The sequence below is a fragment of the Metopolophium dirhodum genome, chromosome 3 (assembly GCF_019925205.1).
Source record: "Metopolophium dirhodum isolate CAU chromosome 3, ASM1992520v1, whole genome shotgun sequence".
In the NCBI taxonomy this organism is placed as follows: domain Eukaryota; kingdom Metazoa; phylum Arthropoda; class Insecta; order Hemiptera; family Aphididae; genus Metopolophium; species Metopolophium dirhodum.
The window spans coordinates 7,391,510-7,463,598 of NC_083562.1; the positions used below are offsets into that span (position 1 = coordinate 7,391,510).

The window sequence follows — 72,089 nt, forward strand, 5'->3', positions numbered from 1 at the left end:
TATAACAGTCGTTAATATTTTTATCAATACTCTATAGTCTAGACTCTAGACAGAATTATGTACTTACAAAAACCTATATTAAAAACCTATTAAATACCTTAAAAAAAAAATGTTCGCTCGTTCAAAAAACTTAAAAATTAAATACAAGATTTTTCCTTAGTTATGTTAATAGTGTAATAAACAAAAAAATTGAGCATAAATAAACAATAGTTTTTATCAACTAAAGTTAGCATTTTGACAAAATTCGCCAATATCACGAAAAATTGCAAATGATTTTGAGTTAAAAATTCATAAAAAACTTCGCCGACTTTTATTCAGAAATTATATAAGTATGGGTATAGTTAACTATATAAAATACTAGCTGATCCCGCTGGCACTTCGTTGCCCGTTAAATGTACCAATTCTATATTACTCAAACTTTGTTCAATTCGTTATTTAATATTCGGCGTATGGTGTATGGTGTTTATCTTAACTTTTCTGTTGCCCAGGATAAATGTTCTGATTCGCGGCAGTACATTATCAGGTAGGCAATCTACTTGCGGTAGATCGCGGACCCCGGCGTGCTGTTTGTACGTAAGTGTACGATTTAACTCTAAAGTATCAAAATTGTAGTACTAAGTTTGTCGTTTTTACTTAATTCCACATACGGAGGATTTATATAATCAATTAATGCAAAAGCCTAACGCAACCGTACTGAAATCCGATGAATAAAAAAAAAAACAAATTTAACACTTTTTATAATTAGCCTATCTTTTCCCCAGAGGTCTAATCTACACACAAACATTCATTTTTATCTATACTAATATATAAAATGATAGCCATAACTCCGGAACCACTTATCCCACAGCGTAAAAACTTCACAGAACCATCTACATATCAATCTTAATATAATATCCTGAAATTTTCATCGAAATCGGTTCGGAAATTGAAGCGAACAAAAATAGCGATACAAATAATTATATTACTATCTCGATTATCACATATTATTAGTATTGTACGCATTCCGCGTACGACGTCGATAAATAACAGATTATTAATAGATGATAATAATAATAACCTATTCGCGTTATCGCATGGAAACACACGCACGCACGTCGTACGCTGAAACCGCGCGCGCGAAACATCGTACTAACTTAAGAGGCCATAACTCCGGAACCACATATCGCACAGCGTACAAACTTCACAGAAACCATCTACATATCAATCTTAATATGCCCTGAAATTTTTATCGAAATCGGTTCGGTGGATCTTGAGCTATAAGATTTATTCAAAATGTACACTTATTTTTATATATATAGATAAACCCATTTCAAATTCATCATTATTTCGAAACTAATATAAATTGTCGTAGTTTCACTGTATTTATTATCATATTGTAATAGCACTTACTGTCCGTATATTTGAAATAAATAAAATGCGTACCTAATATAGTTTCATAACTTTGTATAGATAATTAATACGTTGTCTGAATAATAATTATATCGATATGAATAATAATTATTTAAATTTAATATTAAATAGGGGTGTTCGTTTTATGTTAATTGATATTAGAAATGCGTGGACGGGTAGACGACACTCATTTAATGTCATGTTATGTACGGCTGCCGAAATCGCACATAAATAAAACTGGTTTTGATAGCCAATAGCAGCTAGACCGTATACTAGTTGCAAAATATTACATTATTAAATTTCTATTAATTCTGAATTTATCACTGAAAATAACATTAGGTACCGACCTATATAGTTGAATTGTATAGTAAATATTTATACTTAAATATAGTAACACAATGGAATGACTTGAACGTGATCTCTGATTCTCATATTGACAAATTTGTATTTAATTATCAAACTGCTAGATGACCGCATACAGCATTCAAAACGAATTAATAATTTACATACATTTCCTGTTTTCCTATAAAAATGCGATATATAGTTTACACTCAATGATTGATATGATAAATAACTAAATAGTCCAAATGTTGATTTATGTATTAATTATGTCTGATTCTCATATTGACAATTTTTTATTTGATTAGGAAATTACTGAATAAGGAATTTGACAAACATTTCTTCCGTTGCTATCAAAGTTCAATGTGATTTTTTTTTTTTTTATATATACGTAAAATGTTGCGAATGGTTACATTATATTATAATATAGTGTAATAACGTAGAAATAAGATAAATATAAAAACGACTCTTGTCGATAGTTATAATAAAATTAGATGTTAAAACAGTAAAATTACGCTATTGCCTTCTTCTAGGTGTTCGGAGGGTTCCCGAGATCGTGAATTCGAGAATTAGATCAAATACACCGTAGGTACAATATAATTGTATGTAAAAAGTAGCACATATAATGTATTAATTGCAATCAATATAAAATATTATATTAAATGCCTTACCTGATTCGCAGTTGTTTGTAGATTATGTTGTAGGAGTTTTAGGTTTTAGATGAAACAAAGTATTACTTCAAATGCACAAATTGAAAAAGAAACGAACGCACTAATTATGGCTTATCATAAGAGGTCCAGATTGTCGTTCGTTGAAATCAGTTTTTGAGACTTGAGAGGTTGTTACTCTTGTGGGGTTGGTGCTCATGCACTGATTTTAGGGACGACAAGGATATGCTGACAAGAGAGTGGTAGGCGGCTTTTTCAAAAGGTTATCGTGAGCCTCGGAGCTAGATTATTCCTTATGGCGGCAGATACCCTTTTTGCCTTTCCTTCTCTCTGGCAGTCTGGCGGCATATAATAAAGTCACACACCCTACATTTTACCGTTATAAGTGCGTGCCGATTTCTTAATCCGTAAACACATCATAGGGATCGTCTCATTTTGTCGTTTATAATGGTTTTATTGGATGTGACCGATTTCTACAAACGGCAGTCTGGCCATTATTTATTATTCTATAAGATTTATTTATTATAATGGTGTGTGAGCATATCATTACAATAGTTATGGTAGAAATTAGGAGAAATTGGTATTTTTTTCTATATACATTATACATAGATAGGTTACCTATAGGTAATTAACCTAACCTAAAAATGTCTACATTTCAATCAATTATTTTCGAAATTGGAACGGTTTGTCAGCTTATGAAAAAAAAATGTGGGTCTTATATTTAAGTCTAATCGGAGTTTACTGTACAGGGTACGAATGTGAAATAAAAGTAGACGGTATAGGTTAATACTATTAGTTATTACACGATAATATATTATATAATAATATTTAGAGAGTGTTTATTTAACAAACGTAAAAGCGGCAGTTGGATTTTAACCAAGTTTAATATTGTTCGTATCGTTAGTATTACAAGATAAACTGCATCAGTTTATAATGTGATAATAATTTTTATGAAATAAAAAATAGTTTGAGAATATTATAATAATAATTACATCCATTTCAACCCGGTACCTACGTATAGAATTTATTCATACCTATCTAATAGATACCTCGAGAAGTAGTAGTTATAAACTTGTTAGACAATAGACTTATACATACATACATACATATGGAAACTATCTTAGCAGTGTAAAAAAAGATAACTATTCAAGAATGGGCTCCATTACCGGATGAAAGGTACCTACTATTCATTATTAACCATAGCACAAAAAAACTGTGTGGGTACATTGTAAGTCATTTCTGATTATAATAATATTATAGTATAATAATTTGTATATACGATGCGTAGCTGTTGTACATGATCAGAACGAGAAAATATGTTATCATAAAACATATTGAACAATAGAAGGGTATAAAAATAATTATAAGTAGGTACATAAGTAAAGTTGTACATTGTGATGTAAATTTTTATGAACATTTTTTTGTTGTAAGAATTTTGAAAAAGTTGAAAATAGCGAAAATGTCATAATTAATCATATTATTTTGTTATTATATAGGTAAATCATTTGATATTATACAGTTACAGTATATTTAATGTATATAAATATACTAGCTGTCCCTCCCGGCGTTGCCCAGGCAAAAGTTACCTCAGGTGAAATAGTTGGAAATAGCCAATATTATAACTTATGTGTATAAGTTTAAGGACTCAAAAATGCATTAATTGTATAAATATTATAGCTGATCCCGTTCACTGCGTTGTTTGTTAAAATATGTACTAACTGTACAGGATTCAAACTTTGTTCAATTCGTTTATTTAATATTTCACACTAACTGCATTTTATAAGTAGTAATTAGTTATTATAAATATTATTATTTATTACTTACATTATAAAACGGGCACCCCTAATATTAAATTAAAATAATCATTAATCATTTAAATTTTTAGACTATTTAGTTATTGCTTATTTATCAAATAAATAATCGAATATAGATAGTTCATAAATAATTAGTTAGGTATCAATAATTAAAATAAACGTGTAAATTGTATACCGCATACCTAACACGGCTTGGCGGCCGGTGGGTTTCAAGCTACCTGTAACCTGACCACGTACCGGCGTTTTGTCGACTACGCGGTATTAATATCAATACCGCCGGCCATCAACTCCGCCAGAATATCGGTTGGATAAAAAGGTCTAATGTAAAGTCCGCCAGTTTTATTTTCTTACCTGTAATGGGTATATGGAAACTCCGCCAGTGTTAAGACGTTGCTTATGTAAATCTAAATAATATATCTCAACAAAGTAATCTCAAAAATTCAAAACGAAAAAAATAAAATATGGTGTTAGATTATAACTATAAATAGTTATAATAATAGACTATTGACTTATATTAGGCTTAGTGGTTAGAAAATCTACAAATTGTATCACATAATTTTAATTGACAGTTCACAATATAATAAATCGTAACATATTACCTATAATGTCATAATAATATAACATACGTACATATTTTTTGATTATTACAATTATCCATCATGATTTTTTAACACAATACTGGCCATTGCAATTTGTATGATTTGTTTGGACAGTTATTATATTTTTATTTTTAAATTGTATATATTTTTTGGCATTTACGCATACCTACCTAACTATCATTTAATAAAGATGGTTATTATTATAAAATTATGATTGTTTGTTTAATAATAATTGGTATATTATATTAATTAAAATACTGTGAATACCTATGTAAAAAGTAGGGTTTTCAGGAACGGATCCGGGGGGGCTAGAGGCACAGGCCCCTCCCCAGACATATTTTTTTATAATTCTACAGTTCCTGATATTACTAAATTTCAAATCTGTCTGATAATATAATATATAATTATACGTATCTTAGTTCATGGTGGACAGTTATTTCAATAGGAATATCACCTTATTGTTTACTATCTAAGTGTTCTTAGGGAAATTGAAATAAACACTTTTTTATAAATGAAGAATAAAGTATAATATTTTATTAAAATTGTATTTGTGTTGTAAAAAAATTGTTGTCCCCCCAGATCTTTGCTCTGGATCCGTGCCTGTTATTTTAGAGAGTATTTATTTAGTGAATTACTAGATAGGAATTTGACAAACATTTCTTCTGGCGCCGTGAAATTGACCTTCACTAATAATTATGGGCGTTGGTTTAATCGACCGGAGACATCATTAAAAATGAATTAATATTAGAAGAATATAAAATAATCGACAACCATTTGACGAGTCACATTCTCTGTGAAAAAGCATAGTATAGCGAATAATCATATTTTTCATATATTAATAAATAATATTATAATACAACATACAAAATATAATTTGATAAATGTACGATCAGAACATTATGGCCTATGGGTAATCTTAATTCTAAGTTACAATGGTCGTTAAATATTAAATGCATTCCGTTTAATTGGTTATATTACAGTTAATGATATACATTTTTTTTCGATAACAACATCCGTTTCAAACATATTAATATTTGTATTGATAAGATTGTGTCTTCGGTGCACCAATGTTAATTTTTCACCCGAATACCTACGTTCCTCAGTCTGTGAGCTAATATATGTGTACTATTCCGACGAAATATGTTTCAATTAAATACAGTTACGAAATAATACGTAGGAACCAACGGTTTAATTTCAAAACGCATTCGTTTTCGAGTAGGTAAATACTTTTAAACGAAATACGTTTCCACGAAATTGTTGACGAATTTTACTATAGTTTCCAATTTCATATATAGCCATCCATTATTTAAATTTATATTTTTTATTCTCATTTTATTGGGCCAGCATGGTGTTGAGCCATAAGCCTAAAATATTGAATGATTGTAAATGCATTGTTTATTGTCTTTATTTTTTTACTCATAAACTTCTACGGTTATTGGCGTTTCTAAATATACATAATATTAAAGTTGTAGGTACAAATTATTTTAAATATGATCTATGGATGCTTAAATTATTGACTATTGTAGTTGCTTGTCATATACAATTATATCTACCATATAAATGTATTATTAATAGGTACAATATTACCTATAATAACATATTTATATATATAATATTGACAGAGTGTCTTCACTGGAAGGCTTCTTAAATCTGTCCTTTCCTCAAGCCACTTTTATTCACTTATCTATTTTACTTATTGTTCATTTTATGTAACAGATTGTAAATAAAAAATAAAAAAATTAAAAATAATAATATATATAATATATATTATTTTACTTTTGTACTAACTTCATTACCAAGCAACTTATACCTTAACATTTTGTTTTATAATATAAAAGCACACATATTCATACATACCATGCGTGGCCTCACGACAGTCAGTATTTAGGTAAATACTAGGCGTTCATTGGCTGGTATCGTCGGTATCATTGGCATATATATAAATATTATACATTAATATACGAAATTACTATCTTGTTTGTTACTTGGTCTTGTGTTTATTTCGCATAACTTCGCAAATTTGGAATTTTAAGGATTTTATTATTTTTTAATGCAACGTTCATACATAACTCACGGGTTTTCAATGCATTTAATTCACAGCCCTGTAAAGAAAAATCTTAGAGGTTGGTTGTTCATTTTAGGCACTACCAATATCTATTGAGTTGGTTAGTACCTATGTTCATATCTGGTTAGGCAAAGTAACGTAGTAGGTATTAGTTAGTAATTATCATTCGTTTGTGAAAAATTATTTTATATACCTCCACAACAAAATTAATTTAAATGGGAATAATATTCCAATACCAACATTTTACAACAAGCTAATATATAAAATATGTTGTTAAAATATTCAATCGCGTGACCTATAATAATTATTATTAAAACTATACTTGTACTACTATACTTATGAGACTATAAGAATTATTTTTTAAAAATATTAGCTAGCCATAAACTTTTAAAACTGTAATCCTATGAACAACAGTTTTCTTATAATATTATTGAATTTCAATAACATTTTTGAATAAATTCATTTTTGATTTCAGGACTATAATATATTATATTATATATAAATTAATAACGATTACAAAATATAATTTTTTTACAAATACATAATTTGAACATATTTTGGTACATTAATAGAATAAATATTCGCAAAAGTCGTAATTAATATGATAATATATTAATCACATGTGTAATGTATAAAATTAATCTAAAATGTCTGCAAATACATTATTATAAGCTAACAGAAAAACACTGATTTCATTGTAATGTGTCATTATATATTATGAATGGCGTACAAAGTACAAACTTTATAAATCAATATTATATGTAAACAGCGGTATGAAACAACGTTTGAACTTATTATAATAATATAATGTTAATTTTTAATGTATAATATAATAAATAATAAAACAATAAATAAATGTATATAAACATATATATTCAAAGCATATATAATAAAGGTATACGTGATTATATTGTACGTGTCACCATAGGAGCACATAGGGCTTAGGGCACCTAGGTGCTTAGCACCCCAAAGCTTCAAACTATCACCCCCAATTTATTTTAGTAGTTCGCCAATCATTTATAAATCATTGTGATTTATTGGTTCGTAACTTGTTTTTTCCATAACAAATATTGAAAAACTGTTCAGGAATTCACGTTTCAAAGTTTCAGTTTTTGTCAAAACATTAAAAAAGGGAGCACACAACACAAAAAAAAAATGTTCATTAAGTTTTTTTTAAATGTTATACAATTGTGGCTACGGCTATATTAAATGATTTGGTGAAAATCCGTTTTTCGTTTAACGGCGCGTCATGGCCATTTAAATATAAAATAAAAATTCAAATATATTTCTTTTAAGATTTTTAATTAATTTGGTTATTACTTGGTTTTTACTAATATATTTATTTAAACTGTGGGCTACGTTGAATTGAATAAATTTGAAATGACAAATATTATTATAAGAGGATGCTACACCCGCATGTGTGGTCTCTGTTTTACAATTAATGTAAAACATAGTAAAAACGATTTTGCGCGGATAAGAACCACTCAGGCTATAGTTCAAGTTATACAATCAAATGTTCCTACTAGAAAGAGGAGAACATTGACTGTGCAACATTGTTTTTAATTTTTCATTATCACAAAAACAAAAAAAGTTCTTATAGTATAAAAATTAATTAGTTTTGAGTTTTTCGAACTTAAATAATTTTTTTTTTTAGTTCTGATATCGGAAATATAAAAACAATATTGCACAGTAATTGTTCTCATTTTTATAGTGTGGAAATTTGGTTGCTTAGCTTAGAGTACAGACTGAGAAGTGAGTGGTTCTTATACCCGTGCAAAACAGTTTTTCCTATGTTTTACATTTGAAATACGGAGACAACACATGTGGGTGCACCTAGTGTCTTCTATTAACAATCATACAGACTATTTGATTCATTGCTATTTACATATTATTGTATACAAATTAAAAACTAACGTAATGCAGTTTATTATAGTATTAGGATCTGTGTAACATAAATTATTCCAGCACCCTCTAAATTCACACCCAATGTGCGCCTATGCGTGTCACCTTGTATGTTGATTAAAGTTTATAGGATTAAATAAAGGTAGTTAGGTACCGGGGTCGAAGCAATGCGAAAGTATTTCTACTTGGTGACTAGATAATATAGGTATGTGAACGTGAAAAATACGTATGGTTAAAATTAAAGTAAACGGTGAATGTGAATAAGGTGATAAATTATTATTCGAGTATCTTAAATTTTAGACTCGTTAGGTAAAATTATATTTTTAATATAACCTACGTCATATTTTAATAAGAAAAATACAACTACTTAATAATAATAACAATTAACAGTTATAATAATAATTATAAACATTATTATTATAATTATTATAATAATAATAATATAGTCTCATTATTTGTTGAAAGTCAAAAAAAAAAATCAATGTACCCGAGATCAACATTATATGTTTTTATTGGTGAACGTGATGAACGTTTCGACGACTAGACACGCTGTCTAAAATGTATAATGCAATATATTCAATGTGTATAATATAATGATAAAATACAAAATGATATTATATAATGTTAACAATAATTAAAATAATTTATACATAAAATAGTATTAATATACTCGTATTATCGATGGTTCAAGTATAATAATAATAAATTACAATATTATATATTATAATCCAACCTAGTATCAGACGTAGTTATGTATAATATTATAATGTAGCGCCTACTGTGAATCAAATTATTATAATATATAATAAAGCTCTTTTCGTGGCGGCGATAGGTCACACACGTGATAGAGCTAAGCGTCTCGGTCGTACATAAAATAAAATATTTGGTATAAGGCTGATCATCTGTTATTCCGAGAATCACAATTTATTATAATAATTAACTGATAAAATAGTTCTCCAACAACGATGCACGCACACACGACATGCCTCTGAAATGTATAATCAGACGTGGTAATAGGAGAAAGCAAATTGATGAGTTTCCTTTCATTATCCTAATGTCAGATCATGTACAGACGTTTTCAATTAGGTGGTTTTATTACAGTCCAAAATCGTTTTATTTTACTGCTTTTTTTCAGGAACGATGGTAACATAATAGTATGCTGATAGTGAATATATTAAACATAAGATATTCTGATATATTTATACAGACAATTATATTCCTGACATGGTAAAATCGTTATTTGACGGTATCTATATATTATAATACCCGTCTCGCTGCACATTCTCATAGTTTTAGACATCAGTATGTTGTGCAATACGCGTAGTAGGACGCATTATGGTAATTAACTGTATAATATCTCCTGCCGTTGAACGTGAAACTAAGTACATATAAGTAATTTAATTTTTTTATTGTCCTTCCTACTTTGTATTTCCTTATAAATCACGATAATGAAATGAAAAATTTATATGTGTTCATTTGAAATGTCGATTTCTCATTGCGAATGATTGCATTTTGTAAGTGAAGTGGAGCTGGCCCACAAAAATTTGCGAAAATACCGATGCATGATTGGTCTAGTCATTTGGAACGCCGATAAGAAATATAATACATTATGCTTCACATAAGTCATCTATTTAGTTTTGTAAGTTAATGTCACAAAATATATGCTTTTTAAACCGTGAAAACCCTAGAGAATTATAAAATAGTTTGTTTGTGTAATGCATATATTATGAAGTGTGTACTCTCAGAGAGTAGACAAACAATTTCCTATATAAATTATAATACACTGGTGGTGTTTAAAACACGTGCTTTTAGGACTCGATTGAAAAAGATACACGTTAGAATAATTCACCGTACCGCTGTCAAGGGTAAATTATTTATGGTCTTACAGGGGTAGCCATTACAAAACGTGTTTTAAAAAACGTTAAGGATTATATAAAAATCTTTGGTGCCGAGAAATAAGTAAAATCAATTTATAAAATATATAATATAACAAAAAAAAATACATATAGACACTATAGTCATATAAGTGTCTAAATCGGTCGTATCGGCCCATGATATATGAACCACATGCAGACATTTTAAATCAGTTGGGTCAGACGGAGATAACCCCCGGCGGGTGATCGTATCGTGTCGAAAAATATGTTGAAACTTCTAGGAAAAAAATAACAATATCAAAACTATACAACCAAACGGTCAAAAACCCAAAACCATATAAATCGTATATGTTAGTGTCCTGCCGGCCGGGTACATTGTGTGATCGTGACAGTTGATGAGGGTCTGCAGGTGCAGATGGTGGGAAGAGCCGAGTGGACGGACGGACCTAACCGACGGGGGTCAAATACACATGTTATCGGCTTAAAAGAAAAATACCGCATTCCACAGAAAAAAATAAACAACACAAGATTTTTATTTCATATAACCATAAATATATAAACGGTTAGGGTGGATTGTATGCGTATAGAATATATTTGGCGTCTAAGGTCGAACTATCAGATATAATAGATATTGTATATAATGTTGTAGAATAATGGTTGAAACCCGAAATCGTAAATTAAATTAAATAATAATTTTAAAAAAAATTAATAAAATAAATAAAAAAAATTAATAATTAATTAAAAAAAAAATTAAAAATAATATAAAATATAATAATAATCTTTTAAAAAAAAATTAAAATAAATAAAATATATAATAATAAAAATTAATAAATATTAAATAAATTAAAAATAAAATAAATAAATTAAATAAAACTTAATAAACTTAAAAAATATATAAATAAAAATAAAAAAAAATATAATAAAAAAAAAATTAACTAAATTTAAAATTAAATAATAATAAAAATTTAATTTTAAAATTAAATTTAAAAAATAAAAAAATCTTAAAATAAATAATTTAAATAAAATAAAAAATTTCCTAATAATGTTTTATTATTTATTAATTATTATGAATATAGTTGACAGTTTAAAAAATATTTGTGACGGTTTTATTAGCTTTTGGCGTTGACAAGAGTGCATATTCGATAATTTTGTGGAGCACAAATTCGTTGTGCACCAGTCGATTGTACAAATATTATATTATGCATCCACACTTTTGCTGATTGCGTTTCGGAACACGATAAATTTATGCACCTATTTTTATCGTGCCACGCCGTAAAAAACAATATTGACGCGGTACATTTATTAAAAATGTTTGTGCACCATCCAACGAGCCACCACTGCAGGTAATACACGATATAGTTTGTTCGAAAAATCTAATAGTTACCATAATGGTTATATATTGCGGATGTGATTTATGGTAAAACATTTTATCAACCCACTGCAGTCTGCCAAATTTTGAATTAAACAATTTTTTATATAATATTCTTTTTTCAATACCTACTATTGTAATTTTTAATGACTATACCTAAATATTATTCATCACGATATTTTTTATCATACAATTGTGTTTTAAAGTTAAAATTGTTTATTATTATTGTTTAATATTATTATTAGTGGCGATATTTTTAAATACTACAACCTCTATTGCGTGTAACCGCTTTGTGGTAACCAGTCTATAACATGCTCTTCGATCCCACTTACAAATACAATACGTCATACTGTCCAACGCATACATTATCTACACGCGCTGTACACATTTTGAGAGAGACATCTCGCACGCCCGCCGCGGTCGATCGTGTCGTGACGATGAGTCCTCTCTATACGTCATCTTGGTTAGTCGACGGGTCGTGTTATCACCGTCGCCCCGACGAATTCCTCCTTGCCGCCGACGCCGCGAACGACGCCGAGCTGCCGAACTGCGACAGCTGCAATCCGTTGGCCGTCTGCGCAGACGCCGTGGCGCTGCTGTGCGTCCGCGTGCTGGTGTTGACGGCGGTGCCAAAGTTGTTGGGCTGGCACGACGACGAGAAGCTCGGGTACCGGTGCGGCTCGCGGACGCCGAAAGCTCGGACGAACCGCTCGCGAGCCGGCTCGGGCGCTCGAGCCAGGAGCAAGTTGAGCACCGAACGCTTCCAGCAGAATATGAAGAACACGAACACGCCGCGGAGTGAGTTGATGGCGTCCGTGGCGTACCAGTAGTAAGCGGGCGCCTCGACCGCCCACGAGATCACTTCGAAAACGAACGTCACGCCCATCAGGCAGAACAGCTTTAAGTACAGCGACAACCTGCGAACACGACACGGCGATGACGACAAATCAATACAGCACTGTCAATACAAAAATCAATACTGTGTTTATGTGCAGTTATTAATGCGTATTAACTCAATGCGCATTGAGTTAATCCGGGGTGTGGGTGCATATAAACGCATTTTTGATTCGCGTTAAACTGATGCGCATTTCTTATTTAATTCGATTCGTCTAATCGAATTAACTCTTACCCCGGGATTAAGAAATGCATGTAAACGCTTTAATGCGAATTCATTTTTTTCGCAGGAATTTAAAAAAAAAAATTGTTTAATTGTTTTGGTCATGGAATACAAATTATAAAACATGGATTAGACATTCGCATCAACTTAAAATTTTTTATTAGACATCTAATCTTGATAATTTAGATGCATATAAACCCGCTCCCTAATGCACATTAACTGCTGCATATAAACGTGGTATACGCAAGTGGGTGCGCGTTTAATGCGGGTGGGGCTTAGGAGCTTAAGGAGCTGTTTGGGTACCATTTCCTGGAGTGGAAAAGTTCAGCGCCCCGATCGGCCAACACTCAACCGATATTCGACTATGCGAGTAGAGAATATCTATCGCTATTGCCCGGTTTCACTTGATATATATAGGCATTCACATATAAATGTATATAGTATTATAATATATAGTGATGCATATGTTATATAGGTAATAGTATTTTACCCAAACTGTTTTAATCGAGGTAACCAATTAAAATCAGTTTTTAAATTCAAATTTAAATCAGAATCCCATTTGTTTATACATTTTAATTTTTAATTTTAAAATCAATAGTATTAAACTTTCGTATTAAACATTTGCTAAGTATTAAAGTCATTCATATTCTATATCATACACAATTTTCTAAATAATTTTAATATTATTTATTTTTATATTATGTTGTTTTAGTAAGATATGTGAATTTATATATTAAATTTAAATATATATATGACGTAATAACAGAATATAAAAATTTGGTTTTTATCTTAAGTTTTTTTTCCGTTTACACGGCAAATGATTACACGGACAAAATAAATACTAAGGCACAATAAACGGTTCGAAAATGTTTTGAAATCTATTTTACATAAATTACGATAACATATCAAATCTTTAACCCCCTATAATACTGAACTCGTGTAATTTTAAATGGGTTTTTAGTGTATGTATTGTGAATGTTCCTCTGAAACTTCCAGACAGAATAAATACAAATTAATATATAGGTAGGCATATATATGCAGGTACCTTGAACAAACATGAGTGGCGGCAGACTGGCCATTGGCCAAGGGTAGGGTATGAATCTATTCGGCACCGACCGGCACCTAAAAACAGGATTTTGAACAGGCCTTTTGTGTGTGTGTGTGTGTGTGCGTGTGTGTGTTGATCTCTGTGTCAGATATTTTATTTAGAAAATGTTTATTATACATTTATTTAAAGTAATATTTTTACTCGATTTTTTTTAAACATTATTAAGTGTTTCTTATTTATTTAAGGATTTTAGACCTAAGTTTAGAAAACCTATGTCCCTGTCAAATCCGTCCGTCCTGTTAGTTACTAGTAATTAGTTACAACTGTTGATATTAAGATATTTATTTATTCATTATTATTCGTAGTTACCATTGTTCATTTTTTCGTACTAAAATATTTAATTACGATAGTTGATATTAAGAAAATTACTTATTGTGTAAATTTTTAATATAGATTCATATTATGCAAAATATACTACCAAAATATTTATTACCAAATTCTTTTTAAACTGTACTTGGAAATATATTTTAATTATTGTTGAACATTTTTTAACCGTTGTTTGATCGTTGTTTGATCATTGTTTGTTTAATATTATTGTCATGTGAAATATCGTGTTCATTAGTTTCCTATAATTGTTTTATTATTGCAATAAAAAATGTTATTGTTTCAAATACAATAATTTTAACTTTAAAAGTCTATTATAGTATACTTCTCTCGGTAATCTGAAAAAAATCCCTAAAGTCCCCAAATAAAAAACACTTATACCTATATAATTGTACATCATAAAATACTCATAACTCGCTTTAAAATTAAAATATAATATAAAGCCTGTTATACTGCCTAGATAATAATTTTAACTTAAAATTTTATGAGAAGTAAATTCACTCCAGTGGCGTATATAGCATATATTAAATCATACTTTAATTTCATTAAAATCTAAATAAATTTGATACTTATTTAGTCATCGAAATGAACTCTCACTAAATATAAATAATATTATATTATTTAATTTCAGTATAATATTTATCAAAATGAGATTCAAATTTACTGTACTTTTAATTTTTATTACCAAAGGGTATACCTATACGTTTATAAATAAATAAATAAATAAATATTTATATAGCAATATCATATATTATAATAATTATCCTTCAAATTTTATATACTTTTATTATTATTAAATATTATTTTTGACAGCTGTACCCAACAGTACGGTTAGGTATAGCTTTGGGGATATTTTTCCTAAATTATACTTGGCAATGCATTGTTATTTCTAGGTTTTTGTGATTACGCGAACAGCACATTATCAGGTAGACATTTACAAGCTGCAATAGATCGTGGACATCGCGTACGTAATTGCATAATTATAATCTCTAAAGTAAATGCAAAAAATTGGTCAACCGAAACGGTGGTTCGACCTAGATACATTCTGTACTAATATAGACAATAAACTATTTTATTATGTCATACATTTTATAGACGAAATTTAATTTTATCAAAAAATACTTAGGATGCAATGTACCTACGTCAAAAAAGTTGAGGCATAACTTATTAGTTATTAGTAATAAGTAATAATATAAGTAATAACTTATTACTTATTAGTAGGTGCTTAGTACATATAGTTTACACCAGTGGTTCTCAATCTTTTTGTACTGCGACCCAAATTTCCCTCGAAAAATCTTTCACGACCCACGTGGCTTAACTTTTCAAAAAGTAGTTATAAAAAACAAAATTTGTTTATTACTTTTATTAGATATTTATTATTTTATAGGTTTGTAATCAATATATTTTTACTAAATAATGTACTTTTAATAATGATGCGTATTAATAAATACGACGAATTATTATTTATTACCCACGTAATTTTTAGTACTATATTACTATAACAATAATATAAGTATATTTAATAACATAATAATATATTTAATATTAAATAAACATACATTTCTTGGAATCTATATAATTCAAAAAAATTTTCACGACCCACCAATGGGTCGCGACCATAGGCTGAGAAACGCTGGTTTACACAGTTTACGGGTAGGAGTATACCGTTCGTATGCATTCGACAATTTGTATATTATAGGTATATTACCTGTCATTGTATATGTTTTAATATTATTTAACATATCGTTGATCACACGGTAATACAAAGTATCTCGATTTTATAATAATCTAGAGTTGTTATCACGTGTTAATCATGGTTGGTGTTTGAATAAAACGGCTGAAAACCTTTTCTAAACAATAACCAAAATCGAGATACGTTGTATTGCCGAGTCATCAACGATATGAATTATTGAGTTATTAAAACTTAGAAAGGCTTATAAAAATAAACTATTATGGTGTTTTTTTTTTTGATAAGTACAACACTTTAGAAATTGTTTATTGTATCTTCTGTAACGTATTAAAAAATATATATTATATATATATACCCATAGATATTAGAGATATGACATTTTATGAAAACTCAAAAAGAATACCTAGTTGTTAAATAAATATTGAAAATAAAATAAATGAGTCATTTCCCGTACTATTTAATACTGACATTAAATTTTTACAACAAATACATTGTCGATAGCTGAAAAATTATTATTCTAGAAATATTTTATACAGACATTACAGTTAAAAATGCCCAAGGAGAGGTCAAAGGGGCCATTGAGTACTACAGACGATGCCAGGGCGATAACGAAGAAGTAACATATATATTGTAATTTTCAGGTGTAGGTATATTTTTTCCTTTTATTTAATGAAATGATAAATATGTATATACTAAGCCAAAATGGATACATTGGAAAGAAATCGCTTTACATGTGATATTCGATAACCTTATTGTCTGTTGTCCGGGACCTTTTCTAAAAACGTTCATTTGTATTTATAATCAGTTTTTTTGTGCATTATGTTAGTTTCTTTGAACTGTCTGTGACTAAATACAATTTAACGTATAGATGGGTCGACGATATGGGTACCTATTATTAAAAGTGGCGACTCTCTGGCGGGCAGCAGCAACTCGGCATGACAAGGGTCGATAATAAATTATTATTATAGTGGCCGAAAACATTATAGAACTGGTCCTAATGTATCCTGTCTTTGGAATAATATTATATTGCTGGGAGTGAAATTTCTTTAACGTATTAATGTATTATATATAATTATATATGGGTAGTTTAAAGCCTATTCATCCTCTTATCGGTTTATTTTCTTAGGTTTATACTTTATTATTGCATTCCAGGAACCTGTGACCTTTGGCATACACAATATGTAGACGGCGTGCGGTCCCTCCTATAGTTTGCCAAACACATTGTTATGAATATCCGACACCCTGCGGACGACAGCACAAGAGGTGCGTTACACCAGCACCACAATCTAAAATATTTTGAGTTTTAAGAGATTGAGTTCATGACTCGCGTCGTATTGCCGTATAGACCCAATTTTACGAAATTTACTATAATAGTTTTATCTACTTTAAAGAAACTAGAAAGTATATCAAAATTATAACCACATAAATAATATAGCCTCTTGAACATAAAAAAACACTTAAGGTAAAAAAAAAATAAGAAAAATATTATCTTTGACGATTGAAATCGTTGTGTAAATCTATACCCTTTTACAAGTAAAACATGCGCCGCCGTATCGACTTAAGCTCTGTGACGAAAAATATATATTTTCAAATGTCTGTACCTATCTCATTGCATAATATTATTGTTAAAGCGTGAAACCCACACCATATTAATTCTTAGATAATGACATACATTAAATCTAAGCAAACTGGTTTTTAGTAAAGTGATGTCTCTTAACATAGTCGCATAGGTAATAATTGATATGCAAATCGTGTTGACCAAAAAAATATTTATATAGGTCCGCTGCTCGCCGGGTAGCGAATCGAATCAAACAATTACTATAGGCACCTAGTAAAATGGTTTATTATATTAAATCGTTAGGTACTATATTACTATTGGAAAAAAACTTGATTTTGGTGATTTGTTTTCTATGTGCAAATAGTATTATGTCAATAATACACCTATAAATAATAATTACATTGTGATTTATATGTTTTACGTGCGAACGTCATAAACTATATTTGTGATTCAATATCTAATAAAAAAAAATTTTTTGCAAAAATCCGCGTTAAACCTACCTATATGTATTTTAAGAAAAAATGAAATAGAATAATTTTTGGTTGGATCTCATTCACCCCCACTGCAACTGTGCTGAGCACTGGTATTTCTCAATATAAAAACCATAACAAATTTTCAAACATAATTACCTCATATCATTGTGATTATTTTGGCGATTCAATACTTTAGAAGTACCCCTTCGGATGAACACAATTCTAAAAGCAGTGAATAAGAACAGTATAAAATTGGTCGACAGAAGTAACCCAATTGGTAAATAAAAGAATACGCCGACTGATAACTTATCTGAAAAACAAAAATCAATAATTAAAAACAAAACCTATCAATACCCATAAAAAACACTTTTAATAATTAACAATATTAAACAAAAGTAGGTACATGAGTTTCGATCAAATTATAGTTATTATCATATCGAATCGTATTTTTTTAAGTCATTCATTCTTTTTACATAGGTAGAAATACTAAATAGTGTTATGCTTACATAGGCACTCATGATTATTACTTACTAGAAAACCAGCAATCGTAATTTCCAAAATTTGGTTTATAACTACTATCGCCAAATAATTTGGTGAATTCAGCCAAAGCTGTCAAAATTGTGATTCCAATGCTACAACCCCACGCATAAGCTGAATAAATGACATATTTTTTTTTCTCATTTTCAATTTTATTTGAGGACAAAAGTAACCTGAATCCACTGTAATAAAACGTAAATTTGTGTGATTTATTGATAATATTATTTACATTTTTGTATAATCAATAAAAATATTACCGACCTAAATGTCCATGCAATGTCCGCACACATGACGTTTAGCCAGAAAAAAGCTGCAAGGAATGAAAATTGTATGACAAAACCTAAAAACAAAAAAATTGTAGCAATTTTACTAAATATTGTATTTGTCAAAATTACTACTTATTATATTACGTCATTATGGCTCAATTATTTCATAAGAAAAACAATAAATTAGTACCTTATACATATTTAGTATCAACCATTAGAGAACTTGTTTTTATATTTTTGGTTAGATGTTACTTTTAAAATTAATTAATCCCAGATAAAATACGTTGTTACTGATAATAATACAATTAAACTTCTAAATACTGTAATGATACTATGCTCATTAGTGCATATCATATATTAATATATTTTATGAACGTATAACATTTAAATGTAAGAAAGTTAATTATAATCATTTGAGGATCAGATATAAGATAAACTTACCTATACACATATTCAATAATTATAATTATTATTATTTTTTTAGATTAAATACATGCCACGCGTATCAATCATTTGTTTCGTCATTCTAAATTTAAATGTGAATTAATTATAAAATAAGCTTAAATACTAATTATCACTATATTAAAAAAATTGGACATGAAATAAAAAATATGCAAATAAACGTAGGTACCTAGTTATATTATTTAATTTGCAATATTTTAAACAAACTTGGATAACAGAAGGTATATATGTTATTATTAATTAACACTTATGCCGAGTTGCATAAAAAATGTATTCATTTAATGGTTCACTAAAATGTAATGGTTCAATCATGGGCCACTATAGATATTATGTTTAAGGTTTTTTTTTATAAGCATTTAAAGTTCGCATTTTGATAAAATTTATCAAATTGAAAATTAAGAAATTACTTTGTAGTTAAAAATGTATAAAATATTCAATTTTTATAGCTTAAGATTAAAAATTTAAAACAAGGTTCCACGTTTATTAGTTAATTCAGTAAACAAAAATATCTAAAAAATATTCTAGCCCAGTTTTTTATATAATTATTTTAAGTTCAAATTTGGATGAAACTAAATTTAAAATTAAAAATATTATTCGTGGGTGCTTATAACCTTATAACTTCTTAAGTATATTATTGTATACAAATACCATCTCGTGCACTTCGTTGACCTTAAAAATTACAACCCTTTAAAAAATTGTGATTGTTTAAATCCTTTTGAAATGTAACTCGCAGCATAATATGATAATGTATAAATAATATTGATTAAACTTATTACCGTATTAATTATAACAATGTATACCTATATATGTAATATAAAATATACTAGGCTAACAAACCGTTTTTCGTATACAATGATGTTATATCATTGAATTAAAATTTAACACCATCCATTACGGTGACCCACTTGTAACCTACTGTACAGCAGAGCGTAACCAATTTTTTTTTAAATTATGTAAAAATATTTTTGAATTTATAGATATGTTAATATAATAATCAAACATAAATATTTATGAAACATAATAAAACCGAGATATTATTGCATTATAAAATGTAAAAGGACGTATAATGTATAAAGGTAACGTCTAACTATGGGCATACGACGAGTAGGAACAATAATATTATAGTAATGAAATACTAAATTTAGATTATTATTGCTGCGGCCCGAACAAAGGCAAAATTCTAGCCGAAAAAAAAGCTTGTGTATCACTGGGCCTATATGTATCACATAATTTTATGGGTTGTTTAAAAACCAATAATCAAACTGTTTTAAGATCACTTATTATGTACTATTCGTTATATATTTATTTTTTTCGATTCGTTTTTTTCCGTTATATACCTATTTATTATGGATGGTGGCGAGATAACATATCTGAGTTACAAATGTAATAAATTAATAATACGTCATACATCATAATATTTAACATCGCATTGCATTTCAATTACACATGTTTACCATGCATTATTATTTAATAAGCATGATAAATTTAATTTTCTTTAATTTTCTCCTGTTGGTTTCAAGGTTCATAAATATGAAATATAACCTTAACGTTCTGATACTAAAAATATTACATGGTTATTTTCAATTTCATTTATCAAATTAAAATTATTCTTCAACGTCGTGATTGTACACGTCCTTATTATGACTACACAAATTATATCCTATAAATCCATTATTATTACAGTTTTTGTTATTTCACCACTGAATTAATTTTTTAATTCAATTCCTTGTTCTTATTAGACAAATTTAAAGTTCTTAATAAATTGTATTTCCAAAAATTCAAATGTAGTACTCAAAAGATTATTACTTTTAAAATAGATTCGAATAATAATTATTACAATGTACATTATTTACCTAAAAGATAATAATTATTACAATATAAATTATTTACTGTTCGCAATAATATTTATTATAATATGATAAGGAATATTTTTTAAAATAAAATATAAATATATGAAAAAAGGTGGGCAAGTGGGTGTCGCCATGCTGTACAGTAGGTTATAAGTGAGTCACTGTAATCTATTGTGTTAAATACGATTCTGAGCGAAGCCTATGATATTACTAAGTATATTTGATGATATTATTGTGAATAAAGTAATTTAAATAGTGTAACCCATTTACGTGGAACATTGTTTTAAAATTTCAATTCTTAGTTATAAAAATTTAACATTTTATAAATTTGAACTTTAAATGTTTATAAAAAAAAATTGTGCATATATATTTTTAATATTTTTCAACTGCTAAAGTAACAATATATCAGCAGCCTTGTACTCAATTTTCACGCTTTTTGGCCCAACAAGTACAATTTTATTGATATTTGTAGAAAAAAAAATGTTATGGTGTATAGAAAATGAGTACCTATACCAATTTAAACATTCAGTAAAATTTTCATGTATCTACAGTTATTCATTTTCGAATTACACCAAAATAAGAAAATCATTACATGAGAAATCGAGTAATATGCAATGTTTCAAAAATATGAACTTCAAACGCTCATAACAATTTAATTTAGCTTTCTTGTAGACATTTTTAGATTCTGAGCAAAGCGATGAATGTATTATTGATTTTACAACGATGTGTGTTGTTTTTTTAATTTTTAATTTTTAATTTTTGTGCCTGTCATCACCTTTTGGGACAGTAAAAGTGCTTGGATTTTCTTGAACAGTAACTTTTCTGATAGGAAAGTGAATCTAGTTGGTACTTTGGGGGGTCAAAAGTAAACATTTTCCGGTAGTTTTCAAAAGTGACGTGAAAAACAAAATAAAAATTAAGGAAAAAACGGGAATTTTTACGCAAAATCTGTTTTCGAGAAAAACGATTTTGGTTTTTAGTGCAACTCTAATACAAATGACCGTAGGTATATGAAATTTTGACTGAATGTTTATTTTAGCATTTTCTATACACCATTACATTTTCCAAATATTTTGACTTATTTTGAGCTGTTTACGGACATTTTCAGTTTCCATTTTTTTCTATAAATGTCAATAAAATTTTATTTGTTAGTTAAAAAAGCTTGAAAATTTAATACAAGGCTCCTATGTTATTGTATTCAAATGCAGATGAAAAAAATTAAAAATCCTTAGTCACAGTTTTTATTTATAAGGATTTAAAGTTCAAATCTTGACAAAATACGAAAAAATCACGAAAATTATCAAATTATTTTGAGTTAGAAATTCATAAAAAATTTTCAATTTAATACAAGATAAGTCCTCATAAGTTTGTCTACCTTTATCAAAAAAAAAAATGTCTACAAGAAAGTCAAATCAAATTTTCTCATGTAACGATTTTCTTATTTTGTAGTAATTAAAAAACGAATGACTGTAGATACTTGAAAATTTCACTGCATGTCTATATTAGCATTTTCTATACACCATAAAATGTTGAAAATATTTTGACTCTTTTTGAGCTGTTTACGGACATGTCAGTTTTCAATTTTTTTAGTTTTTTTTTCTATAAATATCAATACATTTTTATTTATTGGGTAAAAAAGCGTGAAAATTTAATATAAGGCTCCTGATATATCGTTCTAATAGCAGTTGAAAAATATTAAAAATACATGGGCACAATTTTTTTTTTTATAAGCATTTAAAGTTCAAATTTTGACAACATTTATCAAATTTATAATTTATTAATTATTTTGTGGTTAAAAATTTATAAAATGTTCAACTTTTATAGCTAAGGATTGAATATTTAAAACAAGGCTCCACGTATATAGGATATATATAAATTACTTTATTCATAATAATATCATCAAATATACTTGGTAATAGCATAGGCTGACTGACCGTTTTCGCTCAGAATCGTTTTTCTTATACAATGATATTATATCATTGGATTCAAATTTAACACCATCCATTACAGTGATCCACTTGTAACCTACTGTACAACAGAGCGACATCCACTTATCCACCTTTTTTTTTTTAGTTATTTTTTAATGCAAGACTCCTGATATATTGTTACAATAGCAGTTGAAAAATATTAAAAATACATAGGCACAAATGCGTCGTAATTTCTTTAAAAATAATTTTGAATGGCCGAATAAAAAAAAACCAGCTGTAGAATTTACAAGCATATATCTACCACTACGAAATGTTATAAATTATTATGGCCAAAATGGATGCGACAGCAAAACCCTGCTAAGGTGCACATATATAATATAAAAGGTGCATTTTTATATTTGGGAGAACTGCCTACTAGTTAGTATAAATATATTTTTGTAGGTTTGTACACTACCACGCAAGCCATGAAAAATATTAAGATACATGGGCACTTAGCAAAGAAGTATAAAATTTTAAAAAGTAATCGTCGGCCCGGCTAGCTCAGTCGGTAGAGCACGAGACTCTTAATCTCGGGGTCGTGGGTTCGAGCCCCACGTTGGGCGAAAATTTTTTTTTCTATTTATCGTTTATAAATATTGTATAATATTATGATTATTGAGTTTTATTAATGATCAGATACGCAAATAACTAGGTGACACCGGTTTGTATGTTTTTAATCACCTATTTTTTTTTTTAATTTAATAATTAACTCCAGTCGGAATATAAAATGGCTGTATGTAAACTGTGGCAAAAATAAATTTTACATTATAGGTACAATCTGCGATAAAACCAATAAGATACATTATACAAACTGTGGCAATTTATTTTATATGCCTTCTATATATGCTATATTATATTACATAAATCATATACATATCGTGTACTTATGTACCTTCGTATAATATCGTTTAATTAATTATGTGTTGCGTCTTGTGTAGAAATTGGAAAGGTAAATCCAAATATATTTTTAAGTTCTGACGAAACATATCGATAATATCGGTTTCTTTACTTTTGATAATACTAGTTAGTACCTACTTACAAGTGTTAAATGTTAGTAGAAGTAGTTAAAACTTTAATATTTATTTAGCGTGATGGAATTTACAACAATGTTTAGCCAGAACGGCAAACAATTAACAGTGTTAAATATTTTTAAATTCAAATTTAAATGTGAATCAAAATTGAGTGGTAATAAAATGTGGGAATGCGCTAATAAAACATGCAAGAAAAAAACTACTACAAGAAAATCAGTTTTGGATCATAGTCATGAAGTAGATTCTACAATTGAACGTCAAGCAGTAAGTATAATAATATCAAACGACAAATATCATCTGAAAGCAATATAAACGAAATACCATCTAAAATAATAAGAAAACAACTTCGTAGTTTAGGAAACGATATACAATTACTGACTAATGATATTTCATATATTCGAAATGTATATAATAAAAAAACCAAATATCAGCCACCACTTCCCAAAGGATATTAATGAAGTACATCAAGTTCTAATAAATTTGAATATTACGACTAACAAAAATGAAAACTTTTTGATAAGAAAACAAATATAATTATACGCATTATACCTAGGGTTCTGAATTTGAAATATTTCACTTGAAATTTTTCAATTGAAATATTTCCATATTGAAAACTTCACTCTCTTGAAATATTTCAATGAAAATATGAAAAATATTTTTTTTCTTTTAAACGTGTTCGTCGGTTATAGATGATTAGAAATAATCTCTTGATTACACACTTAGAAATAAAGAAAAATATACTATTTTTGTTAATTTATTATTTCATATTTGTATATTCTATATGTAGTGCTGAAAAATATTCCTAGCATTATTTTGAGAGTAAAAACATTTTTTACATGAGTTTGCGGAGCATCAACGACCCAAAAGATAATGGTTTTGAAATAAAGCTGAAATCAATTTCAACAGTGAATAAAATAATAGTTTATTTTCATTTTTCAGTAATTATAAAGTGTACAATCTCGTATATGTGTGTCGTGTGTATATTTGGCCAAGGCTGGGCAAGTTAACGATTTTTTTTAACTCGTTAAGTTAAGTTAATACAAAAAAAAGTAAGTTAAGTTAAGTTAAAAGTTAACTAATGTTTTTTTCATAACTTCGTTAAGTTAAAAATTCATGGATAAAAAAAATTAACTAAGTTAAAATTAACTTAATTAAAAATTTAATTATTTTCAAATAATTTCACAATAATTTCGTTTTTGGTAGGCAAAGGACACATTTGAACACAAAATTTCCACTGACATCCGAAATATCCGCAGGTAGCTGTTTAAAATAATTATTTAAATGCGGCCATTTTGACTCTAGGTCTCTTGACTCGGTCATCATTAATTAATATTATATACAAATAATAACAAAAAACACCACAGTGGAATTAAAACAAATAAATGACTCGAAATCGACGAAATGTCAATCGAACTGCAGTACCGCTCTGCGCACGTCAATGGTCAATGAAGCAATAAGCAGCAAAATAACAATACCGTAATTAAAACTATAAATCGTGGAGTATAAATATTTTCAATATTGAATCAGATATTCAAAAATAATTTTTCCCCATGAGGCATGAGTTATTTTAATAATTTCAAGTAATAATGTATTTCTCGGAATCAGACAGGATGTGTGGTGTATGCGCTAAAATGTCACTATACTAGGTAATGAGTTATGGTTTACAAGAAAACTAATTAAGTACATGAACGTCGAGACCCGTATACAATTATATGAGTACATATAAATATAAATTTATATTAATATTTAATATATAATTTAAATATATAATAATAGTTCAATGTTCTTTTTCATTATATAATATTATGACAATGATAAACATAATATATGATCAAATATTTATATCCAATATGGCTCGTATTCACTATTCGTAATATGTATAATGTATAAAGTATATAGTTATAGTATATACTGTATGTATATTGTATATTTGTATATACATCAATAGACAATAATCACAAATTTATAAATATTAATTATTAGTTATTATTACATGCGGGTGGGCATTACTAGTATTACACTGGATACAGGCTAATAGGCTATTTACAAAATTGAAAATACCTATATTATGTCTATTGTGTATATATCAAACTCAATCGGTAATAATTATTATTTATTAACCATAGGTACGTCATTTTCCCATTTATTTTCTATGATATCTAATAATTCTCAAGCCAACAAAATTATAAATCAATGGGTCAAATTTAAAATGTAACTTAATTTTAAGAAATCTGTATAAAATTAACTTGAAGTTAACACGTTAAATATGATAAAAAATTAACTTATTAAGTTAAAATTAAGTTTCCAAAAAAAAGTAACGAGTTACTTAATTTAGTTAATATTAACTTAACGTTTTAACTTAATTTTAATTTTTAACTCGTTAATGCCCAGCCTTGTATTTGGCTGAGTGATGTGAAGGTGCTCTAGTCTCTTTTATTTAATACTTAGATCATATTTTGTATATTGTAAAAGGTCACGACTCACAGCTATTAAGAGTACCTAGTTTATATCTAAACATTGTTAATATAATATAAGAGATAATTATAATATAGTTTAATATAATATGCCCATAGACAGCAATTTTTTGTTTAATAATATTATTATAACATTATAATAACGAATAATATTAATATAACGTTATTATAACATTATTATAATATTATCATTACAAAATGCTGTCTGGGATATGGCTATCAAAAATATGTTATGATGTTCAGTTGGTTTATGAGTTTGTAACTTAAGAGTTAAAAGGCAATGTTCAAATTTGTTATGTTATTGATAAATTATATGTAAATATGTTAAATATTTTCTTTGTTTCAAAAAACCAACTTTTAAAAATGTTCACTTGGAAGTTGACAACTTTGAGTTATAATAAACGTTTTATTTTTATTTTTTATGGAAATGAATTAATATTTCATGAATTTTTCATGAAATTTTTCAAGAAAATAAATTTTATGAATTTTAAGTCTCTAATTATACCTATAATTAAACGATAAACTTATAATATATAGGTTATCGTATCGATACGTATAAAGGTAGTATATATAGAAGGTATATAAAATAAATTACCGCAGTTTGTCTAATATAAAATTTTTTTTTTTGTCGCAGTTTAAATATCAACTTTTAGAAAAAGGTTAATTTTACCGCAGTTTACCATATCCCTATAAAATATAGTGTACGTCATACATTAATTTAAATTATTAAATTATAAGAATGACAGGATAAAGACAATAATAATATAGTAAGGTATGTATATAAATGAAGAATAATAGTTAATTGCATTCCTAGGTACGAAATTGTTGGCTGTTGTTAGAAATTGACAACATTTTAATTAATGGTGCACTTTTAGCAAAGTTAGTTCGGTAGGCTGGTATGTAAAAAAAAAATCTTTGAGTCTGATATTACTAGGTGCACGGATACCAAGTCGTTCTAATAGGATAGGGGCATCAATTATTCCATTTATTAAAGAATAAACCCCAAACAAAGCACTACAACTAGAGATGTTCAGTAAACGATTTAAACTCGAGTAATTCACTAAGAGCCGTAGCAAAGCCTTAGCAGAACGAAATATACCTATGTTATATTATTAATAATACCTATACATTTTATTTAGAATATCTACCCAATACCATATACTATTATAATAGCTAGTATTAACAAAAATAATATGATGTTATTATATTATGCATTTACGCCGAGTGCCCGAGTGATACTATGATGTTATATCGAGAGCTGTAAATGGATTTTTATTTTTGTTTATAGTTTATAGTCAACATTATAGTTTTGAAAATTAATTTGCATTATTATTAAATATTATAGGTGCATATTGAAGTTAAAAATAGGTTTCCAAATTTCTTATTTCTTATATTTTATACTTCCGCCAATATATTAATATTTATGGGTAGGTAAATAATCGTATTTCAATATTTAATAATTTTATAAATTTATATGAGTCCATGAAAGTTAGCACTTCCAGTAATTCTACGGTGAGTTATTTAATATTATAATACTATACAAGATTACATTAATTTACTTAATTCTTATATTAATATATTAATAAAAGTTATAAGTTTGTGCACTAGGTGTTAATACAAAATAATTATTTGTAAAAATATATATCTAGGTAGTGTACAAGATGTTTACCATTTGTTGGTTTTTTCGATCAAATTTGAATCTAAATAATGGAAAAAAATATAGTTTATTGACACATAAAAAAAAAACATTTAAAATAAATCATATACCTATATCTTATTTGGAGTTAAGTAAAAAAAATTATATTAGTCCAAATTATCTTTACACCGAGTATCTATTTTATTTTATATTATTTTTTATTTATTTTAAGCCAACGGCTTTGTATATTGTAATAAGCAGAGGTGAGATAATTATCAGTAGAGTAATATGGACAATTGGTTACGGACAGTAATATATTTTAATCTTTAAGTAAGGTAAATATTTAAACATAAATTCAATCAGAATATCCTATTCATTTATTAAATTAAATTTTAAGTATTTCTTATTTTATTTTATAATATTAATCATCAATAAGAAAAAGGTGGATTTCGCTCTGCTGTACAGTTGGTTACAAGTGGGTCACTGTAATGAATGGTGTTAAATTTGAATTCAATGATATAATATCATTGTATTAGTAAAACAATTCTGAGCGAAAACGGTCAGTCAGCCTATGATATTACCAAGTATATTTTTGATATTATTGTGAATAAAGTAATTTATACATAAACTATTTACGTGGAACCTTGTTTTAAATTTTCAATCCTTAGCTATAAAAGTTGAACATTTTATAAAGTTTTAACTACAATATTGTTATTACATTTTAAATTTGATAAATTTTGTCAAAATTTAAATTTTAAATGCTTATAAAAAAAATTGTGCCTTTGTATTTATAATATTTTTCAAATGCTATTGTAACAATATATCAGGAGCCTTGCATTAAATGTTCACGCTTTTTTACCCAACAGATAAAATTTTATTGATATTTATAGAAAAAAAAACTAAAAAAATTGAAAACTAACAATGTCTGTAAACACCTCAAAAAGAGTCAAATTATTTTTAAAATTGTATGGTGTATAGAAAATGCTAATATAAACATGCAGTGAAATTTTCAAGTATCTACAGTCATTCGTTTTTTAATTACAACAAAATAAGAAAATCGTTACATGAGAAAATTTGATTTGACTTTCTTGTAGACATTTTTTTTTTTGATAAAGGTAGACAAACTTATGAGGACTTATCTTGTATTACATTGAAAATTTTTTATGAATTTCTAACTCAAAATAATTTGCAAATCTTCGTCATTTTTACGTATTTTGTCAATATTTGTACTTTAAATGCTTATAAAAAAAACTGTGACTATGGATTTTTAATTTTTTTCATCTTCAACAATATACTAGGAGTTTTCTTTTAAATTTTCAAGCTTTTTTAACCAACAAATATAATTTATTGAATAAATAGAAAAAAAAACTAAAAAAAATAGAAACTGAAAATATTCGTAAACAGTTTAAAATAAGTCATAATATTTGGAAATTGTTATGGTGTATAGAAAATTCTAATATAAACATACAGTAAAAATGTCATGTATCTACGGTCATTTGTTTTAGAGTTAAACCAAAAACCAAAATCGATTTTCTCAAAAACAGATTTTGCGTAAAAATTCCCGTTTTTCCTTAATTTTTCTCTTGTTTTTCACGTCACTTTTGAAAACTACTGGGAAATGTTTACTTTTGACCCTTCAAAGTACCAACTAGATTCACTTTCCTATCAGAAAAGTTACTGTTGAAGAATATCCAAGCACTTTTACTGTCCTAAAAGGTGATGACGGGGGTTTCCGTTTTCCGCCAAAATGACCCTCGCCCGTTATCACCATGGCCGTTTTCCGCCAAAGGTTATATTCCGATTTCCGCCAAAAAATATTATTAAAGTATTTAAGATATTTTTTGACAAATAGTATGATTACGATATTATTATTATTTTATCTCAGCGCTATTCGCTATGAGCCGTCCGCTGTCAGTCTGCACCTGTCAGTTGAAACCAAGATGTCAAAAAAAAATGTCCGAGAAAATTGAAGTGATAACTAGTAACCGCAGTCATATTATGCTAGTATACAAACATTTTAAATTTACACGTGCGTACACGTCAAAAGACGGTATTACTCAGTGGAGGTGCTATGAGAAACAGTGTAATGCTAAACTTTTTACAACAAATAATAATTATAATTACGTACTGGTGAAATTTGAATGTAGTCATACACCAGATAGTGCTATCGATAGACGTTTAATTGACAGACAAATTTAATAATTCAGCCTGTAAGCGTAAAGCGGTAGAAGATTATGTAAGTATGAGACCCAAAAAAATTATTTTACGGAAAATTAGACAAAGTTCATGTACTACTATTTCCGTTAATTACGTAGATCATGTACGAAAAAAATATGTACGAAAGCCGACGAAAAGTTCTTCCAGCTAATTCAACTTCTATACAATCTGTACACGACTCATTACGAGAAATGAACATTTTGGCGATGCAAGGTGAACCGTTTTTATTATTAAACAATGATTCTAAAAATGTTTTGATTTTTTCATGTGCAAAAAATTTAAATTTTTTATGTGATGTCCAAACTATATATATGGATGGCACTTTCCAATACAGTGCTAGATTTTTTACTCAAATGTATACAATTTATGGGTACAAAAATGGACACTATGTACCAATTATATTATTTTTTTGCTACCTAACAAAAAAAACAGAGACTTACATTTATATATTAAATAAAATATCGGAGTTATGTGATAACATGGGTCGTCTTTTTTTACCAACTAATATAACTAGTGATTTCGAAAAAGCTATACTAAATGCAATTGATGAAGTTTGGCCTGGGATGAATGTAGTTGGTTGTCGATTTCACTTGACCCAAGCATGGTATCGACAAATTCAATCTCTAGTTACAGAGTACAAAAATATATGTAATATTGGTATGTGGTTAAGGCATACCTTTGGTTTATTATTTTTAAGTCCCAGTGAAGTAATGAGTTGTTTTATGGAAGATTTTATTCCACAGTGTCCATCTGATAATCGTGTTCTAGCGTATTCACAATATTCATTGAACAATTACATCTCAAATACAAGTACGTCCCCCCCCAGTTATGGGCGGAAGCAACTTCTTCATTAACAAGAACCACGAATGCGTGTGAATCATTTCATTCCGACTTCAATCAATCGTTTTATAAAAACTCGCCTTCAATATTTACGTGGGTTCAGAATTTGATTGATGAGGTACAGACCAGTGTATATTGTAAAATTTCAAGTGTGAATCAACTAAAAACTCCATGAAAAATAATTCAGTTAAGACAATTAAAAAATGAAAAATACATTAAAAAATACATATATGGGCATTTAACTAGGTTCGAGTTTGTCAAAAAAGTCTCTTTTTCGTACAGTAAATATTCAAAATGATATTAATAATCAAAAATATTTTATACTTATACTGTTTTTACACCCAATTTGTTTTAATTTTAGTTTTTATAATGTATTATTTGGACGACAAACTTAATATATCGTATAATATATAGTATATACTATATATATCGTTTTAATTTTATTGTATATTATAAAAGCGTATATACGTTGGGAATCACATTGGGTAAACCTATAGAATAGGTGAATAATAATAGTAAGATAAGATATAGTCATATAGATAATAGTTTATGATCAATATGACGTGTGATACAAGGTTAGCCCATACATCAAATTTTGTTCAGGGGTTCTCAAAAAAATCTTAAATACTTTAATAATTTTTTTTGGCGGAAATCGGAATATAACCTTTGGCGGAAAACGACCATGGTGATAACGGGCGAGGGTTTTTTTGGCGGAAACGGTTACGCCCGGTGATGACAGATATAAAAAAAAATAAAAAAACACACATCATTGTAAAATCAATACATTTATCATTCCACTCAGAATCTAAAATATTAATCATTACATTTATAAAGTAGAGTAGGTACAATATTTCAATATTCATAGATTTTTATATAATTTGTAATTTAATTTTATAAAATGGTAAATTTTTGTACATCAATTAGTGTAAAGTAGTTGAAGTGAATTGTAAACAAAACGGCCGTCTAACTTGAATACGAATATTTCGAAAAACCAAAACAAATAACTTTTGTGTACCGTGTATAAAACGAAAAGTCTCCAAATAGCCAAATATTTGTTAATCTTTGTTTCGTATGGCTGTATATACCTACCAAATACTAAATCACGTACGTATACGAATATAACGCGTACGAAGTACGAACGAAAATAAATATTTTCTAAATAAAATATCTAACAAGTTACACTCGCACACACATAAGCACGCTTTCTCGCAAACACAAAGGAGGACCCGTTTTAAAATCCTGTCTTTAGGTATCGGCGCCGAAGAGATGTAAGATAAAAACGCCTAAATAACAAAACCCAAGATACCCATGGTGTGGAGGGTTGCTGCCAGTCTGCCGCCACACAAGTATGTGCCTACCTGCCTATATTATATACATTTGTATATAACAATGGACGTTTCAAAGAAACACTAATACCACATACAAAAAAAATCCATTTACCCTAACCCCTCGTTCAACACGCCCGTGCATTTATATATAAATCTTGCCAAGTCGTGTTAAATATCATGGGTAATATGGGATACAGGTTCAAGGCGACAGAATTCATTACATGAAATTGTACTTTGCATTTAATAATATTATATTATGTTTTGGCATATTTAACATAATCAAGTATTGTTTACAGTTTCAAAGCATTTAAAATCATTAAATTTAAATGTTTTAAAGTTATTGTTAACACAATATTAATAATTTTGATGTAAATTGTAAGTAGTTTCCATGTATAAGTACGTACCAATTTCTTTAATATATCTTATCGAAAACCAAATATATTTTCATAAAATTTTTAAATAACAAATATAGGGATTTGTTTAAGTTTTGTTTATAAATCAAATAAATAAATTGACATAATTTTTTTTCTTAATATTATGAATCATTATTATAAGGTGAGGTTTTTTACTGCACGTTCAAGTGTATATCTGAGCATTTTTTGGAGCATTTAGTTGTAAACATAATACTTAGGGTTTCTTAGAACACGAAATAACAAGCCCTTCAGATTTTAAGTAACGATAACAATAATTTACCGGCAATGACGCATGCACAATTGTTGAACATTCGGCGGACGAGCGTGGTGGCTGCGAGCGTGGCGTATGACACGAACAAGCAGACGGTGTGAGCCATCAGGTTGCCCGAGTGGACGGTGACGCGGAGCTCGGGCAGCACAGCGTATATGAGCAGTGTGGCGGCCAGGAAAATCGTGCCGACCACGAAGTAGGTGCCGTACAGTATCTCGCGGAACTTGAGCGGTCCGGCGGCGTCCGCGACACCGGCGGCGAGTCGGCACGCGAGCATCACACCCGTGTACGTGGGCGGCGACGTCTTCGTGCCGGCCTGCATCGCGTCCACGCAGTAGTCGTCGCGCTCGATGGGCAACAGGCCGCCGTCCACCTGCACGCGGCCGTCCGGCAGCAGACCGTAGCCCGCTTGCTTTTTCGGTATCCCGGTCTCCTGTTTTTTTGCGTCCTCGCTTCCGTTTTTCGTGTCCGCACCAAGCAGGTACCAGCCACGGGAACCGCAGTTCGGCGGCTTCAAGCCGAAGAAGTAGAGGTCCTTACCTGCGGACGAGATAAGTGCGTTAAACGTTTTGCTTACATGGGCGGGACCATTTCCCCCCAAAAATGAGATAAGCACAGTTTACCTCCGCTACTCATTTTCTTCCAGAAAAATACAATAGTATAGGTACCTATTTACTTTCCGCTTTCCTCCACGCATTTTAAACTATAGAATCTTGTCCACTTTCCTCCAAATATTTAAATCATATATATAGATTACCCCTACCTAATTTATTAAATATTAAAATTATGTATTTGTTTTATATATGCATGAAGTTATGACACATATCTATTATTCGATTTGTAATTTTATACATAAGCATTTATATACCATTCCTGATATTAATAATATATTATATAGGTATAGGTAATTATGTTTTAGTTTAAAACTACGAGTTCTAAATTATTATGAATTATTAATACTTTACTATATTAATTTATCGCAACGATTTTTAATTTTAGTTTATTTGCCATTTTATGTTTACCCATACATTGATTGGTATATAGATCAATATTATCGCAGAAAATATTTTGTAGACCACATTACCAAAATGCATATAATATTATCATTATGTACCTACTACTTAAATGTTTTGTTTACCGCGTGTTTCATAAGTCCAGACAGTCCAGTATCAACATTCACCCTGATTATTTCTGTAGCAAATCAATATGTAGAAATGCGGGTTTTTCAACATTTATCTTTAAATAATGTGTGGCATTAAATTGAAATTTGTATTGATTACAGTTGAAAATATTGCATTTAAATATATAGAAAAAAATATAGATTAATTAAAAATATAGATGTGTCAAATCTCACAAGATATTTAGGCTGGTGTAGGGCTTTTGGGCATATACAATAGGATTTTGCACCAAAATTAACCCTAAATATTTATAACATATTATGTAATTTACACCAAATGTTTTAAACTGTGTTTGTAATTTGCACCAAAAATAAACTATTATCGATTTTTCTTTCGATAGTACCCACGTAAAAGTTTCGATAGTAGAGTATAATATATTGAGAAATGAGGAGCTAAAGACCCGTTTATAGATTCTGAAAGGTTATTTCATTTACATATTTACACCAGTCCACGGTAGGTCAGTATTAACTTGAAATCACAATAACAACAACCTATATAACAACAATATATGACAAACATATTGTGTATATTATAATAATTATAATAATTGCATTGTTTTAGGTAAAAATATTATTTAAATCCATTATAATTTCCTTAACAAGATATATAATTTAAAGTAAAACTGTGTAAATTTAAGTACAATTCTTTAACCATTTAAAAACCATTAAAACACTTTTTGACAACTTAATATAGTAAATTAGGTATACTAAAAAAAATAATAATCTGTTATTATTACATTTAGGACTAAGACCATATTATAATAACTGTGTAAATAAAAATACATATTTAAAAAATATAAAAAGGCATAAATAAAAGTAATAAAGTAAATATCAATCAAATTATGTTGGTGCTTAATAAAAACAGCTCTATAAAACGAATGTATATTAATAAATTAATTTAGAATTAATGAATTCTTTAGAATTTGAATGTTGTAAAGATAAACAAATTTATAAAAAAAACAATATAATAGTATTGGCAAGCTAAAATTGTCTTTCATACCACTGTGGGTCAACGAGGTTACCAACTAATAATCAAATCACTTGACAATCAAATACTCGATAATCGAATATATAGATAATATAGTGCAAATTACAAACACTATTTTTGGGTCGCAGCAGTGATGCAAATTACATTCATCTCAGTGCAAATTACAAACTCTCCACAGTAGAACCTTCGAACTAATATCCGTAGATTATCCGAACTAATTGGGATCGTATACCTAGTTATAAAACCCAAAAATTCGGATACTGGACATTTTTTAATACAACATATGTAAATACATATATTGATATATGTATATTATATATTTAATATGTTCATATTACAAAAATCATACATATAACATTATACGATATAATATATAATAATTATTATTATTGAAGATATTATATATAATACATGTATATATATATTGATTATACGAGCACCACAAGTCACACATCGCGTATAATTGACATTCGGATACGTCAATTATTGTGGTTCAGAGGGTTCGTATAACGAAGGTTCGGATAATCAAGGTTCTAGTTTACCGTATAACATAGTGTAGGTACATAATATTATTTATATGCATGACAAAAACTATTTATACCCTTTTAGGGATTTCGTTTGTATAACAAGAATAACACCATTATATACGATTAATACAGAGTATTATAAATTATAATACTAATATTGTCGTCATTATATAGTCACCGCCACGAAAATTGGCTTGCCTACTTAAATGTTTGCACCGCTATAAAAAAAAAAAAAACGAAATAACTCAAACGGTGCAACAGTGATAGTGTAATATCGACAAAACGACCAAGGGAGACACTCACGCCGCAGTTCCGTCCCGTTGGCGAGTTTCATTTGTATGGCGGCGGTGGCGTTGTCCACGGACTGCATTTTCCGGCACCCGATGACGTCGCTCTTGTTGTGCTTCTGGTACACGAGCATAAGACCCTTGCCACAGCATTTCGGCACGCACGTCATCCTCGTGCACGGCCGGCACACCAGCGCCACGTACGTGTACGTGACATGCGTTTCGGGGGCGGCGGTGGACGAGTTGCCCAAGCGGCTCCCGTCCCTGACGGTCGTCGTAGCGGCTGTGGTCGTGGTCGATGTGGTCGTCTTGTGGCTGTTATTGTTGTTCGGCGTGATGCCGTCCACCAGTGACACGCGGTCGATGCAGTACTCGGTGCTAGTGAACGTCAGCCGCTCGTAAGCGCCGGCCGACCGGTTTTCCTGTCCGAACATGACCAGCCGCCCGTCGTCCAGCACCGCCACGTCGTCGTCGATGACGGTCATCTCCCGGGAGGCCATTTCGCAAGGCATGGTGCCGTCCACGTCGAACGACCCGTCGTCCGGTTCGAACTTGTCCGACAGATTTGAGGACTGCAGGAACTCCATGTAGGGCGGTATCCACCTGCGGAGGCATATACAAATCGGACGTGAGTTTTCAGTTTTCAATATATAGTCAAGCGAATCCGAAATATAGAATGTTCGAATTATACTGTACCAAGTATAAACCTAACCTAATATTATGACCTAACCTACTCGGGAATTCGGAATACATATTTTATAATATTGTGTTCCGCTGACATTGTTGAAGATGCTTCAAAACCTAACTCGCCGAGTTACAATCCACTTACGTTAATGATTACTGCTCACCAAAGTATACAATACAAGATAAAAATATTTCGTAAATATATATATATATATATTAGCTTTAACGACTAGAGTAATATAGAGTGTCTATTCGGTAGTTATAACTGCATAAGCGCCAAAATGAGATAAGAAAAAAAAGTTGTATCGTACGAATACGTCAAAATCGTTTCGTACGAAAGCGCCAAAATCATAGATACCTGCAGTGTGCCACGGTTAATAGATATTAAATAATAGACATTAAATTTAGGAATATATATTATATTTTATCAATTTTTATGAGATCAAAAAATCAATTGGTTTATTCAAATTATATTCATTTGTATGCAAATAATATTTTAACAATTTACTATTGAAAATTTTTTATAATTTCGAAAAAATCAACCGATTTGTTAAAGTTAAAACTAATTAACTTCTATTATATTTATTGAAATTTTTTTATAAGATCGACATTTTTAAATAATAATTGATATATAAAATATTAATTTTGGCTTTAATGACATGTCATTTTGGGTGCAATACGATTGCGCGCGGTCCTTATCAGCGGTGCCTTTTTAAACGCACGACTACGCGCGCTAAATTATTCTAACTTCTTAGCAACGTTGCCAAATATATAGGTACACGGTAAATATCGAAGGAAGAACTTAAGAAAATAGAATTTATGTGTAAAGAATACGAATGGTATAAAAAAATAAAACGACAGAAAATGTACATAAGTTTTTAGCCATAGTTGGAAATCAGTATCGCGATTATATAATAATATCGGGCTTTAAAATTTAACTTAAAAATATTAAATGTAATTTGTCAACTTTTTTTAATTATTTACTTTTTAATTTATTTATCTACTCAAATATTTAACCATTGTTTATGAACCATGTTTACCTCAAATTTGTTAACTTAGCAGGTGGTCGAGCAAATGATTAGTTTTCAAATAATTTTGTTTCGCACAAAAATCGAGTAAAGAGAATACAACCTAACTTGTAAATAGTTAAAAAATTTAAATCCACTTAAGTCAATGTTAATTGCTTACACAACAAAAATATTTCGTATACTTATTTAAGCATTACCGACCATGGTATAGAGCTGCTGTTAGAGACGGACAACGCGAAGTCTTCTGGTATGGTGGCCGCGGCCGAGTCGTCCGACGACGACCAAGCGTACGACTCGCGCTGGTTCTGGTCATTGGTCACGAAGCCCGTGCACGAGAACGTGTCGATCGCCAATATCATGTCCCTGGGACAGCATTTCATCACCTTGGCACCGACGATGATGGCTGCCGACCAGCACATCCACGCTACAATCCATACGGTCACGTACGCTCGTGCCATCATTACACTATGGCAACGATATAGATCCGAACCGAAAACAGCGGATCACGTTCGAGCGGTTTCTTTCGACTACTCCCACGCCCTTTTGCTGCCGCTGCATCATAATTACTGGAAAACAAAAATGCTTGAGTAAAAAAAAAAAAATGTTTAATTAAATCTTAAACATTTTATAAAACAGACAGGAACTTGAAATTGTACGTACAATATAGCGGCAGACCAACCCATACTAACATGATTATAACATAAAAAATACAATTTCAAATATTATAATCGAAATAATAAGAAATAGGTATTTACGCTTTTTCCAAAAATAGATTATATATATTGTCGGCCTAATTCGCAATTGTCTTAACTCCAAAAATACGATTTTGGGATTATTTGTGATTAAAATTTAAAAAAAAACTGCATCGTATGATAAAGTTGTAACTGAAATTGTAACATTTTACCCTCCATGAAATTGATAGTTAGAAATGTCGAATCTCCGATGTAATGGTTTTAACAAACTAGAAAAGTCATTACTCCATATTATTATCATGGTAATAATGATGGAGATAGGACATTTGCAAATTTATTGAGAGATATGATAGGACATTTAACGACAGAAAGTTTTTCCTTTCCCCTGAAAACTAGTCATTATGGAGTTATGTGGTTTTTGAATTAGGCCGACGATATAATAGACTAACACAATAAGCAATAGGGGGTAATACATCAAGATACAGCGAAATATCGATCATAAATTTCGAAAATTTAGATTAAAAACTGCAGACGCTCACGTGGCTGGGTAATACATTATGGTGATTCCTAGCTCACCGACAGTCAGTATTCATCCCATTTTATTTAAATTACAATAAATACCTACAAATACAAATATATAAAATTATTGATTTAAGTTAGTACAAAGAATAATAATAATAATGATAAAAATTGGGCAAGTAGGTAACCATATAAAGTTCACTCTGCTGTACAGTATAGTTGTTGAGCGCATATTTAATGAGTAGGCCACTATAATGGATGTGTTAAATTTGAATTCAATGATAAATTATTGCATTCAAAAAACGATTACCTATAAGCGGAAACCAATATTAACAATACTTAATTTTATTTTTTTTTGTGGGGGGAGGGGTGCAGTGGTCTTTGTATATTTTATCATGTTATGTATTTATATTGATACCATAGTAATTTATTTCACTATGAGTAATACGGTAGGTTGAATTATTATTTTCCCAAAACGTCGCATTTAATTATAATAGTAATTATAATAGTAAATAAATTAAGTAATTTATTATGAATTATATCATTTATTATATAATTATTATTGTAAACATAAAATTGTCAGGGTATAAGTAGACGATATTTTAAAATTAAATTTAGCCTAAGTGGCTAAGCTACAAAAATTGAATATCTTATAACATTTTAACTACAAAATAATTTGCAAATATTAGTGATTTTGTTTAAATTTGAACTTTAAAAAGAATTCATGCCTAATGCATATAAGTGCCAATAAATTTCTAAAAGAACTGCAGCTTATTCGGGGTCTTATACTAAATGTTTAAGCTTTTAGACTGATGAAAAAATCGTTGTCTATATGAATTGGGAATTTTGATAAAACCATTAAAAACTAGTTTTTTTGGTCAACAATTCAGGTGTCTGGGAATATTTAGGCGTGACGGCTAACTGCAGGACATAAACCTATAACCTGTATACAGCTCAGTGACGGGTAATGATTAACAATAAGTAGGTACTTATCGATCAAATATTTTTGGAAAATACCCTCAACCCATAGAACTTACTAGAAAATAATCATTAATCATATAAGTAGTAGGTACCTACCTAAGTCCTAATAGTGAAATTGTTTGAGTAACAATAGAATAATTAAAATCTATTGACGAAAAATCATTATATTTCGTTTATACATCCGATAATTATTACCATATATTTTGAATAATTTAATTTTCTATCAGAACCACTTATGGGAAACCTTGTATTATAATTTCAAACTATTTCACCAAAAACTGTATCAGCTTATCACGAAAATAATTCGACAATATCAAATGTCTATTGTATAACTGCTCAAAAAGAGCCAAAATATTCTGAAAATTATATTTATAATAATATAATATCGTATATTGTATAATATTGTAATGTTATAAATTCCAATATAATATGCGATGTTTTTGGCAAAAATATATTGAACCTAACGTATTTCAAAATTCCAATTAGAAAACTAAATTACTTATAATACTTAATATAAATAAATTATACAATATCCTTGTAAATATAGAGCCTGACCGTCTCCGCTCAAAATCGTTTTTGGTGTATGATGAGTACAACAATTTAACATTAAATTCAAATTTAACTCATCCATTACAATGACCTAATCAATGGAAATATTCAAATATATAGGTACCTATTCTAACCTACAATACAGCCGAACCAGTTCGCCGTTTTTTTTAATATATAATATATAATATGTATGTTATGGATAACAAAAGTAATTTAGACGCGTAGGAGGTATTCGAATCATTACTATATTGACGCAGAGGGTATTGTAATTTTTTTTTTTTACAATTTACATCTGGTTCGATTATAATTATGTCAATTATTTTGAATATAAAACAACCAACGAGCCGTATCAACTGTAACAAACAACAAATGCACACTACAAAACATGACATGCATATTTTATCATAAATTATGCAATATGCAAGTCTCCCAGGACTAGGGACTTGATGCAATACATCGCAATACATATTTCTAATAAATTATAAATATTAACACGTTATTGCTGTAATAAATTGGGACACACGTGTAGTGGGTATACTTACCTTATCGCACCATAACAATTTTAAATAAATGGAAATTTGTTCGTGTACCATACACCACAGTGATATTATTTTATTGTTAATATTATATAAATTATAATGTATAATTAAATAGATAGATATATATTCTATTATTAATACATTGAAGGGGGAAAAGACGTAACTACAATATGAACATTCAACTACAAAGTAATTTCCGATAAAATATTATCGAATTACCAAATGCATGTTATTACCATAATACTTTCTATATGGCTCTATGCACATATTATAGATAAGTTAGGTTAGAGGTTGGTAACCAAAACCAACTAATACGAGACTCGTTAAACAAATACATAATATGTATATATATATTATCTGAGCTAAAAACCACGTCAGTAAAATTGTTACAATTGGCCAAATTTTGCAGGTTAAACGATACATATCGAATATGGCGTGTCGTAATCATCTTGTACTCTAATGCGGACTAATTAGTTCATTTATAATTCATGTACCTATAACTAACATGTACCTACACAATTATATATATATATTAGGCATATACATTACATTAGCACGTTGTGAACTACAAATTCTTTTTGAGACTCAGTCGTACATAAAAAAAAATCGGCTAATATATAGTAATATAGTGTGGTTTATACGGTTTTGAGAAATGAAAATCGAAAAAAAAAAAGATATCGATAACCTATGCATGGGATGTCAGTATAAAACGTATATATACAATATACATGCCCGACGAATACCTATATTTATTATTTTCAAAGGCAATAATTTTATCCAAACGGATGGAACAACCATTTGAAACATGACTGCATTAATTATAAATTATAAATTAAAGTGTTTAAAATGTTTGTATTAAACCGAAATAAAACAAAAACCAAATATATGTAATAATTACCAATGTTCCTACACGTGTTTGTAAAAAATAAAAAAGTATTGATTTTGGAATTTGGTACTCTCATATTATTTATCTCCGTTTGATTATATAATCCTGAATATACCATACATGGTATATACATTGTTCGTTTTTACTTTTAGAAAAATATAATATATCGCAGGGGTCACCGAATAATTTCTACATAGGTCCGTTTTGGAACTTACCTGTAGACTTCCCACGGTCCAAAACACATTTGAATACCCAATGACTTTTTTCACAGATTAACAATTAATAACAATCATACTAAATCGTAATAAACGTACTTTGAAAATTCTTAAGGCTCAGTCAAACAGAGAGCGGGCTGTCATGGTGTACAGATTTTTTTTGACACACAATAACGCAGCGGCGCGAGCGTCTAACATTAGGTACATACGTTAGGTACCTATCAGTCAACTTCTCAGAATTATTTTTTGCTCCAAATTGGCTTTTAACTTAACTATCGGTGAAGGAGACGCGTATTTAATATATAGTATATTATGTATACGATACTCACAATATAGGAAAATATTTTTATTCGTCATTTTTATTATAAAAATGTAATGTAAAAACTACAATATACATTTCATAATTACGCAGCCATTATAGGGTCCGTTAAAAAATGTGCAGGCTGTGGTCCGGATGCCGACCGAGGTCCGCCAGTTGGTGACCCCTGATAATATATCGTATAGTAAAAAAATTAATAATAGGAACTCGTTGAAAATAAAAACGAACCACGGTATTATTCTCCTCATATAGTTACGTATATTATATTATAATGATCGTAATTTTTAAATAAAACTAGGTAAGCTTATTAGTTTTTTTGATATATAACAATGTGTAAAACGCGTGTATTTAAGCGAACGCTTAATATTTTATATTCATGAATATGAATTGTTATTCAAAAAATAATGTGGCTGATAAACAAACATAATGATATAGAACAACACATTTTTATATTATAACAGTTAACACAGTTTATTATGTTAACAATATATTATTCCGAAAATCAAAGTACAAATCCGCCCATTATTATAGAATCAGTTCGAGTCATTGGAAACATTTATTAATTTTTTTATCTGGTTTGATTATCTGAGAATGACGGAATAATAATATAATAGTAGTATATTATTTAAATTAAGTTTGATTAATATAGCTATACTAGCAGAAATAAAGTTATTAGTGATTGGAGTATAAAATGTGTTGATATTGATAATTCTATCATCTTATATGATGAAAATGAATTTCGCCAATGAATTTAATTATTATTTTTGTAATGTAGGTAGAAATATTTCTGATAGGTAAGATAATTGGAAATAGATTTTTATAAAATCTGACCACGAAGACTCCAATAAAAGTTTTTTCATTCTTGATTTTATATTTTTATCTCCCTGTTCACCTGAACAAATTATAAATTATATAAATAATCTAAAAAAGTAAAAAACTTTTTATGAACTTAATTTATGAAATAATGAATAAAGTGTTTAAAATGACAGTGACTAATATTTCATTACCTCTCTCGATATAGTGTCCATAATAGGATACATGTTATGTCATACAAATATATAATGATAAAATATATTTTGATATTTATAACAACGTGGTTAGTTTGCAATGAAAATACGGAACAAGTATTCTTTTGTCGAAAGTTGTATGTCTTCACAGTGGGATCTAGGACAATTGGTCCTATCGAAAAAACACCACATTGGTCATCGACTTAAAAGTTAAATACAAAATATTTATTAGCATAGTTAGTATTGTAATTCTAGTAGTTTTATACTTAATAACGATATTCGTATATCGAAATTCGTATATCTATTGACTATTATGAAACCTATACAACCTATTCGTATACCTATACAAAATGTGATTACTATAAAATATATTTCAACCATGATTAAACTAAAACTGATACACTGTGCTTGTAAGTATAATATTTAGTAAAATGTTACGAAAAAAATGTTGATTGTCTCAAGGAAAAATATTGGCCGGGGATAAAATTATGACGGGGACCGAATATCCGTATACCCACACAGTGGCGTCATTACAGTTTCTGAGAGTGGAGGGCAAAATTTTTGACCCGCCCATAATAAAACTGAAAAAAACGGCTCTCTAACAATTACATTACATTACAAATTACAATTGCATTTTTGTCTCAATACAAATAGCCTTCTTATATAATTGTATACTTACTAGTTACTACCTATCTGAGATATCCGTGGTTACTATCATAGGCATAATTATTGTTATTATTTAACGGTAAATAGGTACAGAAAAATGTATTTAATTTAAATTTACACATATTCAAAATATATATAGGTAATATTATGGAACTTAGACAATACTAAAATTAAATTTTAATCAAAATAATAATAGTATTAATAATAGGTAATTTTGTATATTACGTATTATTGTATTAACATGTGTAATATGAGTTCAAAAAAATGAGCGATGTTTTGTATAAGAAAGGTTTTTGTGCAGTCTGCTGTGAAAATAACCTAACCAATAAAAGTCTAAGGCATTTAATTCTAATCATTATTATAGTTATATTAATTTAAGCCACACTAATGTTTAGGAAATTATTATTTTGATATTATTTAACCGATTTGATTATTTTTATAATTTATTTATTACGTATTGCCCTAATGTTTCAACGTAGATATCTATAATAATTAAATCGTTAAATTTTGTTACAAAAAACAATTTAAATATAACGTGTTATCGACTATTTTCTATGTACCTACCTAGTTGATAAGTAACTCAATCATATTTAAGTCCACAATTATTGGGAATGCTTATTGAAGCAATAAAATGGATCATAAGCTTGTACCAAGAATCAAACTAAACTACGTAGGTACTTATATTATTTCAAAAAAGTACCATTTAAGTATTTTCAAGAAAAATTACAAAGAAATGTGTGACGAATCCAGCACAATAGTATCGTTCGCACTACCTCCGAAGACGGTTCTCCCAAATATAAAAATGCCCCTTTTATATTATATACGTGCACCTCAGCAGGGTGCTGCTGTCACATCAATTTTGGCCATAATAATTTATAAAATTTCGTAGTGGTAGATACGCTTGTAAATTCTACAGCTGGTTTTTTTTTATTCGGCCATTCAAAATTATTTTTAAAGAAATTACAACGCATTTCAAGGGATATTTTTTTCCCACATCAACTTATCTAACTATTTTAGACTTACTTGTATGCATGTATTATAAGCACAAAATTGTGATTTTATGGTCTGAATACCATGGAATTTACCACAGTTTATTTTTGTAATAATCAATACCATCAATAAAAACTGTGTTGATAAAATACATTAACTTAGCACTCATCAAAAAAAAAAAAAATATAATAAACAAATTCGTTCGATATTTTTGACAAATATTTTGTATACCTAAATTCGCTGAACAATGTCGATATGCGTTATCCTGCACTAATCCTGATGCCAAATATGGGCATGACTAGGAAATAGGAAGACTTTGACGGTAGGGAGACCCCCTCAAACTACTTGGAGAAATACATTTTATAGATTCCCAAAACAAGAATCAATTTTATTTTACGTTTAAATATACATAGGTATATGTCACATTGTACATTGTACCAACTATTCGCATGTTATACCATATTACCATACATTAGTATATTATATTTATATTCATCAAATCGTGATTCGTGAACCTATCTACGAGTTTGTAAGATACAATTTTGCCATGTAGTTCGGACGATTACCTACACATCGATATTGTTATTTGTTATAGCCAAAGACCATGCACGTGCGTCCACAAGAATGCGAGTACCTACACCTATATTGTGAGCGTTGGTATACCAACTACCTATAAACTGTGACCTATGCATCTTATATACATATGTATATTCAATTAAACATTAACTACACATAACATATTATTATAATAAACTAGACCCCGTCGCATATGTGAGTGTGTGAGCGTGCATGGGCGCGTACATTCACGGTCATACCGTCGGACATAAGACATTTATTGTTATTTTTTACGAATGTAATTTATTCGACGTGTATGTCTATAGGCTTTTCGAGCGGGCGGCTGCCGCGGAATAACAAACAGCGCCTTAGTGGATTTACCTAGTTTTGTTTGTTTTTTTCACTCAGTATACACCTACATATATAACATACACAAATACACACACATACACCTATATATAATACACGCACATACACACATATATAACCACTGTCCGGTTGAATACGATCATTAATTTGCACGACCGTACGCGCATAATATACGCTTGTACAAGCACAATAGTGACGTAATCCGTAAAACGTTTGACACACGCGAAATCCGAGTCAAATTTCGCGGCGGATAAACGGGCGCAACGCCTCCGCCGTCAATAGACGTGGTAAAGCTGGATTTCTATTCCGATCACAAAAAGCTGCAATTTCCGGACATCGAGAGCCGTCGCTGACCGTCGCAAAGTATCAGCTTACGCCACCGCAGAATACGACGAAAAGTCCCCCCCCCCCCCCCCCCGTTAGGATGATAGTAATATCAGTAGGGCCAGTTTTTCCTTACCTCATCTAATAGGTATAATAGTATAATAGGCAGATGGACATTTTCCAATTATTGAAACGAATTTTAATGAAAAAAAAAAAAAAAAAAAATTATAATTCGATAAATTGTTATAAATTTATTACAGGTGAGTATAGGCACGTCTTGAAAACTTAATTAAATGTTCTCATTATTTATTTCCATAAAAATTTTCTAAGATATATCAAGCAATGATTTAAAAGAATCTTCTTTAAACACTCCTTAAAAACCAGAACCAGTATCGTGTGATTCAAGTTCAAGAAGAGGTCCATTAAAAAAGTGATCGCTTTGAAATATGGTTCTAAATGTTTATCGTTAAAAATAATCTATGTAAAATAGACATGTATACAATAAAAAAAAAAACCATTTAACAAAAAAAAACTTTAATTATACGCGCCACCAAGCTTTATTTAATTAATTGAATTAAAATATTAATACTTAAATCAAAGTAGGTAGGTACCTATATAAACTAATTATTCTAGTTATGATAAGTCTTGTGTAACAATACAAGCTGCAATGCTGCATAAACAGGTGTGAAACGAAAACGTACTGAACGAGTCAAACGTGTGTATTACAATATTTGTATGTAAAGTACATGCCTACCTACTTGTTTTGCGTTAATTCTTCTCGAAAAGTCGAAGAACACAATAATTAAGTATACACGATACACCTAACCCGTCTACGTCAGTTTTTGTTAAAAATGTTCACACTAACAATGGAATTATTTTATAATAACCGGAAAATCATTATTTTTGTGAAAATTCTTCTATTCCTACCTATATTTAATTCGAAAACTAACGTGACTTTCATAACCAGATATTATGAGTGTGGACGTGCGGTATTCAATATTTCAATATTATTAGCAACGATTCGAGAAGAACACATTTTTAATTAAAAAGTAAAAACTTAGACAGTCAGGCCGTGTTATATAACTAGATTTTATAATTATTTTCTAGATAAAGTATCTAAATTATCTAAATTAAGTTATAAGTATCCAATATCTATATGTATGATATGCTAAAGGTATCGGTACAGTATAGGTACTTATGATAATTGTATAACAGTATTATCAGTAGAGCATTACATATTAAAGTTGATTTTCGTAAACTTGACGAATCGCGTCGAGATTAAAAAAAAGTTAAACATTAAAATGTATAAAAAGTAAAATCACTAGAGTAATCTTGAATTTTCAATTTCACGTTGCACGGTTAATAAAACGAATCTATAATACATAGGTGTCTAGATACCATAATACTAAATAATATAATATATAGGTAGATAATATTGTAATAATATAATATTGTAGGCTATAGTAACTAGTAGGTATGCAACTGTACCTATGTTCTTATATACTGGTATAAACCGGTTATATAAATAGTAAATGCATAAAACCACTTAATTAATAGTCAAAAGTCGTATCGTGTGAAATAAACAATTTGTGATTAGGTCACATTTTATACCGACAGGGAAATAATACGATGTGTAACCAAATGTACAATATGTACACGGTCAAGGAGATAATCTTGAAAACAGATTTAGTAAACTGCATATTTAACAGAGGTCATAATATAATATGAATTGTTCAGGGTCGGTAACTGAAAACACAAAGTAAACACAATGTATTATAATTAAATACTAAATTATCGTCCAAAACAATGTAAATTTATAAAAATAAAAATTTTTGATGAAAAGATCTTAAATAATACACAGTCACTCATAAATAAAATATGATAATCCTAATGTAATATTATATTATACTACGTATATGATTCATTATCAAAATGTTATACCCAATAGCATATATAGATAGTAAATTAAAAAAGTATCAAATTTATTAATCATTAGCCTGTGCGCGGTTACATTGATTGTGTAACTATATTATTATGTCACTACTATAATACGAATTGTCATCTAACTACTGGTAAAACTTTGCTGCCTACAAAATACAATAGGTATCAACCACACGAAAAATCACGAATCAATGTCGAACATAATAATATCTCGTTCACAACCATGAATAACCGGATCACATATTGTACCTACGCTAAAGTTTATATTTCAACATACACAATATTATAATATTCATTATTGGTATATAAGGTAATGTTATTGTTACTACTACCTTGTGCGCGAAACAGAGTGGTTATCGCGAGCTGTTCGTCGCCGGCGATTTACTCATTCGTCGACTGTCGGCGAAGGGGTCGCGCGTTAACGATAATATTATTTTACGGTAGAAATAATTAATATGTATTATGATAACAGTCGTGTGCGCTAACCACTGGTTCGGACTGTGTTTTCTAGGCAGAACCGACGGTGCTTGTAAACGATAATATTATGTTTTTAATATCATATAAAACGCCGAAAGTGTTCTCTCTGCGGTTGACGCTAAACACCGGCACCGATCGTCGTCGGATCACTGACGCGGCCGTGACTGGCGAATTCGCCTCCCGATACCGCGTCCGTTTAAACTTAACCAGGCCCCGCCTACCGGTCCAGATAGAACTTAAGACCAGCGACGGATAGTAGGTAGTATCGTGCAGTTATCGTTAAGTTGTCGTGTCTTGAATATAATAATAATATTATTATCGACGGTATCGTTATCATTATTTTTATACCTATTTTCATACTCATCGTCACGGCGTCCGACTTGTATATACCTAGGTAGTATCTGTACGACACAATCTCTTTGGCGCTGCGGTGTTATTTGCGGCTGGTCAGTTCTCGATTGCAGATTTCGAGTTGGATCACACGATGGCGATAAGCGTGGTCTTAAGTCCCGCGGTTTTAGTGCACAGACAATGTGATTTCAATAACTTATTCGTTCACAAATACAGTGTGCAGACAATTACCTTAATATGGTTATGAATTGAAATTTTTAAATGGAAGGGGACGTGCACATTTGTACGTTTTTCCACCATGTATTGTATTTGTTCGCCTAAATCATTTTCGTTTTTCATAATTATATATATATATAATATATTAATATACATGAACTGTCTGGTGGAATTTAAATTTTTATCGTTATATGATTACCCATAGCTGTAGTAGGTAATGTACATTGTAATCACTGCTGATTGCTGAATGGATTTCGTATTTTGATATGACGGTGTAGATTGACCTTGTGCAAGTCGAGGCGTCGCAAACATATGTAATATAATAATAATAATAATAATAATAATAATTTATTTACGGAAATAAATTCCAATTACAAAAAAATATTGTAGTGACAGTTTGTGTTAAGTGCACATAATATGGGTTACAACTTAAAAGTAATGTGAATACAAATAACATAAAACAGAACAAAATAGAGAAAAGAACAAAAGAAAAAAGAAAAAAAAAGTATATGCATACAAATCTTAAATATTAAATAACGATTTAAACTTAAAGATATTATATAAAAGCAGCATAATATGAACAAATAATTATATTGAGAGTATATTGGTTATAAATGTAGGTAGAAGAAATAAAAAGGGGGGAAATATGATATAGAAAGTAGAGAAATAGAAGAGGATAAGAGATGATTAGATCAAATATTAGACAAATTAAATAGGGTAGTGTTAAATAAATCGTATATAATATAATATACGTTATATTAAATTCAGAATAATTACGCAGCTCAGAAATGTATCAAGAAATAATTTAACGATAGGAATTGTATCCTAACATTCGATTATTTGTATAACCAAGCAAGGGTTACGCGTTAGCCACGTGTTCATCAAATATTTTTTCATTTTGATAACTGCAGATAACCGGCATGGCGGCTATAACCATAATTATAACTCTGAGCCTCTTTGGGCACTTTACGGCATATTATGATATTACAGTTTACCAACATAGTATGCCCTATCCTGTTTGTATATAGCCGTTAGGCACTATATATCATTATCGAATATTATTTATTACTATAGCCGGGTTACCACTAAACCGTGTAGAATGTGTTGAAACTATTGAAAAAAAAAATCAAAATATTAAACGAAGACGCCTTCAAATATTACCTATAGATTAATAACATGTTGATTATATATACCTAGTTTTATATATTATATTATGATGCAACTTTTTCGGATTCTGGGTGCACATGTGTGAACAATAGGAATGTATTTGATTTTTTATGATTTTTAATACATCATATTTTAAAACAATTTTAAGTATTATTATTTACTTGTTGCTTGATCAGTGGTCCTCCAGATTGTCACTACTCCGTGCAGTACACCTCTGCATATTATTTATTCTACTATGTATATGATAAAAATACACATACATAGTATCTGTAACGCATCATATTATATTACATGTATCATAGAAGTGAAATAATTTTAAAAATTTTCTAGTTAATATTAAAAACGTCATCAAATTACAAAAAAATATTTGATTTTCGTATTATATAGTTTCATTTATGTATATTATACACAACATATAGGTAGTTTTTACTGATAATACTGTAAGCTTAAAACACTATATAGGTATATGAATAAATGTATATTATATTATATTATGTTATATACAATATACATAATATACATGAAATAATTAATAATTTAACAAACTGTCAGATATAAGTAATGTAGATAATTAATAGAATGGGCCTACGCACTATAAATTAATTTTATCGGTCAAAGCCCGATGATAGGTATTGTACATAATATTATTATTATCGTTACCTGTGATGAAAAATGTGACGTTATCAAAAATATCAGTGCATAATCCGTCCTATGACACGAAACTTAAAACATCGTACTAAAATAATTATTCAACGACCCAAGACAACAGCCGTATAAATAATATATTGCGCACGTGTTTTTTTGTTTACTGCATCACACCGGTGCTTCTATACAAAATATTAAATACCTACCATCAGTGGCGGCTCCAGAGGAGGGGGGGAGAGGACCCCTGCTTACCATGCCGGTTACCGGTATGGCGGGTTTCAATATGTAATAAACGTATTATAATAAAACCAGTGAAGATCACCGTATTTTACAGTCATGACTACAAAAATTGAAAAACATGTGAGCTCTGCACTCCTAAGTAGTTTTTCGTGACATTCAAAAGGACCAGCTAATTCGTGATTTTAAGTAAGATAACACGACGTTTTGTTGAAAATAAAAATTATAAAATACTGTTATGTTTGTTTCGGATAAGGAATGAGTTATATATCAGTTTAGTATTATATTGTAATGGCCTACACAAACTGACGAATACAATTTAAAATAACATATTATGCAGTACGACAATTGACAACAATATTATTAGTTTAAATATTAACATCGTATATGTGCGGGAATTGGAAGACTGTATTTTTATAATCACTTTACTTAAATTGATGTAATATGTTACATAATAATATGTTTTATATACGCATACACTATGACCCACGTGGGTATAAAAAATTTAAAAATAAATTATTATTACGTTCTAAACTAACAAAAAAAAAAAAAACAATACAATTGTCTAATATGTTTAGCATGACGTAACCTACAGCAGTACATAGCAATATATTATTTTGAACTAGAGTAGACGTCTTTATTGCAGATGATTTCCAAAAATAAATTGAAATAAAATATATGTCATATTATACTTAAAAGTTAACACGTCATGATATGTGTAGTGAAATAAAATTAAATGATTGATTAATTTAACGCTTTAGTTAGGTAGATATTAGGGAATGTAAATAATAGGTAGTTAGTTCGTAAACAGTAAATGTGTCTTATTTTAACCTTTATACATTTGTGCGCTTAGAACGGGCGTTCTATTATACTTCATTAGTTTACGTATAGGCAACCAAACTTACTACAACTAATAAGTAATTGTATTATGTTATATTGCCAGTACATTACAATTAAACTCAATAAGCCTACACACATACCTACCTGTCTATCTATTACATGTAGACATATTATATCATAAAATAATTTATAGATATATCTCTATTTTTGTAGCTACTAGAACTTGGTGATACCGCAGTAGCTATATGTCGCATCCACTTAGTGTAATCGTATTTGTCATGTAATTGATATTCATTTCATTAACTACCATCATAACGGGTAATATTTTTAATTAATTACATTATAAGGCAACTTTTCGTGAAATCGAAATAATAACATTGACACGATTACACGAATCTAATATTTTTAAACTGTAGGTATTGATGTACTGTAGAACTGTACTACATTGATATTATATTGTAACACTTTACATGTTATCGATCAATAATCGCATCAATAATAATATGAGTGAGATACCTACAACCTACGACCAGGTCCGGCTCAAGGGGTAGGCGACATAGGTCCACACCTAGGGCGGCATTTAAGCAGCACTTAAGTAAGAGAGTGTCATTTCCAAAATACTGATAATATTATAAAACCACGGCATTCTGGAAAAGTTCAATATTATATCATTTTTATTTTTATACGATACCAGTACGCCCTCTCACTTGATACGAGCAATCATCATTATAAAACCGTTGTAATAATGTAATAATAATTTTATGTAAAATGAAATTTGATTAATTTTATGAATTTTATGAATTTTATGAAAAATTAAATACTTAGGTACTACGTAGACAATCCTGGGAAAAAAAACCACCTACCAAAAATGAGGTACTGCATTCTAACTTGTGTAAATAATAAATAATTTCTATAGTTTATAATTATCAACAATTATCGATTCTGGACGAAAAAGTTAGCAAAAAAATTACCAATATCATATTAAATAACACTTAGTCTAGACATTCGTTTGTGAACGCCAATTATTAACAGTCAATATAATATTATGTATTAAATGGTAAATGCATAGCTGACTGTACAAAAAATAAAAAACCCATAAATCATAATCAATTTTTTTATAGCTACCAGTAAATAAATTATGATCTATTAGTTGACATCTACAGTAGATGTTAAATATAAAAAGGTATATATATTTAGGTCGTATCGTAATTGATATATGACGGACAGCTTTTGGGAAAGGTATCCGATAATAATCTTTTTTTTATAATTTACTAGCAACCTATATATTATGTTCTCCATAGCTTACCTTTTGTGACATAACATTTTATGTGTATTAAAAGTCAAATTTAGAACGTATGCCTGTAATATATTATACTCCCTGCATATTTTGTTGGACAAATACATGTCGTGACTTATTTTATTACATGGGATATAAGATAAATTTTTAAGTATTGGTACGTATTCCGTGCACTATATCCACATAATATAGCACGTCTTACAGCATAGAGTAAAAATAAAAAACTATTAATCCAGTTAATTTATTTAAATAAATATTATTTATATATATACACTATATATACACATTACACATAGTACCTATATATAATATTTTAGGCATATACTAATAATCTTGATAAATATTTGCGTAACGCCGTAACGTCATCATAATATATTATGATAATATAGGTAATAATAATAATTGTAATTGGATCAATGCACATTTTTAATAGGTACTACAAACAATTGATGATTTATTGTTCAAATAAAACCGTGGCTCAAATTTGATCATCGAGATACTATACCTGTGCAAAGTCAGACTTTGATACTTTACAGTAAAAATTGTATCTTACATGTATATTGTATAATATAACAATTTGACCATAACCCTATATGATATAATTATATGTACTTAGTATTTCATGACCAGGAACGTTTATAAATGTTAAGTTTGTGTCACAACAAAATGTGTACGTCCCCTATAATAGTTATCTATTAAGTACAATAATATATTGGCCATCATCGCACATCCAGCACACGGTTAACGACCAATTGAAGTTCATTATCAACTATCGTGTTGTAATATGCCACCTCGAAGTCCGAACAAATAACTCTCATTAATTAAAGCCATAATGAATCACACCGAGATGACTAATCGAATTCATTTTAAGAAGTATATATATAAAGAATAGATAATGTTTATTTACGACACTATAGTTAAAGTATTAAATTTCATACCAAAACGGACGCAGAACACTGTCCGAAAATAAAAAACGACATTAAAGTAACAATTCTAAGTAGTAAGTACAACATACTTATCTAGAAACATCGATATACATACACTGATAATTTTGAAAAGTAATGATATAATAAATTGGCCACGTGAAAGAATGAAAGAATCGGGGAAATCGATCATATTATAATAGTAAGTAGGTGTCGACTGTCGAGTGTACCTCGTCATTGAATAGTTAGATCACAGTGATGGGTGTGTTCAATTTGAATTCAATGATAAATCATTATATACGAAAAACAATTCTAAGCAGAGACGGTTTGTACATAATGTAACGTTTCTTATTTCGTAAAAATGTTAATTTTAAATGCTTATAATAAAATCGTCACTAAGTATTGTCGATATTTTTCAAATTCTGTATAAATATCTTACGAGAATCATTGTATTAAATTGTCAAGCTTTTTACACCCAAACAAAATTTTTTTCATATATTATAATAGAATAATAGAATATATCAAAAATAAACTAAAAAAAGCAAATTTCAAATATGTAAAAATAGCACAAAAAGTCATAAACGTTTTTAAAGTTATAACGTGTCAAGTAAATGCTTAATATGAATCCTTAGTAAAAATGTGAAGTCTCTACAGTTATTTATTTTTGAATTATTATACAAATAAACAGTTTTGAATTTTGACTTTGTCAAAAAATTGTTTAGCGTAAAAATTCTTGTTTTCCCATTGTTTTTCCCAATTATTTGGAAATAACTGATAGTTTTACCAGAAACCACCCTCGAAGTAAAATATCGACGCATTTCTCTGCTATAAAACGTGTACACACACAAAATTAAAAAAAATAGCAATTCACAACATCATTGTAAAACCAATACATTCATTCCTACGCAACCTAACCTAACCTGGGCGAATTTAGTAATTACCGAAGTAACTTTTTCTCAAACCACCACGTCTTACTATATTGTACATTTTTACATCTCATTAGCTAATTTCAATAATAATCTATAATCCCTTTTTTTCAGACTTATTTTCAGTTTAATTCGCTATTTTTTTTTTCTAGTAAGAGTGTACTTCATTAATTGTAAGTCATTTTATTTTAACTGTGGCCCTCATAAGCAAATGAGAAAAAGTTAAGGTTATGAAATATATGTCAACCAAAAGTAATATGTAGTTAGTAAAAATATAATTAAAATACAGTTAATTATGGGCTTTAATTAATGTTCACTACCAACTCATTTCATTAAATAGTATATTTAATAAATAAAATATAACTATATAAAATAATTTCAAAAAACATATGTCTAGATTTATAGTAACATTGTGTTGCTTTCTTTCAATTTTACTATATTATTATAACATGACGTGTGACATTTATTAAAAAGATAGAACATTCTTATTATTTTAATATGTTATTTTTATTTTTTACAACTACAGTTAAAATATTTAACCAACCAAGTGTATTTTTAATTTTTTACTCTAATTTAAAATGTCGTTAAACATTAATATATTTTTTGGATATAAAGGCAGCTCTCGGATACGCCTTTGCTGTTTGCTATATCATATTTCACACAACATATCCAAACGTTGTATACATCTGTTGACTAATTTTTATTGGCCTTTAGGCCCGTTCAGACCAAAGAAAAATTTGATTCGTATTTTAAGAAACTCTAATAAAATATATAAACGTCAATTGCCATTAAAAAGAAAAAATATGGGGGTGAGCATGCTTGGTAAATCACCTTGTATGCTCAGTATTTAATTTTTTTTCCAGTTTTATTTACTTGCAATATTTGAATTGAAATGTATTCCATACATAGTAATAGTAACCATAATATTTAAATATATATAGTTTCCATGAGAACGGTCAACTATACTATTAAAATAACATTTGTCTTTCACTTCATAATTTATTGTCTAAAGATTGCGCTTACAGTTACTCACTCGCCTTCTTCTCTTTAAAATAGAAATGTCTTCAAATACGCTAAACCAGTTCGATGTATTGGATGATGTTAGTACCACGAGCCGTGCAATGGTGGTCGCCAGAAAGACGGTTGGACGTAAAAGCCGAGCGTATATCATGCCTTTGATGTCGTTGAGCCGGCCAACGGATTTACACGGGGAATTCTCGAGCCGTGCTAAATATTACGGTGCCATGGCCGCAAAAAGACTGCAGACTACGTATTATGCCAGCATTGAAGTGGCGATCGAGGCAAAAACGAAAGCGCCGACCGGTTTAATAGACGAAATAACGGAATCGATATTCCGGAAGCTGGTCGCGGCTTGTCTGCAGGACTTGCCGCTGGTCGTCGGAAAAACGGTTCGTCGGAAACGCCGAGCGGCGTACATAATGCCTTTGATGTCGTTGAGCCGGCCAACGGATTTACACGGGGAATTCTCGAGCCGTGCCAAATATTTCGGTGCCATGGCCGCTAAAAGATTACAGACAACGTATTATGCCAACGTTCAAGCGGCGATCGAGGAGAAAAATAAAGTGCCGACCGATTTGGTGAAACAATTTACGGGGTCGATAATGCGGAAGCTGGTCGCGTCTTGCGTGCAGGACTTGCCGCTGGCCGGTTATGCACAAGACTTGCCGCTTCAGAATTCGCCTTTCGAAATAGTGGACCCCGTAATCACCGATGTAATGGCACAAAATGGACGCCGATCAATGGCTTCGACTTCGGCCAGTCGATCCGTGGATTCTTTCGATGAGGGCTGCACGAGCCGTGCAGAATTTAACGGCGTCGCGACATATAATTCTATGCCGAATATTGCGGCAATCGAATTTGAAAGCGATGTGCCGTCCGGTTCGAGGAGTCTGGATTCGGTGCAGGTATCCGAGAAAAACATAAAACAAAAACGCCGAACGATTTGGTCTCGCACAAAAAAATTTTTAAGCCGTATGTTGTGCTGTAGTACAGCTACTGCAGATTAAATAATTATTGTAAATTGTAACTATTAAAAATGATATTACCTATATGTATTATGTTCATGTATTATTAATAATTAAAATGTAAATTGTAAATTTGTATAAAAATTAGATTACCTATGTATTATTTTTATATATTATACCTGCATGAAATTGCATTAATTACAAATAATATGTGTTTATGTTGTATATAATTCAATATCAGCTTCAATTTTATGTATTATATAAATAATGAACACCAAAATACAATTGAAAAAAAGGTGGGCAACCCAGTCTTTGTGATTGGTGTGTTCAATTTTAATTCAATTATATAAAAACATTGAATGCGAAAATCGGTCCTGACTTCTGAGCGAAGACGATTTGCCATCCTAATGACAATATTACCAGGTATATTTTATGATAATATTACTGCTGTTAAGATAATTTATTTTACTATTAGACAATAGTACAATACGTAAAGTAGATTACAGTAATTTTTTCCAAAATAATTTCATTTGAAAATGTCCTTGTGTGTATACATCAAAATAATATATACATTAATAGTTTCAAGTGGGCACCCACAGTAAAATGTTTAAATTATAACAAAATAACTAAAATCATTATTCCTCATTTAAATATCTAATTTTATCAACATTTTAACTACCTACACTTATGAAAAAAAATCGTACAAACATATTTTTAATATTTTTCTTCTGTCATTAAAATAACTACTTATGGAGAACCTTGTATTAAATTTTAAAATCTTAGATATAAATAAAAATTATTTTATTTATATCTAACTATAGATTGCAAGTTTTCATAATTTTGACGAATTTTTTCACTCATAAAAACATATTGTGGATTTACGCTCAGCTTTTTTTTTAATTTCCACTAATAACAACAGCCTTTGAGTTTTATTTTAACTTTTTTGAGGGAGCCCCGCTTGTATCCATTTTAGAAAACAATTCTCACTAATCAATCTGTTTGAATCGCTGTTTGATCAGACGCCTGCTATGAGCTATGTAGGAAAAGTTTAACGATAAAAACGATTAATTTTTGAAATAGTTCAACTTTATCTAAGTAAAAAAAAATTTTAAAAATTTACAAAATGATTCTCGTATTCAAAAATTGCTTGAGCTATAAAATGGTAATTTCAAAATATTACATAAATCATTAATCAATAACGTAGTAAACTTGTAACTTGTAATCAAGTATACAATCATAATATGACAAACACAACTCTTAAATTAAATTATTGTAATTTGTGTACCCAATTCACTTTAAACTATGTTAAGTTGCCTATAGATAAAACACAGTAATCTAAAAATAATTATCACAACCTACAATAAATTAATTATAATACAATTTCACTTAACAACGATAAATTGGCATTTTTTTATACCTAGTGTTGTAAATTGTTTTAAAATGTAAACTTAATGTGTTTCATAAAATACGTTTTTCTTAAAATATTATATTGGTATAGTTTATTCGTCGTCTTGTTCAAGTCGGTGATTCACATACATCATTTGGTTGTTCAATATTTCATTCTGCTCAAGAAAATCATCACGGATATCGACCAAATCATTGTAAAGTTCATCTAGTGAATAAAATAATAAAAATAATAATTACATAAGTTCTTAACTTTTGTAGGTACTATCGAGTGCGTGGAAGCTGATCATTACCGTTGAAAAAACTATGTGATTTTCCTGACCCTCCTACCTCTGCTGGTAATTCATTTCTCGATATGTAATTGAATATATCATCTGAACCGACTGGATGAAGTATTATCTGAAAATTATCACATGAAGTTTTATTAATTAACTAGATAAACCGCTACCTACCTATAAGTAATAAATAATAATATAATTATAAATTATAAGTTATATCAATATAAAACTATTAAAACTATTGAACATGCTGTTGCACTGCTGTTGCACTCAACACATGATTTTTCATATTAAGCTGTTCTTGCAGTAATTCAAAAATAATATGTATAGAAGAAAATACAAGATTTTAATTTTTATCCTTATTTTAGCCTACAATATTACAGAGAAATAATCGCTATGGTTAGGTAGAAAGATATAGGCCTATAGGCCGTTTTGTACACGCGATACAGAAATGCAATAGAAAGGTCACTTGACCTGCAACCTAAAGTTACATGGCTGATTTTTTAATCGAAGAATATCTATTATTTCAAAAACTATTACAGCTTTTTTAATATAAATTTCTTACATAATTTCAAGTCATTTTAAAACAACAATATTTTGAAATAAAATTATATTTTTTACTATTATATCTGTATAATATAATAAATTATATTAATAGGTATAATATAATAATTTACCTATATCGTAATTGTTTTTCAATTTTTTGCAGTTTAATGACATACATGTAGAATGTCATATTCCAAACAAAATATTTTTTGAGTATTTCGATGTATTAAAATTAAAATTTAATTAGTAATAATATTAGTTATAAGTCGTAAACCGTGGTTAATCGCCTTTTTCTACATAAAATCAATTCCACACGGTTTAACAATGTCCGACCGAATGAGTTTCTAACCGTCGTTATAAAGTATACACATGGGTAAATCATTATCATCTGGATTTTTACTATTTCGATAAATCGATTATTAATTTGAACGAGCCACGCTCGAATTAATAGCCAGTAACATTTCTTTGGAAACACTTTTCAATTCTAAATTCCGTAGTTTACTGAAACCAATCAAAACACATCAGACAAATCGAATTTACTGAAAACGTACGTTGCTGAAGTTTACTATGGGATGTCTTTGAGCAAATTAGAAACTCATTGGAAAAAAACTGATTTCAATTTCGACAGATGAAGCCACAAACTCGCGTGGGCGTTTCATCGAAAATGTATTTATTGGGAAATTAACGGTATTGCTTCCAAAGTGCGAATCGTTCAACTGAGGCTGGATTCATAAATTATAGCATCACTGCATTATTTGATAATTATTTAGGATAAAACGTATTTTTATCTTGTCAATAATTGTTAGTAGATATAGGTAGATAGTTCTTTTCTAGTTGTCTAATCATATATATATACATATTTTTTAATGAACATAAACACATCATTCATAATCAAATTTCAAAACCATTCTTTTTTCATTTCAATTTGTTGTGCATATTTTAACATTATTTATGCGATTACGCATATTTCGGAGTATAATTCTGAATATTTGCACACATATTATTATAATAGTATTTTTACTTCATATAATACGTAGTCCCTTCAAAATGTTGGTTCACGAATCTGCTCAACTAAACTTAAAATTTATTAATTTTTTTAATATCGTTTTATTTATTAATATCAAAAAATATTTTTACTTAGGTCGTAGGTACAATAGTTAAATATATTGTAATTGGAATAGCATTGATAATAATAAAAAAAAACTTGAGGAGGAAGTATCACTTTTTTATTTCACATTCAAATAATTGTATTAGGTATTTAAAAACATATTCAGCTGCTTTGGAATATGAAACTAAACATAAAATGTTATTAAAAATTTAATTTATTTTCAAACTTATTGTTTTGTAAAAACATCACATTATATTAAATAATATTTTTAAAAACCTTTATACTTTTCGAGATAATTATTATACATTATTTATTATAATTATTATGTATAGGGGAATCACCCAGTATATATTTAACAATATAATATATTATTATGTTGTTTTTTTTTTTTTAGTATGACTAATAAGTAATATTATAATAATTAAATATAATTAATTTAACAGTAATATAGGTACGTATACACTTATAAATTATAATTGATAACACTACGTTCACTGTATCTTAAGGCATACCCGGTCATCTGGACAACACGCCTATTAATAAGAAATAAATAGTGTTTTTTTTTATAATAAGCGCTTAATTATACATTTATAGATTATAGGTAAGTATTATATGCGAGCATAATCGTATTATTATGCTCGCATTTGCAACTAGAAAATTGATTGCACGATACTATTAAAATAGATATATAATATCTATCTGAGGGTCCCTGAGCATTTTGACTGTGAGGGGAGGGTAGAACATTTTCCTTAATTTATCAATTAAAAAAATAATCAATTAATCATCTAAACTATACATAATTATAATTTATAAAAATAATTATTTGCAATAATATATGTTTGATTTATTTATTATTATAGCTCATAAAACAAAATTTTATTCCAATTTCAATATTCAACACTAATGTAGGTACTTACTCTATCATAAATAAAACACCCGATAGAAGGGGAAAATCGCCACGACAAAGAACCCTTGTACCGCCCATATACGCTTATCATACGCTAATTTTATGTATTAGCGTAATTCCTCATTTAATTTGAATTGTAACTTGTATGTTAAAAATATGGATTTCAATAGATAATTATTTCTTGGTTCTATAACATGCTTTTAGATAGGCAAATTAAATAAGGTATTATAATTTATAATACGATAAAATATAGATAGGAATTTCAATGTTTTCTACTGTTCAATTTTTTTTACATGCAATATGTCTTATCAAATATTACGATGTACACATCCCTTTATTGTATATTAAAATTGTATTTACCTTTTCAATTAATTCTTGATTAGCGAATCGTGTTACCATTTTCATTATCATTTGAGTGGCCGATCCTGCATTCAAAACATGTACAGCTTTTAAACGAATTGGTAGACCAACCTACAAATATCATAAGTGTATTAATTCACGACTTCACGTGCATTTTTATTTTGTAATACTTGATGGCTTACAAGTTATAATAATTCGCTTTGTTGATAAGTTCGACTAACTACTATCATATATCTATACTATCATACTATCTATCATAATGTAAAGTAACAACAGTTAAACGAATTTGTTTTATAAATTACTAAATATATATAGTTATAGCAATATTATTTCACAAGAATAATAATAATTAATATTAATTATTGAATCTGAAATAATGAAAATCTAGAAATTGTACCTACGTCATAATAGCAAAATGAAATTAGGACAGCAGTAATAATAGTTTCGGTATAATCGTTTAATCTATATTATATATATATATATAAATAAATATATCTTTCTTCATCCTCTATAGACTCAATAGTCAACAGTAACCTACTGAAGTACTAAACCATTTCCAATAAAGTTTTATCAATAGATTTGTTGAGACTCGGGAAGGGTTTTTAATTTCGTTTTCAACCTATATATAGGTCGATATGGCTAGGGTAGCTCGCACATAAATTTTATTTCGTTAATGAAAATCGAAAATGTTTTTGTTTATGTATAATAATGTAGGGTTGTCATCATTTGTTACAGATAGTAAAATAGTTATTATGATTGGATATAATTTTCTTCGACTTTGTGTTTGACTTCAATGTAAGATCGAGTAACATATATTATATTATATTATATGCAATGTGTATGGTTGACGTTTATATACCTACTAAAAAAATACTCGACTGGTTCGACAAAAAAACAATTGGAAATTTATTTCAACTGAAGCAAAACGGAAACGATATATCTATAATCTAAAACTATATCTTATATAATATATTGTCTATAGATACATTATTATAGATAGTATCAGCTATATATACAAATATATTATTACATATGGTTGGTAATCGGTATCAGGCATTTACCCGAATCCGTTCGTATTCCTGAATGATCATATTTCTGTAAGATAATTTCACAAAAAATTAATATCCTAAATCTTTTTCCCAAAATATTTCAAATTATTTTTTCTTTATTCAAAAATGTTAATATTATAGGTTATAGTACTATAATATAATATGTGTATGTCATAATAAAAAATCAATAAAATAATAAAAAGATAATATAAACGTAAAAAAAAATATTGTATAAAATTGTATGCTATTGTTCTTGAAACTATTTCAGATTTTTCACTGTTCTGAGCATAGTGAAAAATTATGTAAAAACTGATGGATAACCCTGGATAATAGAAATTTTCAATTATAAAAAATTATTAAAATAATACAATTCACCAACTCCGTAGTTTGGTTATTTATGTAATATAATATACACTAGCATTGGGCTTACATTTTAAATACAACGCCGTAGTGATAATGGTTTTTGATTAGGCAACATTTTATACAAAGTAATTCATATTATAAAAAAATATTTATAAATAGTTTAATGATAATTAGTTATGAGTATTTAATGTTGTAAGTTATAACTGATCAACTACTCTCATTCGAAATTTGAATTTTATATTATACCAAAATACTCCAAAAAAAGAAAATTTTTATTAAAAATGAACCTACTTTTAAAGTTTCGTCCAAAAACCTGATACCTTCAAGAATCACTTTTTCCTAATAGTTCCATATTTTTACGTATTAAAAACACAATAATGATCATTATTATCGTCTCGTGCATTATTGTATAGTAAACAATTTTCTCCAGATACTTAATGTCACCTTATATTTTCTGAAATCTGTTAATTCTGATAATATAATGGAATTGAGTGATAAAATATGTCGTCGAGCACTTCTTGTGCCATTATTTTTTTAGTTTTCTCTTACTTTTAATTGACTAAAAACTCCTTTGGATACACCAGCTAGTGCAGTATCTACGTAAGATTTAAACAAGTGTTTGCTCTGGATTTTTTACAGCCTTTCGCTTTAAACTAAACCTTTTAATTTCAGCAGCACAATCGTATTCTTGATTCGCAGGATGGTCATGTTTTGATTCTTTAACGTTTTGACTCTTTAACCTCTTATAGGATTGATCAAAATATCAAATACTATGATGCCCATAAATTATGCTATTTTTAAGCAATTTACGATTGTCCCAAATTTTCTTCCTGGTCCTTATTTCCGTATCGTAGATAAATATAATCACTAGAAATTAGTTTACTATTACTAAAATTAATCAACTAGGAATTTTTTATTTAAATAAAAAAAAATATTCAGTTATATTATGTAAACCACAACAAACGCAATTGCCGGAATTACGATACTGCGTTATATATAGACGTGTGTGAAGTTGGCCTCTCCATATCGGACAAATCGATCCGGACCAATTGTAAGTTAAAGATATTCATTTGTAAGTATTTGTAAGTTGGTTTTCAGAATTTGTAAGTTGGTCCTCACTGAGATATCTACAGCCCTAGGTATTAACCATCAGCCCCCCCCCCCCCTATATCGGCCGAATCGATCCGGACCAATTGTAAGTTAAAGATATTAATTTGTTAGTATCAAACCCTTACCCGTTGGTGTATTTCTCAAAATCCGCTCTAAGTGATAACTTCATTATAATTATATGAATGATACCCATTCTCCAGAAAATCTGGTTTTTCGACTGTAGTACTATCCACTACCACGGGAAAACTAATGTTTGACTTACAAATTCCAAAAACTAACATACAAATACCTACAAATGAATATCTTTAACTTACAATCGGTCCGGATCGATTTGGCCGATATGGGGGGTTGGGATGGATTTTTGGAAATTTGCCAGAGGGTAGGGGTTTAACTTACAAATTCTGAAAACCAACATACAAATACTTATAAATGAATATCTTTAACTTACAATTGGTCCGGATCGATTCGGCCGATATTATTATTATTATTACCTACCATTCTATTTTCAATTCTATCAGAATTCAGTTTGATTTGCATAGGCGCACTTTGGGGGGTGCTTGGAGGTGCTTAGCACCCACAAATTGTTGTTGACTATAATATTATTCCATAGATATTTGAATACATTTATTTCTAAAACCTTATAATTTTCATAATCATAGTACATAGGTACTTATCAGAATAATAATATAGATGAAAGTGAATTATGTTATAGGTAATTGTTTATATTAAGATCAATGCGAAGGTGTATAAAATTAAGTTGTATGAATGTAGGGGGTATGAAGGGCAAAGCCCCCCACTGATCACTTTCGTCGACATGCATCTAGCACCCCCATACATTTCACCCAAATTGGGCCTATGTTGGTTTGCACCATAAATAAAAGATTGTACTTCCTGGTTTGCACTTAAATTTGTTACTTTTGTTAGAGTAATATTATTATTATTTTATATTATTAACCACTAATAATTATTTTCACTATTGAGTATTGATGTCATTATGCTTAAAGTCGTACATTAAAGTTATTAAAAGGTCTTGGAAATTATTTTTATAATTATTTTATACATAAGTTGCAATTTCTTTAAAGTTGTAAATCACTTACATAAATGTATTTGTTATTTTCTTTTTATATAATTTTGTATTTTGTATTTTTTCTAATTTATGAGTTATGTTATTATGACAATAATTTTAAGATAAGACATATCTATTAATAATTTATTTTATTTTTATTTATCATGATAAACACAACAATAATTATGTTAATAATAAAAAAAATCACACTTAAGCAAATAACTTGATAATTGACATAAGTACAATCTAATGATGATAATCTGACTATGTCCAATAAGCAAAATATTTAATATTAAACCGATATAGATTTCTTCCAGCCAAAACAAATAGTAAAAATCATTTTCATATTCAGTAAAACTCATTAACGGTTAAAATATTTACATACAATACTTTACCAATAAAAAAAACAGTTATATATTAAATATTTCAAAAAAAATCCATCATATTTTAATGCAGTAATACAAGCAGATTTTATTTAAAAAAAAAACTATGTAAATATCTTAAAAATTAAAGAGTTTTTGGGGTTGAGACCAAAAATGTACTTTTTTAAAAAAAAATTACTATTTTGCCGTTATCGAGTTTTGGTAGGAAGCCGACGACATAATATAGGGTAAATGAACCAGTAATGTTTAGGTTATAAATCTACACTCTATAATAATAACATTTTCAAATACCTAAAGAAAATTAACTCAGGATTTTTAGTTTCGGGAAAACGGTCTATCTGGAATATGGATTCGATAAAACGTATGATAACCAATAACAATCTACAGATATAAAATTGTCATTTGCCTTTTACAATTATTATAGCCAATTGGTGCAAACCGTATCTAATATGTAATCATATTTTAATCATATGATATAATATTGTTATGATCTTATTAAAAGGCAGCATACTCGGCATACATTATCTTAGTATAATTTTTAATGGTAAGTTCCTATTTTTTTTTTCAATGTCAGCAAGTCACTTTATTTAGAAACTAGTTGGGTGACATTCTATAAGCGTGGTCTTCTCGACTTCGTTTTAATATGATATGTAAGCGTTTAAGGTCGTTACGGACCAATCAAATGCATGGAAAAAGTCAAGAGGCACATGATATCACTTACATAACACAAAGTTCCAGTTTAAAGGTGGCCTGGTGGGAGGACACGACATCGGGTCCCACATACGTATTCGATTCATACAGTTGTAGACTTAAAAAATTTTAGTAGTCGTTTGTATTGTTTAGAGTGAAGATTATTACATTTTAAGATATAACTAGGTACTATAAAAAAAAAAGGTGAACAAGTGGGTACTACTCTTCTGTATATTAGGTATCGTGTAGGCAACTGTAATGTATGTGTTAAATTTAAATTCAATGATATAAAATCGTAGTATACGAAAAATGATTTTGAGCGAAGATGGTCAGTCAGCCTATATTATTAAATATATTTTTTGATATTATTGCCATTAAAGTATTTTATTTTACTATTAGATAATATTATATAGCAATAAAGTATAGATTGAATTGATTTTTTCCGAAAAAAATGCATTTGAAAATGCCATTGTGTATACTGTATGTATATAAACTTTACAAATATTAAAAATATAATATTTTCAATGTTCACGATTTTAATGATGATTTGTCAAAATTCTAACTTTAGACTCTCAAAATGTTTTTAATTATATCAATAACAACTTATGAGGAACCTTGTATTTTAATTTTCAAAATGATTCGCTTGGTCAAACCAAGCAAAAAATTATTCATCACAATAATTGATAAAAAAATCGAAAATTTTAACAGCTCAAAAAGAGTCATAATATTTTTAAATTGGCATTCTTGTTATATTAATATTTTGAGAACATTTTAAGTATCTACGGTTATTAGTTTTTTAATAACACCTAACGATAGTAATGTCTGAAACAAAAAATACCTTAGTGGAACAAAGAAGGAAAAAACTATTTTATTCTACAGGTTACAGGAATAAGGATATAAAAACCAGACTGTATTATTATTTCCATTCATTGGGTCCCACAATCTATTATTCACCCTACACCCCTAGAGCTAGAGGTCGGGCTCGATAATACAAGGTTCTAGGTACGTTTCAAATTTATTTATTACTATATAATATAGTTATATCTTGGTACTACTATACATAATTGTTATAATGACTATAGTTCAAATTTCGACTTACCTCCAAGAATTTCAACATTTTACCAGCAATTCCAATGGGTATTTTAACAATATGGCGCCAGTTCAACCCTTTGGAATCTACTACGATAACCATTCCGTCACACGTACCGTACTTCAAAAGCGTATAGTTCATCCACATAACGAGGTATTTGAAGAGTGACAAGTATTCAAACATTTCGTGGTTCGTATCTTGAAACATCATGAATAGAACTCGATCATTTTTGTCCGTGTTAACAGTAGGCATTTGACCAATGCTCCTATACAAATTAAAAAAATAAAACTAAATGTATTTGTGTAGGTATAGGTATAATACGTATCTCGTCACGCATACAAATTATTTAGCCACAAAAACACCGGATATTTCTTATCAATAAATTTACAATCTCATCACACGTATTGTTATAATCCTATAGAATTATCTAAAAGCTTATAGTTCAAAATTTGAAAAATTGACACCAATACTAAAAAAAAGGTGGATAAGTGGATGTTGCTCTGCTGTACAGTAGGTTACAAGTGGGTCACTGTAATGGATGGTGTTAAATTTGAATTCAATGATATAATATCATTGTATAAGAAAAACGATTCTGAGCGAAAACGGTCAGTCACCCATGATATTACCAAGTATATTTGATGATATTATTGTGAATAAAGTAATTTATATATAACCTATTAACGTGGAGCCTTGTTTTAAATTTTCAATCCCTAGCCATAAAAGTTTAACATTTTATAAATTTTTAACCACAAAATAATTAATAAATTATAAATTTGATAAATGTTGTCAAAATTTGAACTTTAAATGTTTATAAAAAAAAATTGTGCATATGTATTTTTAATATTTTTCAACTGCTTTTAAAACGATATATCAGGAGTCTAATATTAAATTTTCACGCTTTTTTACCCAACAAATAAAAATTTATTGATATTTATAGAAAAAAAAACTAAAAAAATTGAAAACTGACAATGTCCGTAAACAGCTCAAAAAGAGTCAAAATATTTTCAACATTTTATGGTGTATAGAAAATGCTAATATAAACATTCAGTGAAATTTTCAAGTATCTACAGTCATTCGTTTTTTAATTACAATAAAATAAGAAAATTGTTACATGAGAAATCTAGTAAATATCAAATGTTGTAAAAATATAAATTTCAGACGCTCATAAAAATTTAATTTAAGTTTCTTCTAGACATTTTTTTTTTTGATAAAGGTAGACAAACTTATGAGTAATCTTATATTACATTTTCAAATCTTAGATTTAAAAAGAAAAATTTTTATGAATTCTCATCAAAATAATTTGCTATTTTTCGTGATTTTTCCGTATTTTGTCAAAATTTGAACTTTAAATGCTTATAATTAAAAACTGTGACTAAGGATTTTTAATTTTTTTTATCTGCCTTTGAAACAATAACCTGGGAGCCTTCTATTAAATTTTCAAGCTTTTTTACTCAACAGATAAAATTTTATTGATATTTATAGAAAAAAAAACTAAAAAAATTGAAAACTGACAAAAAGAGTCAAAATATTTTCAAATTTTTATGGTGTATAGAAAATGCTAATATAAACATTCAGTCAAAATTTCATGTCCCTACGGTCATTTGTTTTAGAGTTACATCAAAAACCAAAATCGATTTTCTCGAAAACAGATTTTGCGTAAAAATTCCCGTTTTTCCTTAATTTTTCTTTTGTTTTTCACGTCGCTTATGAAAACTACTGGGAAATTTTTACTTTTGACCCCCCAAAGTACCAACTAGATTCACTTTCCTATCAGAAAAGTTACTATTGAAGAAAATCCAAGCACTTTTACTGTCCTAAAAGGTGAGGACAGACACAAAAATAAAAAAAAAAATAAAAAAAAATAAAAAAAAAAACACACATCATTGTAGAATCAATACATTCATCGCTTCGCTCAGAATCTAAAATTATTCTCCTCGCTCTGCCAGAGTTAAATATCTTGATTTTATATTCACTCGATAGAAATTTCAAAAATGTACAAGGTAATAATTATGTTACTAAAAATACATTCTTACCCCGACTGTTCTTTATAAAAATAAGAGAATAATAATATTATGGCCGTGGGTTATATTGAACTATATGTACAATAGGTACATTATATTATATTATTATCTCGAACACTCTAGTACCTAGTTTGTTTCATGAATTATATGTTAAAGATTAAAATTAGCTATGGATAAATATTCATTATAATATACAAGAAGATTTTGTTTATTTACAATAATCGTTTACTCAGTTAAAATTTTTGTGATATTTAAAAAAAAATGTTTTATTATACAATTCTTGATTTTACAATATTATTATGAATATTATGTAATACTATAAATACTTAAAAAAACTCGAGATTATGTTTTATATAATGTTATTATATTATCATCAACGTTATTTACAATTTTCTTGACATAGGTATATTGTTTAATCAGATAAATAAATAATAATTTGAAAATTTTACAAAACCTAAATGAAAAAATAAATATCTAAAACGTGGAAATTATCACTTAATTAGAGCAGTTATATTATAATACCCTTCTGTCTATTGTAGACTTCAATTATAGCAACATGGGTACTATCTTTTTTACTAGCCTACTACCTACGCTGTACTGGTTAATGATTACTGATTAGCATCGAGGTTGTCAACTCAATACATTTAGTAATATTACTTAACAGTTAACATGCATTATTCTGAAAAGCCAAAGGACGCTAAGCAAACAAACAAACGCATAAACAGTAAATTATTTCATAAAAATCGAATTCTAAATGATAATATTATTATTCGAATACAAAGATAAGTACCTAATTTGGACCAATCAACATGTTATGTATACGAGTACCTAGTGATTATTTCTACCTCGGCCAAATACTAAATAAAAGTTCCTAAATTAATTACTAAGCAGCACACATTAACATAATTAAAAATAAATCTTTTCAAACAAATATAGTTAAAAGTTAAAACATTTACAAGTAGGTACCTAACCTATGCATAAAATACACAAATATGATTTGTCAAAAACTTATCATCACGCATACGTCCACCGTGTCATTAAACTTCATAAAATTTAAATTTTCTCGGTGGTTTCTTTTTCTTTTAAGTGTCAGCCATTAAGTTGACAATACTGTAGTACACTTAATACGTACACTAAATAGGTATCACTGTTTACCTTTTGTTTTGAACTTTAAATTTTACACTCATGACTCACCGATTTCAAGTAATCGTTTCGCGACTCAAGGCCATAATTTACAGGTACTTGTTCTATTATAAGGAAATTATCTATCATGCAATTTCTTATATAAGTACTGCAAAATTAAGGGCGTCGAAAAAAATTTTAATAGCTTAATAAAAAAATTGTGTTTTGTATCTAACATGATAATGATGAGGACATTTATATTAACTCTCATACTTAATAAACAAAATTAAAACTTTATTTTAATAAATAAAAATAATATAGGTACTGCAGACTGCAGTAATTCAAAATCACAGAACGCTTATTTAAATGTTTGTTTTTTTATTAAAATTAGAATAATATTGACTTTGTATTAAATAATACATATTCAGATCGTTGATATAAAAATAACAAATTTCCAAATGTCCATCCAAACAATAAAAGTTGCATATATTAAAAGACACTTTCCAAGATATTCCTTTTAGTTTTAACAATTTGTTTATTTATTACGAAAAATGACACTTTTAACCCTTCAGCTTTAAGGCCTAAGGGCTGAGATGAAATATCTATGTCGAATTTCTCTATTTAAATATGTGTGAATAATGTAAATTACCTCTTTATCATAATAAAAAACAACACATAATGGTACACCAATAGGTTCAGGCTCC

The 72,089-nt window shown here is 28.7% G+C and overlaps 2 protein-coding genes and 1 non-coding gene across 4 annotated transcripts in view; 1 reads left to right on the plus strand and 2 right to left on the minus strand.

Moving 5' to 3' along the window:
* Positions 1-11,696: 11,696 nt before the first annotated feature.
* Positions 11,697-49,473, minus strand: LOC132941695 (probable G-protein coupled receptor Mth-like 1). 2 transcript variants are annotated; one of them, XM_061009846.1, is made up of 8 exons: positions 49,157-49,473; positions 38,474-38,838; positions 36,577-37,163; positions 33,591-34,121; positions 19,088-19,166; positions 18,821-19,008; positions 18,446-18,599; positions 11,697-12,936 (listed from the first exon to the last, which is right to left on the minus strand). In XM_061009846.1, the coding sequence occupies exons 2-8, from the start codon at positions 38,731-38,733 to the stop codon at positions 12,504-12,506; spliced, it is 2,232 nt and encodes a 743-aa protein (XP_060865829.1). In that variant the 5' UTR covers positions 38,734-38,838; positions 49,157-49,473; the 3' UTR covers positions 11,697-12,503. The 2 variants fall into 2 exon arrangements, with proteins under 2 accessions (XP_060865829.1, XP_060865828.1); XM_061009845.1 differs by having other exon boundaries at positions 49,154-49,473.
* Positions 23,862-23,934, plus strand: Trnak-cuu (transfer RNA lysine (anticodon CUU)). Its single transcript has one exon. It is a non-coding gene; the product is annotated as a tRNA-Lys (tRNA).
* Positions 49,474-58,704: 9,231 nt separating the features above from the next.
* LOC132941387 (alpha-tocopherol transfer protein-like) overlaps positions 58,705-72,089 on the minus strand; it is a 17,896-nt gene continuing 4,511 nt past the window's right edge. The window contains exons 3-6 of the mRNA XM_061009422.1: positions 68,252-68,507; positions 62,492-62,602; positions 59,586-59,691; positions 58,705-59,500 (exon numbers count right to left, since the gene is read on the minus strand). Coding sequence (XP_060865405.1) covers positions 59,388-59,500; positions 59,586-59,691; positions 62,492-62,602; positions 68,252-68,507 — 586 coding nt within the window. The 3' untranslated portion in view covers positions 58,705-59,387. The remainder of the gene's footprint in view (positions 59,501-59,585; positions 59,692-62,491; positions 62,603-68,251; positions 68,508-72,089) is intronic.

Coding starts and splice junctions, on each gene's coding strand:
- LOC132941695 (XM_061009846.1), bottom strand. CDS start 38,733: ATGATGGCACGAGCGTACGTGACCGTATGGATTGTAGCGTGGATGTGC. Junction 34,122..36,576: donor CAACGGGACGGAACTGCGGC/GTGAGTGTCTCC, acceptor TCTCGTCCGCAG/GTAAGGACCTCTACTTCTTC. Junction 18,600..18,820: donor TTACGATTGCTGGTTTTCTA/GTAAGTAATAAT, acceptor TTTGTTTTTCAG/ATAAGTTATCAGTCGGCGTA.